The following is a 72,089-nucleotide window of genomic DNA, read 5'->3' on the forward strand; positions in this document are numbered from 1 at the left end:
GGTGAATTACTAAGGTTGACTTTTCAAAAGTGCAATTTTATTCCAAGCGGTCTCTTACTGCAACACTACAATCTCAGACCAGAGGCAGTATCTTTGGCTCTGCGGTCGTGCACATACAGTGATCCACTTTATAAAACCTATCAGAGACATACATCGTTTATAGTACTGTTATGATCGGGAACCACATACAAGTGTACTCCAGAAAACCCCTTTCTTATCTACATGATTTTTATCAACATAGGTGCAATCTGAAAGACGTAAGGAAGAGCACAAAAATTCATTTTCTATACCTTTGATTTGTCGTTGTTGTGTTCTTCAGTCCAGAGACTGGTTTGATGCAGCTCTCCATGCTACTCTATCCTGTGCAAGCTTCTTCATCTCCCAGTACCTACTGCAACCTACATCCTTCTTAATCTGTTTAGTGTATTCATCTCTTGGTCTCCATCTTCGATTTTTATCCTCCACTCTGCCCTCCAATACTAAATGAGTGATCCCCAGTTCTATTCAATACCTCCTCATTAGTTATGTGATCTACCCCCTTTGATTTATTAACAGAAAGAAGACCTTCAAACTCTTTTGCAATATTAATGTAGCTGCGGAATTTAAAACTCTCTCTGAACTAAAAGTCCTATGTGGTAATTAAACTGACCTTGTTTTTGTATAGCCTGATGGCTTACGACTATGCACAGAATTCTTTATCGAGCAGTTTATCGGATGGTGTTATGTACCGCACTGCTCCTTACTACCAGTTACGTGCGCTTTATGTTAATCGCAATATTAAGTAGCTTGTAGGGTACTCCTTCTGTTCAAGATAGATTTTATTTCGATATTTTTCAGTTTCAGAATATTATATCGCGTCTGCAGATATCGTGTAGCATTTAGAGATTCACGCGATACGGCAGAAAGCGCACAGTCGAAGCAAGATTTCAGTTCCCACGACCGACTGAAGGAGCAGTTGGACCTTAGGGCCTTGTCATTGGACAGTGGTGTGAGGCGCTGTGGCTACTCATGAGAACGCCCGTTAAGTCAGCAGCGAGGTAAGTAGCGAAAGCACAGTTATTCTGGCTTAAGGCAAGTAACCTTGCTTAATAAATGTTTGCTACTAAAAAAGTCGCTTCCTCCAATACATATACTAGGAGAAGCCTAAAAGTCCTTGCAACAATATAGCACATATCGATAATCTTGTTAAATAAATGAATAGTTAGCTGACGATAATGTACGAAGGCTACGAAATATCACGAGTGTACGAACGAGGTACAGGCTGCGCACCACAGTCGTCAGTTGACGATGCTTTCAGTGAATTATTATTAATTGTGTCAGTATTATCATAATGGCACCCCTTCTGAACATTATTCAAGTTACATAACCTCTCGATTCTTCACGTAGAATCATAGGAAGTAGAACTGCACTTTACAGAGAATACAATGGCGAGGATAGTGCTTCTGCGAGGGACATAAACATCGAGAGCTTCTCGGCGAAACAGATAGAAAGAATTCTACATGACGACTCACCAACATAGTCCAAGGACAGGCTGTCTTAAAGATAGTCCAAGGACGGATTGTCTTAATGTAGGCCAAACTCGGGTGGAAAAGCACGGTATGTCAAACTACGCCTCTTATATACCATCTTCTACGAACTCACTGGATAAACTGAGAAATTTCTGGAGGTTTAGTATTTATTAAGAGTGGGGTGTTCTTGCAGGCTGTATTGGTGTAGTCTCGCACTATTGAGAGAGAGAGGATTGTCGCCGAAACCAAGTAAAACACCAACACGATACCGAGGTAATTAATTAATACGGTCATCAGCCCAGTAGATATACACTACATTGACTAAAAGTGTTTAGTGCTTTTACTGCAGTTTCCTTTAATACGGAGCGTGATCAGTAATGCAGTATACTGTGTTCCAACAAATTCTGAAAGCCAGTGATTCATGAGGAAATTACTAACTGCTGTCTGATCGCTTTTGCAACATTGGTTATTTTCACTGTTACATGAACAAACGACGGGGCCAGAAAATGTCGACTGAGTACATAAACACCTTACAACAGAATACCTGTGTATCCAAACTGCAGATAGGGACATGTGGATATATACATTACATGTGTCCCATCTGCTCACAGTTTCTGTGAAGGCAGGCTTTAGCACTTCTCTTTACCGATGTCCATACTCGTTCAGGCGTTTTCCAAATGGATTGACGATCATCCACAAACCAATCTGACGATCAATGCCGGGGATCATCGACACTATCAACAGGAGTTAAATACACCATAGCTTTTAAGTACCCCGGCATACAGATAATCAGTAGTCTAGAAGGAGGACATTTGAGATCATGGTATGGACGAACAACGGCCAATAAACGTGTCGAGGATCAGTGCTAACCGTTCGCTAACAAGCAAATGGAAGTATCCCGATGCACCGTCATTCGTGTACCACAGAACGGAGTCCTCGCACGAAATCTTTCTCGTCCGTGATAGCGCTCGCTGCAATCACATTTATCTTGTTCTTGTGTCAAACGCTTTACAGTGTCAGCTGGATATGTGCGCAACTTATTGATGTCTTGTTTGTGCTGTTTGTTTACATTCATGTGTACTTCTTTAAAACTCTCTAAAGATCAAAATTCTTTGATCTCCTTAAACTGTATTGGTTGCGAGTCTGCTGAGTCATCGTTTATATTTTCTTCGATCTGCTCAACTCTATAAGTTCATCAATCTGTGCTTTCAGTGCTTCAAATTGTTCGTTTGATCTGATGTCAATTTTCTTTGTCTCTCTTTCTAAATTCTGTATCTGTTTTGAATGCTTCTGCGATTTGTGCTGCAGTTTTGCAACCGAGGCGCTAGGAACTACATTGGCAATTTTTTCAGTAATGGAAGTTTTTTTCGGTATGTATCCGTCATTTCTGGAAATTTTGCATAAACCTCAGCCACTCTCTGAGAAAACATGCGTTGTAATTGTGTGTGTGTTTCTGCAGTTCCTTCTGTTCTTGTAGAAATCTTTCTATATTCTGTTTTCTTGCGTTGTCATCGTGTCTATGTTTTTGCAGTTCCTTCTATTCTTGTAGAAATTTTGCTTCACATTGTTTTCATGTCTGTCGTTAAATTCTTTGCAATTGCATCATTTCTCCCTTTTCTTTTTGTTTTGTTTCAAGTATTTTGTTGTTTTCTTGTAATTTTGTTTTAATTTTGTTTCAGGGTAAACTGATAACTGATATGCTATTGCTTTGTAGCCTTCTTGCAATAAGTGTTGAAGCATTAGTGCAATTTCATTTTTTTTGTGAAGAATGCGAATTTCCTTGTTATGAAGTGATGAGTTATCCGAAAAAATTTGCACGATCTGTGTGGAATCTAAAAGATTTAATCTCGAGTCTCGCAAAAACGTTGCCTTCTTAATCCTGTGTATTGGTCCATATTCCTCGTAAACTTGGTGGGGGAGGGGGAAGTAAGCATCTCAAGCACTGCTGTGTCTGAATCAGTCTCTGTGGCATCAATTAGTGACCCATTACGTATTAAGATATCGTTGGCACTTGAAATTTGCATATTGGCTGCCTGACAGTGATTGTTACGCGACAAGAAAATCATGCCCTGTCTGAAACTTATTGTTGTCACAAAATCCGACTGAGAAACTGTTACCAACATAATAGCATGTTGAACGCATTACTGGAAACATCTGAAAATCATGGAATTACGATCAATTTAGGCAAATCTGAGTATTGAAAATCGTATATTAATTTTTTAGGTCACATATTTCACATTCTGGTAATGAACCAGATTACCGGCCGGAGTGGCCGTGCGGTTATAGGCGCTACAGTCTGGAACCGAGCGACCGCTACGGTCTCAGGTTAGAATCCTGCCTCGGGCATGGATGTGTGTGATGTCCTTAGGTTAGTTAGGTTTCATTAGTTCTAAGTTCTAGGCGACTGATGACCTCAGAAGATAAGTCGCATAGTGCTCAGAGCCATTTGAACCAACCATTTGAACCAGATCCCGACAAACCATTCATGACATTGCAGTTCCTACTACTAAACGCCAAGTTAGAAAATTTTTAGGCCTCGTCAGTCTTTTTCGTCTTTTCATTCACTACAAAGCTCTGGATATTCCAAGATTAAGTTAGTTAAGTGGTAAAAATTCAAACTGGTTTTGAGACGAAAAAGCACGAAACGAATTGATAAACAGAAATAAGCTTTACCAAATGTATGTTTACTTTCTCACCTGGACCTTTTGGGCAATTTTTACATCGTGATTGACTGCTCCAAGACAGCCCTCGGCGTTCATGTTTTTCAAGAAATAGAGGAAAATGGTATTATTGTTACCAAGAGTATTGCATTGCCAGCTGTTTTCTTTCCGCTTCTGAACTAAATTATTCAATCAAAGAACTTAGGTCAAGCCGGCCGCGGTGGCCGTTCGGTTCTAGGTGTTGCAGTCCGGAACCGCAGGACTGCTACGGTCGCAGGTTCGAATCCCGCCTCGGGCATGGATGTGTGATGTCCTTAGGTTAGTTAGGTTTAAGTAGTTCTAAGTTCTAGGGGACTGATGACTTAAATGTTATGTCCCATAGTGCTCAGAGCCAGCCATTTTGAACTTATTAGCTGTTGTTTGGGCTTTTATAAAATTTAGATATTTTTTATTTGGCAGACATACAAAAGTATACACAGACGACAATGCTTTATAATTTCGTACGACCGCCAGACTTCCTCATGAACCCCTGGGGATTTTATTTTTGTGGGATTCACAGCCTCAACGTGTTTTTTGAATGAAAACATGGACCATGTAGTTTGTATTATTTGTTTATTATATGTGATTAGCCAATTACTACCTTTAGTCATTTTCGGGCACATATTCTAAGCTTCCAGCTTCATTTTGTATTATAATATGTACCAGCAATATGTCATAAAATAAATTGAAACTGGTAGCTTAAGATACGTAATTGAAAATGACAAGGTCGAAATTGGTGACTAGCATAGATAGTAAAATATAATACAGCCTATCTGGACTCCGCTTCCATTCATACATCACTTGGGCATGTGGGCATTATATTTACAGAAATTTCAATTCATTGTTATACACATTCCTCGAAATGAGAATATTGTTTCTGATGCCTTTTCACGATCTCTTGGTGGATCACAAATTGGTTCATCCACGGAACTCTGGAAGTCCAATTTCAGCCATCTATACGCACAACAAGTTGCTTTCGAAAATTGTGTCTCTTCTGCTTTAATGGGCATTGCGAAAGGACAGGCTAGAGATCCCATATAGAAGAATACGAAGCAGTTGTGGTGAGACACAAACAAATCGACTGATAGACATTATTATTTGGTTAGAAACAACATTCTCTTCAAATGTTTGCAACCTTACAATGATACGTTTTTTGTTTGCATTCCACTCGATTTCGTCAGCAAGGTAACTTTGATATTCATCTTACGTACGCCACCTATGGTACGAGAAATGTTTTTCCAAACTTCAACAGAGCTCTTACTTTCTCAACATGGAGAAACGTATTCGACGTCTTTTGAGTAAATATAAACTCTGTCAGAAAGGAAAGACATCCACCTCTTCACATTTTGCTTAGCCGTTTCCTATCATTCCAGTTAAACTGTGGACCCGTTCCAATGATCAGACAAGGTTTTCCGTAATTTTTTTGGCCATGGAACTCACATCAAAATTTGTCTCTTTTACGCCACTTCATAAGGCGACTGCGAGAACTGGTTGTGTAGCATTTATCAATGATTTTTTGAGAGGAGCTGGATATGACGACATTGTCTCTGACAATGTATCTCAGTTTCGTTCGGCTCCTTGGCTACGTTCATTGAAAAACATAAATATTACACCACCTTTCATTTCCCAATACCTTGCTTCTTGCAAACCCTCTGTAAGAACCACGAAAGAAATAGGAAAATTGTGCAGGTACTGTCACAAAAAGGACACAGCATGGAATGGGGATACTGATGTCTTATAGGGCACCATAAATTGAAAAACAAACAACCATCCGACAAAATCAGAGAAACTGTACCTTTTCCAAACTAACAATCTTTAAAGCATCATGAAGTCACTGAAATAGCTCTTATAAACATAAAAAACAGCAGAGAAGAAAAAATAGCTACAGAAGAGGAGATGCCCAATAAAGATTCCAAAGTAGGTAGGAAGGTTTTATTTCACTCTCACCAGTTATCATCAAAATCACAAAACAAATATAAAAAATTCTTCTGTTCTACAACGGACAATCCCTATTCACCAAATGTCTCGCCCAAATGCGACTGAAGTCTAAACATTGCGCACAAAACATTCTCATAGCCTACACCATTTTTCCAATGTAAAACATTTCGTAGAGTAATTCTTTGGGCATTATTTCTGTTAGTAACTACACATTTCTTATCATAGCCATGGTAGGATACATGTCGACAGCTACCTTGTTTTTGAGTGAGATAGAAAAACTTGATGATTGACGTCAATGTATAAGCTAAACTCTTTCAGATTCTCTGTCCTTACCGTGTATATTGAAAAATAATTAAATATTTTCTTAGCAGTTATTTCAATGCCGAGAGTCAAGACTCCACTTCAGTTTCAAACAGAATTATCTGAGTTAGATTTCCCTGAGTATTCTCGCAGTTGAATTTATTCACCAGCAGTTGGCGTTCCGCAAGCTATCGGTTTCAAGGTCTGATAGGTCCACCATTCACAAAAGGGTGCCCCAAGTATGGTATCTAACAGACAATTTAACATTAAAAACGCAATCAACTTTAAGCAGATAATTTTCACGATGACGATGCCCCACAGCTCGTAAATTTTGGAAGAATCTTATATTTAAGACTGTAAAAGAGCTTCTGATGAACTAAACCTTTATTCATTATCCGTAAATAAGTTTATGATACCCAATTGTGACTGGTTGATCGAAACTTACAATGAATCGAAGTTTATTGCATTAGCAGCTCTACGTGGTTCATAAAAATTACCACTAAGCCATTTACGAAAGATGTGAATCACACTGAAATTTTACTTCAATAGACAGTAAATTCAAAATGTTCTTTGATTATTTTAAATCTGAAACCGAAGAAAACTGAAGCATATTTAGGGACAAAATTGTTACTTTAAACACTGCATACATATTTTGTACTGAAAACTAATTTATTGTAGTATTTATTGTGTTACTGCTTAACATTTTTGAAAGACATTCTGGATTATTACTGAAATTTGGAAAAGGCGGGACTTGGATAGCATGACTAAGGTTTGTAAGACACTACAGAGCTTAATAACACTTTAATACTTTTATTAGTAATTGCTGGTCATGCCACCACAAATTCATAATGTACTCAAAAATAGTTCGCCATCACATGCGGAGGGGGGGGGGGGGGGAATATTCCGTGGATTGGTAACGATGGCCATTGACACAGTTGACACAGTAATTCACAGCACCTACACGTAACACGTAACGTGATAAAGGCGTTGGAGAGGGTAATTAATCTCCTTCATCATGCCAAGCAGCGTGGTTGCTGCAAAACATTACGCACAGTGTTTTCTCTGTCGTCGATTACATGCATTCTTTAAGCGCAATGCTCGTGGCAGCTTCTTCGCGCCTCCTTAATGTAACCACGCTCTCTCCAGACATTGTCTGTCGCCTCGCTATATTCTTAACTGAAATCTCCGTAGAAATGTTCTAACACACAACTTCAACATTTGAGCTACACTCTGAAGACTTTTGTTAAAACTGGCGTCATCCCTGCTCCCCCTATGGTAATGGTTCAAATGGCTCTGAGCACTATGGGACTTAACATCTGAGGTCATCAGTCCCCTCGACTTAGAACTACTTAAACCTAACTAACCGAAAGAAATTACACACATCCATGCCTGAGGCAGGATTCGAACCTGCGACCGTAGCAGCAGCGCGGTTCCGGACTGAAACGCCTAGAACCGCTCGGGCACAACGACCGGCCCCTATGGTAATACTTGTGAAACCTAACTGTGTTTCATATTAACGAAGATCCTTCACAGCACTCTTTTTTGTGAATTTCAGGCTGGTTTGAGACAGTTCCACATGCCAGTTCATCCTCTGTAAGCGTCTTCAGCAAAACTACAGCAAGTTTAATCCATTTTAACGTTCGTATTGTAGTCAAGCCATGCTGTCTCTCCGAAATTGTACGCCCACCTCTCCCACATACTGTTTCTCCATTCTCAAATTAGCTATTCCTTCGTGCCACTGGGTGTGCCGTTTCAATGTATCCCTTCTTTTAGTCATGTTACGCCATAGCACACTTTTATTTCCATTCAGTTCAGTACGTCTTCATTAGTAATTCCTTCTACAAATCGAAAATCTTTTGCAACACTACATCATGTTTTACTGTTTAGAATACACGTTTCATTTCCATATAATTTCAAGTATCACGAATGGTTACCTTGCTAATTTTCAGTCTGAATTATATGTCTTCTTTAATTTCAGCCAACATCAGATATTTTGTACATAAAATAGCAAAAAGCCTCTACAACCTTAGGTTTCCTATTTCATTGTGTAGTCCCCTCAGCATCACCTAACTTTTTTCATTACACTTCTGCTTTCGTTGTTGTTCACCTTATAACCGCTTTTAAAGACACGAAGCATTCCACTGAGCTGAGGTTCTAAGTCCTTCTGCGTCTCGACAGAGTCAAATAGAGATCGTTGTTGTTGTTCTTGTGGTCTTCAGTCCAGAGACTGGTTTGATGCAGCTCTCCATGCTACTCTATCCTGTGCAAGCTTCTTCATCTCTCAGTACCTACTGCAACCTACATCCTTCTGAATCTGCTTAGTGTATTCATCTCTTGGTCTCCCTCTGCGAATTTTACCCTCCAAGCTGCCCACCAATACTAAATTGGTGATCCCTTGTTGCCTCAGAACATGTCCTACCAACCGATCCTTTCTTCTAGTCAGGGTGTGCCACAAATTTTTCTCCCTAATTCTATTCAATACCTCCTCATTAGTTATGTGATCTACCCATCTAATCTTCAGCATTCTTCTGTAGCAACATTTCGAAAGCTTATATTCTCTTATTGTCCAAACAATTTATTTATCGTCCAAGTTTCACTTCCACACATGGCCACACTCCATACAAATACTTTCATAAACGACTTCCTGACACTTAAATCTATATTCCATATTAACAAATTTCTCTTCTTGAGAAACACTTTCTTTGCTATTTCCAGTCTTCATTTCATATCCTCTCTACTTCGACCATCATCAGTTATTTTGCTCCCCAAACAGCAAAACTCCTTTACTACTTTAAGTGTCTCATTTCCTAATCTAATTCCCGCAGCATCACCCGACTAAATTCGACTACATTCCATTATTCTTCTTTTGCTTTTGTTGGTGTTCATCTTATACCCTCCTTTCAAGACACTGTCCATTCCGTTCAACTGCTCTTCCAAGTCCTTTGCTGTCTCTAACAGAATTACAATGTCATCGAAGAACCTCTTTTTACTTCTTCTTCTCCATGGATTTTAATACCTACTTCGAACTTTTCTTTCGTTTCCTTTACTGCTTACTCAATATACAGATTGAATAGCATCTGGGATAGAGTACAACCCTGTCTCACTCCCTTCCCAACCACTGCTTCTCTTTCATGCCCCTCGACTCTTACAACTGCCATCTGGTTTCTGTACAAATTGTAAATAGCCTTTTGCTCCCTGTATTTTACCCCTGCCACGTTCAGAATTTGAAAAAGAGTATTCCAGTCAACATTGTCAGAAGCTTTCTCTAAATCTACAAATGCTAGAAACGTAAGTTTGCCTTTCCTTAATCTATTTTCTAAGATAAATCGTAGGGTCAGTTTTGCCTCAAACGTTATATCTCAAAATGTTTAACTGTTTTCTTTGAACTTCAAAAACATTTCACAATTTCAGTATGGTTTAATGTACTGCTTTCGCAATGCAATGATTGAATAACGGGGGTGATACACTGTAACTTTGTATCACTGCCTTCCCAACCGCTGGCTCATTTTTGCGTCCTTCGACTTTTCTAAGCACCGGTTGATTCCTGTAAGAGTTAGAGGCAGCCTTTCGCTCCCTGTATTTTAGCTCTTGTAATTTCAGGCTCTCAGCGAATGTATTGCTTTATTGTCACTGCAGCTTTTGTAAATATCATTTTCAGTTAGTAATATCAAGGCTATGGTTTTTGTGTCTCTGTTTTGTCTTTAAAAGTGTTCTGGATATTTCATGACGTGATATATAATTAAGTAGATGCACAGTAGTATAAATAGTAGATAGTATGTTAGAAACACGGTAAATAAAGTAGACTCCGAGGTCTTTTTTGCATCTTCAATACTTTTGCAGAAGATACACGTATGATAAAAAAAATAGAAGTAATTTGCTACTGCAACAGAATATATTGTAAACTGATACGAATTATACGAAACAGTATCCAATTAAGGAAAGGGAATTTAAAAATGGATCGAACTTCCGAGCGAATACATGAAACGAAATTACACCAGGCACAGGATCGTACAACACGCAAGAAGTAATCTGCACCTAGATTTATAAAACGAGTTAAATTAATTTCACTGTGCAAGCTCTGCGTTGTTACAAATTTTCCGTTGAATGTTCTGCAAAACTTTCATGCCATTAATTAATAAGAGAAAGTGAAAGTGACGTCCGTTTTCAAATTAATTTTCGGGACAATGTTCGAACCGTGTCTTGTTTCAACGCTAGTATAGAAGCTATGTTCTAGTTCCCTGAAACGCAGGAACACTGCGTTAAGCAAGGTTCAGTCATCTCGCATGAACTTAAAAGGAAATACGTAAGTCATTTTGACGTCCGCTCTTATGAATTTATAATATACGTTCAGCGCTTGACATACTGCTTGCATCTTAAAACCGTTCATCAGCACATTCACGCGAAGAGGATGAAGAATCAGCACAATCGGTTGCAAATAACGGTTTATTAGCCCTTCACCTAGGTTTCGATATTTGTAAAACTATCTTCTTCAGAAGTAGTGGGTCTTCTTACATAACATGAAAGTACATTAGATTAGATGAAGGCGACTGCCTCTTGTCATAAACAAAACCGTCAAAACAAGGATTATCGCAAACGATGGTTTTAGATAGGATCCAGATTACATACATCCTACTTCAGAATGACTTCTCACTAGTAAATGCCCAGAGGTAGAGACTCTTTGTCAACATATAATTACAGTAGGTATCCAGGACAAGGTATCTGCATAAGTTCTGTTTATCTCATGCCAGAGACTAAGCCCAACTGCAGTTTGTGCCTGCACCAGAATGGTATTTTATCATAAGATCTGTCACAGAGCGCTACCTTCCCTGTTCTACAGACCGGGTGCTCCTGTGACCTCCACGCTCTGTGATGAGGTATAGCCGTCTAACACCTTGTAGCCTACACGTGCTTTCACCCCTCCAACTACTTTCCGTATATAAGACAGCAGCGCACGAACTGCCGATCAGCTTCGCCGTTTCAGGAGGTATTTCTTAGCAAGTGCCGCGCCATAACAATCTATCCTTTGTCAGAGTCTCTTATGCGAGTGGATCCCCGTCTAGGGCGCGTCGTTCGTACAATTCCGCATTCGTCTTTGCCGTCTTATACTTTCACCCGCCAGAAACTTTATCAGAGGGCATTCATTCTTGTGGCGAGCAGGAGGCGTACTATTTTGTAACTTCAGTGTAGGTCTTGACAATTCGTGTCAACGAACGATAAGCTACTGCATGTTTTCTTCGTTTTTCTCTGCTCTTATATACGTAAATTGAGGAGAATTTCTTCGTATCATATAACATATAAAGAATCACGTGGTCTGTTAAAGTACCTGTAAGAGTTTAACGGACTCCAATCGTTACTGCGGTCAAGTAACAAGGATACACCTAAAAAATAACAATACTGGAAGTTATCTTAATAAAAATAAAATGATGGGTATTATTCGTACCTGTAACAGTTTAACAGACTCCAATCGTTAGTGCGGTAAAGTAACAAGGATACCTCTAAAGGATAATAATAATGCTGGAAAGTTATCTTAATAAAGATAATATGATAGTTATTATTCAGTAAAAGTTATGATTGCGTAATATAAGCTATCTGTTTGCATATAAATAATCACGTGGTCTGTTAAAGTACCTGTAAGAGTTTAACGGACTCCAATCGTTACTGCGGTCAAGTAACAAGGATACACCTAAAAAATAACAATACTGGAAGTTATCTTAATAAAAATAAAATGATGGGTATTATTCGTACCTGTAACAGTTTAACAGACTCCAATCGTTAGTGCGGTAAAGTAACAAGGATACCTCTAAAGGATAATAATAATGCTGGAAAGTTGTCTTAATAAAGATAATATGATAGTTATTATTCAGTAAAAGTTATGATTGCGTAATATAAGCTATCTGTCTGCTCACCTACACTTTCAACGTACGAATTCGTAAGCTTTGAAGATAAGAATTCTACTGCGAGAATATTTTTCAAAATCTGGCTGCGAGACAGTAACTTGAAAGTTCCTACCTCGTTCTCTGTCTATGTAAACATTCGTAACGGCAAGAACACTGTCTGAATTCGTCACTGTGAATCATTAACTTTTAAACTAATAAATTGGCTCTGGAGGAACTCAATGTTCCCCTTTTTTATTTAGTTTTCGCTTACCTGTTGCACAATGGAAACTCGTGACACTGCCCTTGTCTTGAAAGCACGTCGCATTTTCTGAGCTACAACTAACTACTGAGAAACGCCTGGCGCAATGCGCTCTGTTTTGAAAAAGGCAAAGCATACTTGGTTCCTAACAAATATGAATAAGTAAAAATGTAGCTCGTATTTTGGCATGTAGTTAGTTTTCTGATTAGAAAGGTTCTATATCGAAAAATTGTATTTTTCTTTGCTTCACAAATATTAATACTTAAAAAATACAGTTTTTGAATGGACAAATGTAAGTAATCATTTAACATCAAATGAGATCTTTTAAAAAACGCAGTTGGTAAAAATGACATTAAACATTCAACAGTTATTCCTCCTCCCAAATTCAAATTGAAAATTATGCATGGCTGTGAGTCTTTCCCTATTCTCAATACTCTGGATGTCTGAAGCAACAATACGTAACAACAAGCTCTCACAATAAAGTACAAAATCTAAAATCAATTGTATCTATAATCAATTACCTTAAATTAAATCCTGTTGTATTGCTCATCAAAATGATCATAATAAAATATTCTTCTGGAAATGCACCAGTCTCTTTTCTCTCTCAAATAATTAATCAGTAAATCAACATGTTCCTCTTCCCCATAATATAACTACACACCACTACCGACAACTGTCTCCTCTTCCCACGATTAACAGTACGTACCGTCTCCCGCGCATCTTTCAAAAGCAGAGATGGTCCACGCCTCCAGACGACGTAGCATCTCTGACGACACTACTCGCATGTAATTTCAAGCAGTACGAGGGTACTTAACGCGTTCATGACATCCGAATACTAGAGAAATGTCCAAGAAATTTTCTACAACCCCCTATCAACACGCCGTTTACAATGTTCTACGCCTTCAGAAGGTCTCGTCGTAGGCGTCTACTGATAATTGTCCCGCGAGAATCGGCATGGAGCGTAACTTCTCGAAGATGCTTTTGCGGCGTGAGACACGGGGGCAGAGCGTACTTGGATAAAAGAGGTGCTACGTTGCCTGGAGGCAGGAACGGGACTATTTCACCACAAAGACGTTTGCCGGAGGAAACTACTCGTCTAGAGGACCTCCGAGACGGTGTGCCGCACTTCTGGCGATCTGTACGGGCCATTTATTGCTTCCACCTTCACAATACCCGCTGTGATCATGACACATGAGCCAGAATATCACTCGCAGGTTGATATCTGTGATCACTACTGGCTCTTTGTCTAATGAGGACAATTGCTCAATACAGTGGAGTTCTGTATGTTCTAGGCAGTACCACACCATCTGACATATGAATTCCGAACAATGTCTAGCTATGTTGTGCCACAATATAGTCTATCCCTATTATGTAATGCGTATGAATCGCAAAGTCGGCACAATTCACGTAAATGCAACTATTGCGGCCGCGCAAATTACAAGTGAACTGAGGATTGGCCTCTCGAGAGCTGTATTGCTAACAAGTATCTGTGCATACCTTGTAGCTAGTTATGTAACAACGAACGTCAGTAAATGAATTATGAGTTCTTTTTTAACTTAAATAAGTGCGTAATGGACACTTACATTCGTTCATATGCTGATACGAGCGTTCGGGCCAGTAACGGCCACATTTGTGAGAAATATTTTCAAGTTAAGCGCTGGGACCTATGACACAAGAAGACGGCGAGATTGTTCCTTGTATTACGATATAACAGTAACATCGCGACGCAAGATTATAGTAGGAGGGGTTATATTTTTTAGACCGTTGTACGTAACTTCAAAAAGGACCTTTCCTACAAAAATGTTTGCCCAAAATAAAATGCGACCAGTGCATAAAGCGAATACACTTTCACTTTCTTACAGAAATGCGAAAATCTGAAAAAAAATTTCTTTTCCTGCATACTCGCCAGAGGTCTAGACACATTGTGCAGAATTAAAAAGCTGAAGCTAAAACATACCTTTGGTTGGGTACCAATTCAGTATGCAAATTCAGGCAGAAGGACAAAAATTATGTCAAAGGAAACATGACGTGCTCGTTCTGTGTCTTTATTATAAGTTCTACAACCTCGCTTCCACCATTTTTCTCAAAGTTTGAGGCTTTATTACGGAAAACATAAAAAAAATATTTACGGTCAAAAGTATTGGCCAGCTCTGGCCACTACTTTCTTCCCTCTTCCGGGCAGCATACCAGTCCCGCTGCCGAAGAACTGAGCGTCCTTCGAAGAGATCCGTGAATCGATACAATTTTTGCATTTTTCACATGACCGGAGGTGCTTGTCAGCCACAGAACGATCGAGAAAGTCAGTAGAGCAATGTCTGGAGAATACGGTGGGTGGAGTAGGATTTTCCATTTCAATGTTTCTAAGTATGTTTTGACGTGTTTTAACACATTGGGTTGAGCATTGCCAAGCAGCAAAAATAAGCTTTTCAAGAATATCGCCTTATTATGTCCGTTTGTCTTACAAGTGCTCGTCTCAAACGCTTCAGACTGCTTTCGCTAAGGATTTGATCCAACGTTCTCTTATTCAGGCGGTTTCAGAAGTTTCTCTCTTCCACCGACATGCCGTTCTTTGGCGGCAAAATCATCGTTCTTGAAGCGTTTAATCAGTTCTCTGCACTTTCTGACACTAATCAGTGTTGCTGTATTGCACACGTCCCAATAATTTTACATTTTCTCTTGTCTTAGTTTTGGTTTAGAAAACTAATACACTATGTGATCAAAAGTATCCGGACACCTGGCTGAGAATGACTTGCGGGGTCGTGGCGCCCTTCATCGGTAATGCTGGAATTAAGTATCGTGTTGGCCCACCCTTAGCCTAGATGACAGCTACCACTCTCGCAGGCATACGTTTGATCAGGTGCTCGACGGTGTCTTGGGGAATGGCAGCCCATTCTTCACGGAGCGCTGCACTCAGGAGAGGTATTGACGTCGATCGGTGAGGCCTGGCACGAAGTTGGCGTTCCAAAATATCCCAAAGGTGTTCTGGGGATTCAGGTCAGGACTTAGTGCAGGCCAGTCCTTTACAGGGATGTCATTGTCGTGTAACCACTCCGCCACAGGCCGTGCATTACGAATATATGCTCGATCGTGTTGAAAGATGCAATCGCCATCCTCGAATTGATCTTCATCTACATCTACATGATTGCTCTGCAATTCACATTTAAGTGCTTGGCAGAGGGTTCATCGAACCACAATCATACTATCTCCCTACCATTCCACTCCCGAACAGCACGCGGGAAAAACGAACACCTAAACCTTTCTGTTCGAGCTCTGATTTCTCTTATTTTATTTTGATGATCATTCCTACCTATGTAGGCTGGGCTCAACAAAATATTTTCGCATACGGAAGAGAAAGTTGGTGACTGAAACTTCGTAAATAGATCTCGCCGCGACGAAAAACGTCTTTGCCTTAATGACTTCCATCCCAACTCGCGTATCATATCTGCTACACTCTCTCCCTATTACGTGATAATACAAAACGAGCTGCCCGTTTTTGCACCCTTTCGATGTCCTCCGTCAATCCCACCTGGTAAGGATCCCACACCGTGCAGCAATATTCTAACAGAGGACGAACGAGTGTAGTGTAAGCTGTCTCTTTAGTGGACTTGTTGCATCTTCTAAGTGTCCTGCCAATGAAACGCAACCTTTGGCTCGCCTTCCCCACAATATTATCTATGTGGTCTTTCCAACCGAAGTTGTTCGTAATTTTTACACCCAGGTACTTAGTTGAATTGACAGCCTTGAGAATTGTACTATTTATCGAGTAATCGAATTCCAACTAATTTCTTTTGGAACTCATGTGGATTACCCCACACTTTTCGTTATTTAGCGTCAACTGCTACCTGCCACACCATACAGCAACCTTTTCTAAATCGCTTTGCAACTGATACTGGTCTTCGGATGACCTTACTAGACGGTAAATTACAGCATAATCTGCGAACAACCTAAGCGAACTGGTCAGATTGTCACCCAAGTCATTTACATAGATTAGGAACAGCAGAGGTCCCAGGACGCTTCCCAGGGAACACCTGATATCACTTCAGTTTTACTCGATGCTTTGCCATTACTACGAACTGCGACCTTCCTGACAGGAAATCACGAATTCAGTCGCACAACTGAGACGATACCCCATAGGACCGCAGCTTTATTAGAAGTCGCTTGTGAAGAACGGTGTCAAAAGCCTTCCGGAAATCCAGAAACACGGAATCAACCTGAGATCCCCTGTCGATAGCGGCCATTACTTCGTGCAAATAAAGAGCTAACTGCGTTGCACAAGAACGATGTTTTCTGAAACCATGCTGATTACGTATCAATCGATCCCTTCGAGGTGATTCATAATGTTTGAATACAGTATATGCTCCAAAAGGAAGGATGAAGGTGCTTAAAACATCAGTGTAGACTTTTGCTGTGACAGTGTCACGCAAAGCAACAAAGGGTGCGAGCTCGATCCATGAAAATCACAACCACACCATCACACCACTGCCTCCTAATTTTACTGTTGGCACTACACACACTGGAAGATGACGTTCACCGGGTATTCGCCCTACCCTCACCCTGCCATTGCATCGCAAAGTTGTGTAGGTGATTCGTCACTCAACACAACGTTTTCCGACTGTTCAATCGTCCAATGTCTACGCTCCTTACACCAAGCGAGGCGTCGTTTGGCATTTACCGGCATGATGTGTGGCTTATGAGCGGCCGCTCGAACATGAAATAAAAGTTTCCTCACTTGCCGCCTACCTGTCATAATACTTGCAGTGGATCCTGATGCAGTTTGGAGTTCCTGTGTGATGGTCTGGATAGATGGCTGCCTATTGCACATTACGAATCTCTTCAACTGTCGGCGGTCTCTGTCAGTCAACATACGAGGTCGGCCTGTACCCTTTAGTGCTGTACGTGTCCCTTCACGTTTCCACTTAACTATTACATCGAAAACAGTGTACGAAGGAATGTTTAGGAGTGTGAAAATCCAGCGTACAGAGGTATGACGCATGTTACACCAAATCACCGACCACGTTCGAAGTCCGTGAGTTGCGCGGTGCGCCGCATTCTGCTCTCTCACGATGTCTAATGACTACTGAGGTCGGTGATATGGAGTACCTAGAAGTAGGTGGCAGCACAATGCACCTAATGTGAAACACGTACGTTTTTGGGGGTTACGGATACTTTTGATCACATAGTGTATGTACCAAGGAATATGTTACATCAGCTGCCTTTGGTCGCCCGTCTGATATTGCTTTGTAATGGACGCAAAACGTTGTCGGGTTCGACGCAAACTAAGGGTTTGCACTGCTACGGCAATTGCCTGGCCCATTGTAAATAGAGAATGCTCTGGTTGCCACCTGCCCGTAACACCGGGTTGAATAGTGTGGTGCAAACTCCCCGCCTTGGAACAGTTCCAGATGCCCCTTTAGGTAGTATCACTCTATACGGATGATATTTCTTCCAGGTTTCTGTCCTCCAGCAACGTTGATTTGTTATTCAGGCTGATAGGATATGCCATTTCGGCATCCACAATGTTACCAACATTATTATTTCAACAACAATCATAATAATTGTTTCATTGACATATTTGATTCTCAACAGCATAGATATATTTTAGTCAACCCTACACGGAGCTTAGATTTAATCCTGAGACTGTGATATTTGTAAAAGTGGCTAAAATACTGTGATTGTTGGAATTACCTGAGCCGTAATGTATATCCTTATCGCGTGAATGAATACTATTTCTAAGAACCTTGCGAATGAACTTTGTGGTGTATCAGGTGTTTTGGTTATTTATAGCGCAGTTTTATGTGCTTTGCTGTATCTGATGCCTTCTGGCAATCAGAAATAGCTCGTCACGTACTTTGTAGATTGCTGACTGCTCTAAACCGTTTAAGCTAATTCTCTCAATTCTCATGGCATCTGTCGAAGCAGACAGGTGATTTTGATATTTGGAAGGAATAAAATCACTCTTACGCGACTCTATGATCCATAAAATACTGTATTGTCGCTCTTGGCGATGCCTGCCACTTCAAGGGATCTTGTGATGCAGACGTAGACTTCACTCAGCGGCCGACTGACAATTTTACATCAGTAAAAGAACTGAAGGTCAAATTATCAGTACAAGTGAGCAAGTTACAATGTGTAGCTTGTCTCTTATTTCCAGTATTTTGAATGACTAACGACTTCAGTTCTACTAGGAATGTAGCTCATTACATAACGATAATAGTTATCCTAGACAGCTTGTAAAGCGCAGCTTGTTCTTTACCACAGATAATTTTCTGCCATATATGTACTCTCTGCTAGGTCGTAAATTTGACTTAAAAACTGTGTGTTGTAGCCTTCATTAATTGAAAGGGTATTCGCATCATAACGAATTCCGGGAATCATGGCGCCGAGATAAAGAATTTTCTTCGTTGTAAGCGTCCCATATGAAAGATGCACAATTAAAACCCTGCTGCAACAGCAAACTTTAGATACCACCAGCCGCCACTGTTCCCCACCATAAATCTTACCCAGGATGTTATGAGCCTGAGCTCTTCATGTTATAACAGACAATTAGCACTTGCCACAAATGACGAGAATTGGACTCTTAAATTGCCATATCCACATGAGAATAACTTTATGACGCAGTCACAAGTCGACTAATATTTTGAAGGCCTTATATTTGCAAATGCCTAAGCTTATTGTATGACAATTACGACCTGGTACCTGCACCGCTAATTGCCACTAAGATATAATACTAAATTATGTGTCTCCGTCTCTCTCTCTTTCTCTCTCTCTCTCTCTCAATCCCTCTCTCTCCCTCTCACTCTCCCTCTCTCTCTCTCTCCCCCCCTCTCTCTCTCCCTCTCACTCTCTCTCTCTCTCTCTCTCACACACACACACACACAAAGAGAAGTGTTTTTATCGGGGACGTTGGACAGTATTTTTTTAATAATAAATTCTAATAGTTCACATACTCCAGTCCGACCAAGGTTTTCGCAAGTTTTCTCTTGGCCATCACGTGAACGCCACAACTGGAAGTCGTCTCCCAAACATTCCCATCTGGGGTGCCCCTCTCCCAGCCCTATGGAATATTCGGCTGAAAGATACGAAAGCGCCGTTCTGCTCTTCCGAGTTAGGAATGAAAGATGCAACAAAAATAAATAAACAAATAAATAAAAAGAAAAGAGAAGGAAACATCATAAGGAGATCATATTAAACTAAAGAGTCCAAAACAATTCAGTATACTGATACGAAAAAATAAATAGTCCTTTCAGAGAAGCAGCACGCGTTATCAGTCACACACATCAGTTTATAAAAAAAATTAACGTGATGCCCTCAGAAATCCGAAATTCATTACAGAGACGGTTACTAAAACCGAGATCGTATTGATGTTTCAATTATACTGACACGAAATCTCGACAGCACTAAGTAACATCCACGATAAAAACCTTGGAGTCAGAGGACTGTGATTGTATTGGTAATACACTGTAAAAACCGAAGAGCATTCTTGTGTAGCATAATCAGTCATTTCCGTGAACAGTCGCTTATGTTTCTCAGTCAGCTGAAATACGCTGAAATTAGGACTATGTACCAGAATGTAGTCAGAGACATACAATCTTCTGTGTTTTTTTTTTTTTTTTTCGATACAACAAGTACATTTCATGTCACTGTTGTTTTACGGGGTCGGAGATCAAATCAAACGTAAGGTACGAGATACATTACACTTAGTTCTAGGCCATCCTTTTTCGTTTCTTACGTCGCCCTTTGGTATCACATTGAAGAACTTTCTTCTATCTAAGAACTTTCTGAGTCATGACTTATAGTACTTAGAATAATGTTTAATAATACGTAACTGATTGAAGTCTCCACTATTTTGGGACTGGTGTTGCCAGTGCGTGGTTGCTTCTTTCTTCAGTAGTGTTCCATATCTTTGTAGAGAGTAGACGGATAACTCGGTTCCCCGTGACTACATTCTAGCATCATAATCTCCACATTTGCTGTAAATAAACCTTTCTGAGAGAGTTTACGTATTTTGAGGGCAGAATGTTGTGATCTATGTTGTTAGTCTGTAACGGGTTGCCAGTGTGTTGTGGTTAATACAATCCGAGCCAGGAGGGGCCCTCAAATAATTGAGTGAACGCGTTTGTTCCCCCTGGCCTTTCCCCCTGGCCTTTGTTGGCTCTGCTCGTAATACTGAAACGAAGGGGGTTTGTCCGTGTACCTACTACATCGCTAGGAGCCATTATTGTTCAGTTGCACGACAATAGCTGTGAATTTGCTCGTAGTAAATGTCAGCTCCAGATATGACTTCGAGATTAACTACAGACAATAACAGCATGGAAGCGAGGACGCATGACTCAGTGCCACAACGACGAATCACCAAAGACATAGATGCCTCGTAAAAGGTTAAGAATGTGGACAAGGTATAAAACAAAGTAAAATTTGTTTTCAGTTGAAATTTAAGCTTTGCATCGACGCATTAAAGACTGCACTTATTACTTTATGCACCATTTTTTCTCGTTTTTGTCTCTGTTATAACACATAGAATACAATCACTGATACGCGCTCACACCCGTGCACGTAGCGCGCTGTTTCCAGGATTCGGGGAAGCGCGCCAGCACCGTATGGAAGAGTGGGCGTTAGGCTGTTTACCACATCCGCTTAGGTGAATACCGCGATGCTATCCACGTCCCGTCTGACTTACACTCCTTGTAAGCATTTCGAAAGTGTTCACACACTTACTCACATGGGCTAAGACTGGGCGTAGAGAAACGTGGTTCACAATTTCCGAACCAAAGGCTGACAACTATGGGGGGGCTGGAACGGTATTCGGCCATGCTCTACCATTAACATTACCAAATCCAGAGTAAAGTATCGGTACCGTGAAGAGACGGATGAGACACAGGAAATGAAGAAAAGTGAAAGGGGATATAAAATCACCACACATTTGTGTATCGTTATCATCCCTTTGAGTATTGGAACAACCTTCATTCTACGCCAAAGTACCATTATCCAAGATGGCGGCCGCGACGTCATAGACACACCCCCGGTGACGTCAGCCAAGATATCGGCCGTGACGTCACGGACACACCCCCAGTGATGTCATCCAACATGGTGGCCTTCACGTCACAGACACACCCCCGTGACGTCAATCAAGATGGCGAATTTTGGCGGGAAGAAGGTCAGTTGGGCTACCTCCACTAACCTAACCCCCCTTCCCCCCCAGGAAATGGTGGGAAGTTCAAATTCCAACACGATAATGCGTCACACTGCAGTTATCTCTACTAAGCAAAGAAAATGGCGGGAAAAAAGGATTTGTCTTTATTATTTAACCAGTTTCAAGCATGTGTGTTCACCACAGTGTCTGGACTCCAAGTGGCTTACTTCATATACTTGCCACCAGAGAGCACCACTGTGACATCATCGAAGATGGTGGATTTTGGAAGGAAGATACGACACTGAGCTAGCTCCACTAACCTAACCCCCCCCCCTCACCCCAGAAAATGGCGGGAAGTTCAAATTCCAATATGATAATGCGTCACAACTAAGAAAATCGCGGGAAGATAGGTCACTTGCACTTTCGCTACCAACCTGCAAAAACTGTGGGAAAGAAAGGACACTTGTACTAATAACAGCCACCCGACCGCCATCTCCTCCTAGGAACCGATGCCAAGTTTGAATTCTGGCAGTAAAGAAAGGTCACTTGGGCTTTCGCTACCAACATAAGAAAATTGTTGCAAACCAAACTTACCACCACCACTAACCTAAGTCATCAGGCCGCCAAGTGTTCCTAGCGGCGGGTGGTAAAAGGACTCAGCCTGCACTAGACTGATGGAGAGAGGAAGGAGTGTACTTCATTTATTTTGGAGCAGTTTATTTAGGGAGGGAGTATATTTATCACAGAACACATGCTATCACATATCCCACAGCATACAGAACTGCAAGCTACTCATACATAACTCATGTATAAGGCTCTACACACACGCTTGCTAATTCTAAACTGTCAAAAATAACTCATTGCACAGCCTACAGACATCCGAACCAATCGTAAATAATGCAATACATTTACGTCGAGACAGCCAAACAACTCTTAAATTGTCAAAATAATAATCCATCTAAAACACTCTGCTTGCTAATCGTCAACTGTCGAAATCATACACCAGTCTTTATTTAAACAATTAGAGGCAGCACCACCACCAAGTGTATTCGCCACTGAGTCCATAGCCCAACTGACTTAGCTCATATCGATGCCAATACGCTGTAGTGACGTCAGGTGATTACGTAAGTACCATAATCTAAGATGGCGCCACGTAGTCGGTTCACCACGAGCTCCAGACCCGAACTGGCTTAGTACATTTCGTCGCCGCCAGAGGACGCCACTGTGATGATGCAAGTACAGTCATCCACTATGGCGGCAAACGGTGTGTTTTCCACGAGGTCTAGAACTCAGTACCACCAGCAGAGGACGCTGTCGTCCTTCTCGTGATGTAAACCTAGATGGTGAGGGAAAATGGTGGGAAAAAAGCCTGCTCTGGGCTGCTGGAGAGAGTAAGGATGGTGTGCACTCTATTTATTTTGAAACAACGTATTTAATGATAGAGTATATCTATCACTCTGATACAAAACATTCACCCTGATGTGCCTGGGGTCATGTTGCACAGCCCACAGACACGCAACCAGCTCATAATTTCAGTACACAATAGCAGACTGCTCCTAAATAATTCTTCACACTGATGTGTAGACACAGTACACGTAAACTGTCAAAATAGCTCATAGTAGGGCCTCCAGAGCTGCTCGCGAAATAATGCAATCAACAGGTGCAAGCACAGTCCACCGCCCCCTGTCCAGTAGAGCGCACAGGAGTTAGTGATAAGCTACACATCCGTCTGATGTCAAACCGCGCACAGCCCCTTGCTCGGCTTCCGCAAGCATGAGGTGGCAGCACCCCCATTCATACGTTACACATGAGAAATTCCTATCGGCTAGACACCGATGATGATGCGATCGCACGTACGGTCGACGCGGCCGTCAACTGTCAAACCACGCACAGGCCCCCGCCCACATCCCGCAAGCGGCGCCATCTCATTCTTCTTGGAACATATTTGTGGAGCGTGCTACAAGAACAACTAGTTGTAATCCTTATCAAATACTTGTCTGGAATTTGCCGGCCGCTGGTGGCCGAGCGGTTCTAGGCGCTTCAGTCTGGAACCGCGCGACCGCTAGGGTCGCAGGCTCGAATCCTGCCTCGGGCATGGATGTGTGTGATGTCCTTAGGTTAGTTAGGTTTAAGTAGTTCTAAGTTCTAGGGGATGTTAAGTCCCATAGTGCTCAGAGCCATTTGAACCATTTGTCTGGACTTCGTCTATAGCGAGGTCTATTACTGTTGGCGTATTACTTGTGAAACCGATGTATCTCCAAAGTTGCTTTATAGAAGTAAAACAACTAATGTTATTTGTTTGAATTGTTGTATAAAATACCGAGAACGCTGCATCCCTTAGACACGCTGTTAGTGACGGGTGGGCAAGAGCCCACATCAGGTTACGAGGTGTTAGAGAAAATCCCTGTGCCTGATGGCCATCGAGTTTATGGTGTATATTGTGTCGGCGCCTGAATTCTCTCTTGTCTTTACTCTGCAGGAGCGCTCGATTTTCTTTGACAGTTTCTTGTCGTGTTTGCTAACCATTGTTTTCAGGTGGGCACTGCAAAAAATCTCTTTGCTTTTGTCATTATTTTTGTCTCCAGAATGAGATTTTTCACTCTGCAGCGGAGTGTACACTGATATGAAACTTACTGGCAGATTAAAACTGTGTACCGGACTGAGACTCGAACTTGGGACCTTTGCCTTTCGCGGGCAAGTGCTGTACGAACTGAGCTACCCAAGCACGACTCACGCCCTGTCGTCACAGCTTTACTTCTGCCGGTACCTTGTCTCCTACCTTCAAACTTTACAGAAGCTCTCCTGCGAACCTTGCAAAACTAGTACTCCTGAAAGAAAGGATATGGCGGAGACATGGCTTAGCCATAGTCTGGAGGATGTTTCCAGAATGAGATTTTCACTCTGCAGCGGAGTGTGCGCTGATATGAAACTTCCTGGTAAAGGTCCCGAGTCAGTGTCTCGGACCGGCACACAGTTTTAATCGGCCAGGAAGTTTCATTATTTTTGTCTGTTTGTTGCATTTGTGTCTTCCAATATGCCCGCCCCACCTGCCCCGCCCCCTGCTCAGGCGCCGCAGACACAAGTGTCAGATGCAACACAGCTAATGCAGATGGGTCAGTTTCAGACTCAACGACTACCCAAATCACTCAACACGGTGCGGCAGCTATGACCAACGCTGGGCGCCCGACAGAACAAGCACCGCCTATTCCAGCTGCTATAGCACCTTTTCGGCAGTTTTGTCACCAAGAAGAAGAATGGCTTTAGTACTCACAACAGTCTGAGGCACATTTACTTCCCCAAAACGTTACAGGTACTTCAAAATTTCCATATCTGCCGTAGGAAGTGCACTGTTCACATTAATTCAAAAACTCTTCCCTAACGCCACTCTGAGTGAACTTCCTTACGACGCAGTCATAGACTATTATGACCAACAAGTGAATGTGGTAGCAGCTAGCAAAAGACGGTCAGAACAAACTTATCGCGAGTGGATCACAGATTTGCAAGGAATGATAAGGAAATGCAAATTCACATGTGCTTGCGTTGCTTTATGTTCAGACATTATGCTGCATGATGCGATTATGTACTATGTACATGATGTCAAAATGGGAGAACAAATTTTGAAACAGTTCGATCATTTCAACAGGTAGCGCAAATACTAGATGAGTACGATTCCGGTGTCTTATCGGCTCATACACCTGAACAGCCAGCTATTTGTCGGGTTGAGTCCATTAGTTGTGATCGCTCTATTCCGCACCAGCAGCATGCGCTAGCCAAGCTGAGTAAACAACCTTCCACATCACATAAGCAGTACGCTAAACAGGTGGCTACACAGGCGAACAGGATGAAGTCTTGCTCTCGCTGTTATACACGGAACAAATGTCAAGACTGCCACCACCCCCCTCCGTCCCACAGACAAGCTCAGTGTTATATTTGTGGTAGGAAAGGACATGTTTAATCCGTGTGTTTGCAACGGAACAGCATTTAGCCCACTCACAAAACTCTCGTCACAAGGCCCATGTCATTAATGCAATATATTCTAAGTCTGCAACTAGCAAGCGTGCAGTTTACACAATGATACGTCAGTCAAATAAACTTTTTGTTCATTTACTTGTTTGTAGGAAACGTGCGAAATTTCAGTTGAACATGGGTACCACTGTTACATTTCTGAATCGTCACGCACATGAAATGGTAGGCTCCTCACGCCTGTCTAAAACTAGCACGCAACTGACAGCTAGTATCCTGATGTCTTAACATACATCCTAACACACTAACATTCTGTCCCTTCTCTTTGTCAGTGTTTCCATACATTCCTTTTCCCACCGATACTCCTGAGAACCTCCTCATTCCTTACCTTATCAGTCCCCCTAACATGTCTCAACATTCTTCATCACATCTCAGATGCTTCTATTCTCTTCTTTTCCGGTTTCCCCACCGTCCATGTCTCACTACCATACAATACTGTGCTCCAAACGTACATTCTCAGAAATTACTCCCCCCACTTAAGGCCGATGTTTGATAATTACTAGAGTTCTCTTGGCTAGAAATGTCCTTCTTTCCAGCTTTTTACGTCCTCCTTGCTCCGTCAGCCATTAGTTATTTTCCTGCCTAAGTAGTAGAATTCTTAACTTCATCTACTTCGTGACTATCAGTCCTGATGTTAAATTTCTCACTGTTCTTGTTTCAGCTACGTCTCATTGGTTCCGTCTTTCTTCGAGTTACTCTCAGTTCATATTCCTTACTCGTTAAACTGTTCATTCTATTCAGCAGATATTCTACTTCTTCTCCACTTTCACTGTGGATAGCAATGTCATCAGCGAATCGTATTGTTAATATCCCTTCACCTTGAATTTTAATTCCACTCTTCAACCTTTCTTTTGTTTCTGCCATTGCTTCTCCAATGTGTGATTGAGCTTTAGGGGCGAAAGACTACGTCTCTACCTTACACCGTTTTTAATGAAGTTCTCGGTCTCCTATTCTCATTGTTCCCTCTTGATTCATATAAATACTGTAAATTACCCTCCATTTCCTACAGTTTACCCCTATTTTGCTCAGAATTTCTAACGTCTTGCATCATTTAACATGGTCTAACGTTTTTTACAGGTCGATGAATCATTTGAACGTATCTTGATTTTCCTTCAGTCTTGCTTTTACCCTTCCTAAAGCCAAACTGATCCTCATCTGACAGATTCCCAATTTTCTTTTCCATTTTCCTGTATGTTATTCATGTCAGCAACTTGGATTTATTTAATCGTATGGCTAGGGCCCCCGTCTGGCAGACCGTTCGCCGCGTGCCGGTCTTTCAATTAGACGCCACTTCAGCGACTTGCAGTCGATGAGGCTGATAGGATGAGGACAGCACAACACCCAGTCCCTGGGCGGAGAAATTTCCCCGACCCAGTCGGGAATCGAACCCGGGCCCAGAGGATTGACAATCCGTCACGCTGACCATTCAGCTACCGGGGCCGGACAGCAACTTGGATGAATGAGCTGTTAATCTGATTGTGGAATAATTCTCGTACTTGTCCCCTGTTACAACCTTCGGAATTGTGTGGAGATGTTTTCCCGAAAGTCAGATGGTATATCACCAGACCCATACATCTACACCTTAACAAAAGTAGTCGTTTGGTTGCCACTTCCCCCAATGATTTTAGAAATTCTAATGGAATGTTATCTATCCGTTCTGCCTTATTTGATCTTAAGTCCTCCAAAGCTCTCTTGAATTCTGATACTGGATCTCCTATCTCTTCTAAATCGACTCCGTTTCTTCTTCTATAACATCAGACAAATCTTCCATCTCACAAAGGCCTTCAATTTACTCCCTCACCTATCCGCTCTCTCGTCTGCGTTTAGCAGTGTAATTCCCATTACATTCTTAACGTTGCCGCCCTTGCTGTTAATTTCATCAAAGGTTGTTTTGATTTTTCTATCTGCTGAGTCAGTCCTTCGGACAATCATTTGTTTTTCAGTTAATTCACGTTTTTCATTCAGCCATTTCGTCTTAGTTTCCCTGCACTTCCTACTTATTTCATTCCTAAGTGGCTTGTATTTCTATATGCCTGAATTTCGATGAACAATTTTGTAGTTCCTTTTTTCCTCAATCATCTTCTTCTTTTGCTTACGGTTTATTCACAGTTACCTTCTTGGTACATATTTTTCTTTTCCAACTTATATGATTGCTATTTTCAGAGATATCCACTCCACTTAAACTGAAGTGCCTACTGATCTATTCTTTATCGCATTGGGTATGGCCTCAGAAAACTTAAAGCGTCAATAACCATTCCCCAGTACTTCTGTGTCCCATTTCTTTGCTCATTGATTCTTCGTAACTAGTCAAACTTTAGCTTGCTATTTATTACTATTCAAGTGCGATGTGAATCTACACTCCTGGAAATTGAAATAAGAACACCGTGAATTCATTGTCCCAGGAAGTGGAAACTTTATTGACACATTCCTGGGGTCAGATACATCACATCACATGATCACACTGACAGAACCACTGGCACATAGACACAGGCAACATAGCATGCACAATGTCGGCACTAGTACAGTGTATATCAACCTTTCGCAGCAATGCAGGCTGCTATTCTCCCATGGAGACGATCGTAGAGATGCTGGATGTAGTCCTGTGGAACGGCTTGCCATGCCATTTCCACCTGGCGCCTCAGTTGGACCAGCGTTCGTGCTGGACGTGCAGACCGCGTGAGACGACGCTTCATCCAGTCCCAAACATGCTCAATGGAGGACAGATCCGGAGAGCTTGCTGGCCAGGGTAGTTGACTTACACCTTCTAGAGCACGTTGGGTGGCACGGGATACATGCGGACGTGCATTGTCCTGTTGGAACAGCAAGTTCCCTTGCCGGTCTAGGAATGGTAGAACGATGGGTTCGATGACGGTTTGGATGTACCGTGCACTATTCAGTGTCCCCTCGACGATCACCAGTGGTGTACGGCCAGTGTAGGAGATCGCTCCCCACACCATGATGCTGGGTGTTGGCCCTGTGTGCCTCGGTCGTATGCAGTCCTGATTGTGGCGCTCACCTGCACGGCGCCAAACACGCATACGACCATCATTGGCACCAAGGCAGAAGCGACTCTCATCGCTGAAGACGACACGTCTCCATTCGTCCCTCCATTCACGCCTGTCGCGACACCACTGGAGGCGGGCTGCACGATGTTGGGGCGTGAGCGGAAGACGGCCTAACGGTGTGCGGGACCGTAGCCCAGCTTCATGGAGACGGTTGCGAATGGTCCTCGCCGATACCCCAGAAGCAACAGTGTCCCTAATTTGCTGGGAAGTGGCGGTGCGGTCCCCTACGGCACTGCGTAGGATCCTACGGTCTTGGCGTGCATCCGTGCGTCGCTGCGGTCCGGTCCCAGGTCGACGGGCACGTGCACCTTCCGCCGACCACTGGCGACAACATCGATGTACTGTGGAGACCTCACGCCCCACGTGTTGAGCAATTCGGCGGCACGTCCACCCGGCCTCCCGCATGCCCACTATACGCCCTCGCTCAAAGTCCGTCAACTGCACATACGGTTCACGTCCACGCTGTCGCGGCATGCTACCAGTGTTAAAGACTGCGATGGAGCTCCGTATGCCACGGCAAACTGGCTGACACTGACGGCGGCGGTGCACAAATGCTGCGCAGCTAGCGCCATTCGACGGCCAACACCGCGGTTCCTGGTGTGTCCGCTGTGCCGTGCGTGTGATCATTGCTTGTACAGCCCTCTCGCAGTGTCCGGAGCAAGTATGGTGGGTCTGACACACCGGTGTCAATGTGTTCTTTTTTCCATTTCCAGGAGAGTAAATCCGCTCCTGGGTACGTCTTACAATCCACTATCTGATTTCGGAATGACTGCGTGACCATGTTGTACTGTAACTGAAATTATCGCGTATCTCCCGGCATTTCCAAGTACATCTCCTCTCCTTGCGATTCTTGGACAGAGTATTCGTTAGAACTATCTGAAATTTACTGCAGAACTCAATTAGCCTTTCTCATTTCTAACAAGCCCATACTCTCCCGTAACCCTTTCTTCTACTCCTTCGCCCGCATCTCGTGGTCGTGCTGTAGCGTTCTCGCTTCCCACGCCCGGGTTCCCGGGTTCGATTCCCGGCGGGGTCAGGGATTTTCTCTGCCTCGTGATGGCTGGGTGTTGTGTGCTGTCCTTAGGTTAGTTAGGTTTTAGTAGTTCTATGTTCTAGGGGACTGATGACCATAGATGTTAAGTCCCATAGTGCTCAGAGCCATTTGAACCATTTTTTTCTACTCCTTCCCCTAGAATCGCATTCCAAAGAGCCATGATTACTAGATTTTCATCTCCATTTACGTACTGAATTACCCCTTCAGTATCCTCATATACTTCGTCTATCTCTTCCTCTTCAGCGTGCCACGTTGGCATTGAAACCTTCACGTCTCCTCTATACCTCTTTTGTTAACGATAACCTCCCCTGTTACAATAAACTATGAAACCTTTCCTTAGGATTTCTATCTCTTGCTTAATAATAACAAATGAAATCTTCCCTTTGAAATTTATTCTCTTTCTCTATCTTCGCATACAAATTTAATTGCTGCTTATTAAAAGTGATTTTCTGATTATTTCGACGAAACATAGAATGTGTCGTCGTCGTGGCCCTCAGTCGTTATCTGCAATACCCAAAACTGTTCCTTACCTTTTTTACTGTTACTGGATCGCCATCTGACTGCTACATCGAACTGCGACATGAATATACTTACCCTGTTTTACTATACTCTATTAGCTGCTGGTGGGCTTTCATAATAAGTGGCTGTATTTATTACCAAAGCTGACGTTATTCTTTAATAGCAAATCTGACGTTATTCTTTAATTAATTTGACTGAAGTTACGTAGTTCATAGTTAAACTTCTTCTTGACAACAGTAAAATTTTGCTAAGTTTTGCGTTGATGGTTTTTGGGATGGATTATAATTAGAAATGTAATATTGCTGGCAAAAGTTAATTATATTCTGAGTGAAATGATTTTACAGACGTTCAAATGGCACTTACTTTTTACAATAATCTAACAACTAGCAATCCGCAAACATACCTTCAGTAGTCTTGAGTTTCTCAAAAAAATTAATTCAATAATATTAGTTCCTCTTATTATAATAGTTAGCTGATGCCTCTGTACATCCGTTTATAATCTCTTGTAAATCGTAGATGGTGGCTGGCAGGCACACCGCTCCTCTCAACCTTTCGCTTCAGACCTGCTACCGACTCACTTCACTTCTCGCTTACTACTGACATCCTACGAACGCTAAAGTGCGGTCTCTCCTGCCAACAATGCTTTCTGGTGCAGACAACCCCTGCTACCATCGCAAAATGTATCAATGCGCCGTCTTTCCCGCTCTTTTCTTAAAATGTATCCGTACGCGGTTTCTCTCGCCCTTTTTAAAGTTAAATCAACAATACTTTGGTGCAGATATTCCCTGCTACCACAGTTCTTTCCAGCATGACAAATATTAATAATTCCTACTTAATCCTATTAATAAAATATAAACATCTTTCATAAGTTATGGTTTGACAATAGACAATAGAAATATACACGTCTTACAGCATGTACATCGGAACTATCGTTGTCGGTGTTGGTTTGACGTTTCTGATAAGAACAAGCCTATCACTGAACTGCTCATAGTAACATAGTAACCCTATACTCATATGACCACAAATCCTTGTCTTCTTTCCATTTCACTTCTCTGACCCATATTATATCTAGATTGATCATTTCCCTTTTCAGATTTTCTAGCTTCTCTACCACGTTCAGACACCTGATATTCCACGCCCCGACTCGTAGAACTCAACACTTATAAAACGCAAGCAGTCCTAGTCGCTCACGGAAGACCTATTATTCCAGAGTTTAGAGAATCTCTTCCATCCTTAATCTTCAACAGTAGAGAAATCGTCTTTTACTCTTCTGCAATGAATTTTGGGAGCATTTTGGCCTATCACCTAGACTGGACTGAACAGGCAATTGCAGGCTGCGGGAGGGTTTCAGCATAACTTTATTCACTGCAGAGATATTAGAAAGTATTTCCGCTCGAGCTGAAGAAGAAACTCGTCGAGTCACTAATACTTCAAATCCTTGATTTCGGCGATCCTATTCTCCAAGAACTTTCCTGGTAGGTGACAGTTATTGAACTATATGAGAAAGAAACGTAAATTAATTAGAAACTACGGCGTACACACACTTTATTCAACATATTAACGTCACTACAGATATTCGGACACAGGTTATGACATGTTCGATATGCCTGCCGTCATTGGGGATGATGTGGCGCAGACGAATAGCGAAATTATGGATGGCCCGCTGAAGTGTCGGAACGTTGATGCTATCGATGACCTCCTGAATGAGTGTTTCCACTCGGTCGTAGTTTTGGGGTTATTGCTGTACACCTTATCCTGGGCTTCGTCGCTAAACCAAACCATATTCACATCAAAATTCCCATCATGCACCGTGGCCAACCGTGCTGTCTGAACGTCCTAAGGCAAGCGAGATTTTATTTCATATACTGTAGATCAATAATTGTCACGCTGTCAAGTCGGTTGGAACTGGCGATGAATGCTGGTGTGCTATACATTTGTGATGTACGCTATTTCGATCGTGTCACTACTGCCTGTGAACAGTTGTCATGGCAAGGTGCCGATAAGTGTAGATGTTAACACACTTCGTGTCTCTTCTCATTCACTGCACTCCTTCCTATTTACCTTCAACCCTTACATTACTCTCCGAACAACACAGCAGAAATACTCGATCTGAACAAAGTACAATCGTCTCTGTACCATTACACAACAGTGCCATGTTCTCTACATCATTTTAGTATCAGGAACCTGACTATGGTGCAATCTTCCTCAAAATGTTTGAGAAGTTAAAATCTTTTCATACTTCGAAAGACAGCTAATGGCCCACCTGCTATTACAACAGCTATCTCTTCTTACAGCTCACTCTAATTAACGCTGCTTCCCCCACCACTTTTTCCTCCGCTTGTCTACAGACGTCTGTGTTGAAATCTTCTTCTTTCCTAGCAGCAACTGTCACTTCAGCTTCAGTCCTCTCCTCTTTCATTATTTCTGCCTCTTATTTAAATACGAACAAAGGCTTCAAAACTGCTAAAAAAATCAATATCATCCTAAATGCCCCATTATTGAATTATTATTTTTATTGTATTATTACTATTGTCTTGCAAACTGTTGCTTTTCTTTATAATTCAAATTATATTGCTATTATTGAGTTTGTTATGTACCAAAAAATAAAACTTAATTCCCCCATTATTTCATCATCAGTGTTTGTGTTACTAGTATTATTATTGCCAGCAATCATTTTCATTAAGATTGCGCATTAGTAGTATTGTGATTAGTATGAAACTATTTTTTTCTGTTGCTCCAGGTCAGATGTAAGACAGGGCCTTAGGACTCTAACCTCGTCAGTCTAAATAAGTAAATAAAAAACAAACTGGGCAGGTGCAAGAAGGAGTCGTGCACTCTTGCTGCTGCTACTGTACATAGTGAAAGGTGGCTACACTGAGTCACAGCGCCAGAGATTGCGCCAAAGTGTTTTATTCCGCCGCCTCTACTGGCAGTGTTTGTTCAGAAGTTGCTGTGGGAAGTGCTTGTTCAAAAGTTCCCGTGGGCAGTGCTTGCTGAGAGGATGTTGATAGCTGTACTATTTGAGGCCATGTCGTGTGCAGTTGTTTTGATGGGCTAGACAGCAGATGTTGTTCGAATGGGGATGTTGTAATGATCAGAGTGTATTTTTCGTCAATATATGAAGGTAAAAAACATTTTTTTTTTATTTTTTTTAAATTTCCTAACTAACAATGTCTCTTGGTCACAGGTTCAGTCAACAAAGCATCTGGCTTGGGTTCATGTATTAGAGTGTAATTCGGATTTCTATGTGCAATTATAGTATTTCAGTTTTTTTTAATTACTTCAGTATAAATGGTATTTAAAATATCTTGTCTTATTGAGGAAGAACCGTGCCAGATGTGTACGTTGAATCACACTTCCACACACAGAACAGTTACACTTGTGCTTTGTTGTTTCATAGCTTTTATAGTTGCTGGGGACGTAATTAATCAATTGTTTTAACGGAAATTTCGTTTCATTCTTTGTTGTTAGTCTATGCAGTCAGATTGCAGAGTAATACTAGTCAGGGGCAACCGGTACGAGACTTCGTACCCGGACATACAGCGACTAAAACTAAAATATATTTTCATTATAATATAATTAAGCCCCCATGCACGTGGCGACCGCTGCTTCGGATCGTCCCTTGGAATTCTTTTGATAGTAAAAATAGCAGACAGTAATATTGTTGTAGTAATTTGTAGTTTAGTAATTGTAGTCTATATTGCATGTGTAGATTTGGTAATTGAACATTTGTAGTTGTCCTGTCTTTCTTCTAATGGTATTTTTGCAGAATTTAATTTTTGATGTCTTGTATACGCGTTTGACAATTTTGTGCAATTATGAAGATTTCAATTGCTCATTAATCGTGTTTGAGGGAAGCATTTCGTGTGAATGGTATTGTTGGTGATAAAGTGTCATATTGAGTGTAATTTTCGTATAGTGACGAGTTTTGCATGTTTTGTAAATGATTACGCGATCGATGAAAAAGGCAAAAATGATGGATAGGGAGAATGACGAAAAAGTTAACATGGCGAACTCGCCAACACAGGAGAAAAGTATGATGAATAATGAAGTAGAAAATAATTTAATACGCAGGGAAAATAGTCCGGAACCAGTTCAAAATTTTTCACAATCAAAAAATTTTCTGAATACGAGATTAACGACAGAAGATTCTGGAATAGTATCGAACACAGCTTTACGGCGATGCCGAAGGAAATTAGTTTTACTGGAAATGTTAGGGGCGAAAAGAATTTCGAACCAGTTAATATGGAGCAGTTGATGAGTGCAATATTAAATTTGGGATCACAAATAGGAACGATTAAAACTGGTATGGGAACAATGGAAACACGGATAGACTCACAAATAGGAACAATTAAAACAGAGATGGAAACAATGAAAACACGGTTAGACTCACGAATAGGGACATGTTTCAAAAACATGTAAAATGAATTAAAGAAAGAAATTAGAGAAGAAGTACAATCAATTTTGAATGCTCACAATAATAGATTAATTTCAATAGAATTTAGACCAAAGGAACAGGATAGAGAACAGGAAGAAAGAGATCGCGTGATAGTACAAAAATTTTCAGAGTTACATTTACAACGTGCACACGATAAGGAAGAAATATTTGAAAGAATCGAGGAATCAGTACCAATTGACAGAATAAATAACCTAACGCAACAGTATGAACAGTTAACTACTAAATGTGTCAATACCGAAACTCGAGTCGCGACACTTACGGAAGTAAATAAACAGAAAGAACAGATAGGTGACTTATCGGAAAGAATTGAGGAGATTTCAGATATATTGACAAGTCTTAGTTTAAATGGGGACAGAGATTCAGATGATACAGCTCCATTGCCATTTGCAGAAACCGATGAGTACCAGAACATAAATAAACATGTTAAAAATCAGGGAAAATTTGATGAACGCGTTAAAAGGGAATTTGAGGCGTTCCGAAAGCAAGTCAAACAAATTGAAAGCGAAATCATAGGAAAGGACAGTAGAAGAAATTTAGAATCACAGACTGCAGAAGGCTTTGAAGAAAATAATTTATTTCATTTACGAGATGCAACAAGAGAGCGCCAGGCGCGCAAACTTGACAATAATCGACATTCGGACTGGGACAGACGCGGTAGGTCTTTGTCGCCACGAGGCGAAAACTTTGACTATAAACACTTTTCAACTGTTCGGAAATTTAAGATCTTTCGCAATTCTAAGAATGACATACATCCATGTTCATGGTTAGATCAATTTACGTACGCACTTCCGCCGAATTTGCCACTAAGTCACAAACTGGAATTTATGTGTGGCTATTTAAGTCCTCAGGGGATTCGCTACACTAAGTGAATATGTGCCGTAGCCTGCACAGGGCCCCGAGCTGTAGTAGTGCTATTTTCCTTTTAGTTTTCTGCACCGCTGCCTACTCTTTTACTATTCTTTGTATCTATCAAAACAACTCTTCAACTATCAATCTATCTAGAGGGTCAGTAAAGAATAACCAGATATGACTATTTTACCCAAAAGTGATTTCGGAAATTACCGTTTGGACTTACTATATTTTCTGCAGCATTCATTCGTAGTTTAAAAGAAATTTTACCTGTTTATCTTCGTGACAATATTACTTCATATGTTGATGATATTCTTATTGCTAAACGTTCTTGGAGTGAGCACAACAAAATTTAGGATTCATTATTACGTATTTTTGCAAGAGTTGGCACTACAGTGAACTTGGAAAAATCTGAATTTGGTCGTTCTCAGGTGAAATTTCTTGGTCATATTATTTCTACAGAAGGTATTTTTCCTGATCCAGAGAAACTAGACGCTATTCGTAATTATGCTGTTACTACCACAAAACGTGATGTTCGTAGTTTCCTTGGTGTCTGTAATTTTCTTAGACGCTTTGTTAGATTGGACGATTTGACCACACCTCGTTTAAGTGAACTATCTGGAAAGAAATAAAAAAAATGGTTCAAATGGCTCTGAGCACTATGGGACTCAACTGCTGTGGTCATAAGTCCCCTAGAACTTAGAACTACTTAAACCTAACTAACCTAAGGACAGCACACAACACCCAGCCATCACGAGGCAGAGAAGGAAAGAATTCTAATTGGTGTTGGGATGAGGAAGCTGAATCAGAATTTGAACAACTTCGTGATGCTTTAGTTGCTGCTCCACTTCTTTGACATCCGAATTTATCTAAAGATTTTTGTTTGGCGACGGACTCATCATACAAAGGCCTAGGTGCACATTTATATCAAGAGATGAAGAAAACGGCGTTGTAGTACAGAATACTATTGCATTTGTAAGTCGTGTTCTCTCTAAATCAGAAAAGAATTATTCGATTACAGAACTTGAAGCCTTGGCTGTTGTTTGGGCTTTCACAAAATTTCGGACATTTTTGTTGGCAGACATACTAATGTCTACACCGATCATCAGGCTCTGGAATTTCTTATGTCAACAAAATTAACACATGGAAGATTGTCACGGTGGGCGCTGTATCTACAGGAATTTGATTTTAGTATTGTTTACATACAGGGTTCTTCAAATATTATTGCTGATGCTTTATCACGTGCACCTATAGGTTTGAAACAAAGTGCTGAAGAGGACTGCAAAGAAAACAATTATTGTTTGATGTATATTCAAGGTGTTGCGTTTGAAAATTTTATTTCATCTTCACTCCAGGACATCGCTAAGGAGCAAAACAAGGAGCCAATCTGGAAGGACATTAAGGAGAAGTGGAGGAGAAAGGAAAGCGTAGCGATTAGACATTATTATTTAGTTCGCAATGATATTATTTTTAAACGAAAATCGGTCGACAACTCTGTTTGGTTAGTTTGTATTCCTGATGAGTGGGTTAATAAATTGATTTGGTATACACATTTCAGTTATGCACACTTTGGTCCCAGAAAATGCTTTCATAAATTACGAGAAAATTGCTACTTCAGTAATATGGAAAAAGGTATTCGATCTGTTCTTGCCAAATGCAAATTATGTCAAAAGGCTAAGCCGCCAATTATTTCTCACAGAGCACCGTTGTTTCCTATCATTCCAGCGAAATTAAAGGAGATGGCTGCAGTCGATTTGTTCGGTCCAGTGGTTCGTTCTACTAATGGTTTTGCGTACATTCTGGTAGCAGTGGAATTGACATCAAAATATGTGTTTTTACACCTTTACGCAAAGCAACAGCTCGTTCAGTATCTAACGCTTTCATCAAACATTTTCTTAAAGAAGTGGGTCATGTTGATAAGGTTATATCAGATAATGGATCACAGTTTCGCTCTAAAATTTGGCTTCGTACTCTACGGCGTCATAAGATTAAACCAATTTTTATTTCACTTTTTCACCCTCAATCTAACGCTTCAGAGAGATGGATGAAGGAAATCAATAAATTGTGTCGACTTTATTGTCATCAGAATCACAGAACATGGGATCAGTATCTTCATATTTTTCAAAACATTCTGAATGAATTCCCTAATGATTCAACTTCTTTACCGCCTATATTGATATTAAAAAATAAAGCACCGGCAAATCGCATTTCTGAAATAGTTCCTTTTCCACCTACACGGAAACTGCGGCATTCTGAAGTTGTCAACCTGGCTCTACAAAATATTGCATCTGCGGCTGCTAGAAGAGAGAAATCTGCTAAACGCCCTGGTCGTTTAAAAACCTTGTCAGTTGGTCAAAAGGTGTTAATTAAGTCTCATCGTTTGTCTCACAACGGAAAGGGCTTGTGTCGCAAATTTTTTCTGCTTTATAACGGTCCATATAGAGTTCGCAAAATTAATCGTGATAACACTTTTGAAGTAGAAACTCTTAAATCTCGGCGCTCTGAGGGAATACATCATATATCGAACGTTAAAATTTTTGTGGAATGACATACTTTTGAGAAACTAACAGTTATACGTAAACACACAGAGAGTACAAGGATACCACGCCGTGTTCCGGCGGCGGCACATACTCAAAGCAACAGTCAAGTCTGCGCGCCGCACAAGGCAGTCGTTGACCGCAAACAATTACTTTCTACGTCACGCGTACCTACAGCTGATCGAGCGCTCAGTGCGAATGCACTGACAGCCGTAAACAAATACACACTCTAATTTCTCTGATTACATTCAGTATAAAGCTATAGTGACTTGATACATTATGTTATTAACGTTCAGTATTTTTCAGGATACGGTTGTATAAAGTATTTAAGAACTTCAGGTAAATTCTGTGTGTGTCCGACGTTAAGAGGACTTGCTATCGAGAAAATTTCAGGAAGAATGTAATTTCGAAGAAGAAAATAGTAAACTAAAAAGGTAACTATTAATTGAGTTTATTTTTCAGGTAACATATTTCCACTTAGGTACGTACTTTAGACGTAATTTGCTGCTCGCGATTACATAATTCATACTTTGTGCTAAATTTCATGTTCTATGAATTTACTTGTGAAGCGACGTGCTTGCGTACATTAACTGATTTTGACAATGATTGATTAATGAACAGGGTTGTTACTTGTGTATATTATGCATCGCTTGGCTGCACTGCTTTTTCACTGATGTCACATGTTTTTTTTTTTATTATGTGCCTACTGTGCTTATTTATTTAAATTTTAATTATCACCTGATTAATTGTGCTGATATGGTTATGCATGTAGGTTATACTTTGCGATGTATCTGCTTGCGCCTTCATGTTTACTTATTAAGATTTCATATGAACATTTATTTGCTTATGCTGATATGATGTAAGATATATATTTGCTGCTTTTCGTATGGAATGCATATTTACACATTTTTTGTTGTTGTCATAACTACTCTTTAATTTGGTATATAGAAATGCTGATATACTGTGTACGAACGTGGAGTTTAGGTCACACTATGGTATTAATTATAAATTGTCCGCTTGGCAGAGCCTCGTTGTAGGGATTGTGCTACATCCACTTGTTAACATTTTGTTCTCTACTGGTATATTTACTCGCTATTGCATGTTTTGCTTACGCTCAGTGCCTCATATTTTAAGATAAGAAAATGAACTACTATAATGCTACGAACGACATTAGTACAAGAAACTTCATTGAAGTCACTTGAGCTGGAGGTTTCATGGAAGCTGTATACATTTATGCTAATAGGAAGGAAGCTAACGACATGACATACCAACACTAGGTTTAGACCATTGACAGCTATTACACTGCATTCTTCGTGAACAATTGAAATAGCAAGTGACACTTAACACAAGAAATAATCCACATGTTTGCTTCTGTTTTGCCATAATTCTTGAAGTGGTGTACACACTGTGAAATATTATGATCATTCACACTCCGTACTCGTACTTACTTACTGAAAGTTATTTAAACTAAAGGCTGTTAGAGGTCATGTATCCATTTCTTTTATTTAATGATGGACAAGGTAACCAAAATGTATTTTATAATTCATAATGAGTAGAAGATTTGGGTCAGAAGGATTACACAGAGGTTGTGTTTGGACATTGTGTCTTCGGATTGTATGGGATGATGAAGTTTGAATTAGGATTTTATCTGTACTTGTTCGAGGAGACTAACTAGAGGAAAGTGTTGTTATGGAAGTGAAATGATATTGGTGATAAGATTTATATGTATCGACGTATTGAAGAGGTATTATTGAGGTATTGAGATTGTGTGAAGTTGATGATTATTGGAGTTTTGGTGGACAAGAGGTAAGGTAAATGATATTGATGATGAGGTTTATATGTATCGACGTAAGGGTTACTATTGAAGTATTAAGATTATGTGATTCTGATGATTACTGGAGTTTTGGTGGATAAGAGGTAAAGTAACTGAGGAGCATTTTTTTTTTGTTTATATGGAAGAAGGAGGAATGAAGATGTCAGACTAGAACACTCAAGTGGAAGGAAGATTGTCTACACAAACACTTTGTTAAATCACTAAGCAGTATATACTTTTTTTTTTGAGAGAGAGGAAGTATTTGCATATCTTGGCTCACTGACAGCTGTTCAGCAACTGTACATTTGATTTGGCTTGGCAAACATTGGTCTTGACATGATGACTATGACGTTGACTAACTATTATTGACTGTTATACATTGCTGCCACTACTACTTGATACACATGTCGAACATCAAATCTTTGACAGAATTGCATTTACACAATTAACACTATTCAATTACACAGTAGCACTTAATGTGGATGAAAGATGAGTGATTGTGTTTTGTGTGTTTTCCTTTCCTAATCCCAAATAATTGGTACCGACCTATCCCCTAAATATTATTTTACGTGTTTGTTGTGGCTTGCACTGACACCCACAAATATTATAGGTTTACTGTTATTTGTGTAGTGTAATAGTTAATATGACAATTATCTGATATCATTTGTGTGTTTATTATAATTTGTATGTTTAGTGTAAGAGCATTGATAATAATTTTGTAAAAGCAATTGTGTGTGCGTTCAAACTGTTGTTCGTGCTTACACGTATTAACATTGATGGGTGCCACTTGGAAATGTTTAATTACTGTTGATGAACTGTCAAATTAGTGATAGTGAATATTATGTACTGTTACCTGCAGTTGTTCAACATGATGGGTGCCACTAGGAGATGTTTAATTTCTGCTGATGAACTCTGATGAATTGTCTAATTAGTGATAGTGAATATTATGGACTGTTCAGTGCACTTGCTCAACATTGCTGTTTGCCACTTAGAACTGTTTCATTTCTGCTAATGAACTCTGATGAACTGTCTAATTAGTGATAGTGAATATTATGGACTGTTACCTGCACCTGCTCAACATTGCTGGGTGCCACTGATGGAACTGCTTCGACTGAAATGATGTCACTTGTTGGTGTCTTCACCTGTTCAACATTAGTGGGTGCCACTGATGAAACTGCTTCTACTGAAATGATGTCACTTGTTGGTGTCTGCACCTGTTCAACACTACTGGGTGCCACTGATGGAACTGCTTCTACTGAAATTATGTCACTTGTTGCTGTCTGCACCTGCTCAACATTGCTGGGTGTCACTAATGGAACTGTTTCTACTGAAATAATGTCACATGTTGCTGTCTGCACCTGTTCAACATTGCTGGGTGCCACTGATGGAACTGCTTCTACTGACATAATGTCACTTGTTGGTGTCTGCACCTGTTCAACATTGCTGGTTGCCACTGATGGAACTGCTTCTACTGAAATAATGTCACTTGTTGGTGTCTGCACCTGTTCAACATTGCTGGATGCCACTGATGGAACTGCTTCTACTGACATAATGTCACTTGTTGGTGTCTGCATCTGTTCAACATTACTGGGTGCCACTGATGGAACTGCTTCTACTGACATAATGTCACTTGTTGGTGTCTGCACCTGCTCAACATTACTGGGTGCCACTGATGGAACTGCTTCTACTGACATAATGTCACTTGTTGCTGTCTGCACCTGCTCAACATTACTGGGTGCCACTGATGGAACTGCTTCTACTGACATAATGTCACTTGTTGCTGTCTGCACCTGCTCAACATTACTGGGTGCTACTGATGGAACTGTTTCTACTGAAATAATGTCACTTGTTGGTGTCTGCACCTGCTCAACATTGCTGGGTGGCACTGATGGAACTGCTTCTACTGACATAATGTCACTTGTTGGTGTCTGCGCCTGCTCGCCATTGCTGGGTGCCACTGTTGGAGCTGTTTAATTACTGCTGATGAAATGTTATGAGACTGCTATTTGCACCTGTTGACCATTGCTGGGTGCTACTGCTGGAACTGTCAACTACTCTGATGAGTGCTACTTGTTTATTGAAATATTGAAAGGATTTTATGTGAATATTTGTATAAACTGATTTTTTTGTGTATTTACTGTTTACGAAATGTTATGAGACTCTTACCTACACCTATTTGTCATTGCTGGTGCCATTGATTGAATGATACTTGTGTAAACTATTATGTAAAATCACATGTATGAAAGGATTTGTATTCCTTACTGTATTTTATATATTAGGTTATTGAAGGGTCAGTGCAAAGCGCAAATTTATCTAGTTATGTGATATTTACTTATTAATATTATCTTTTATTTTTGTCTGTATTTTTTTTTGACGAATTTGGTGGTATTTTCACCACCAATGCTGGCAAAAATACCATCAAATTCTAGTCCGTGGAGGAGGGGCATATGAAAGGTGGCTACAATGAGTCACAGCGCCAGAGATTGCGCCAAAGAGTTTTATTCCGCCGCCTCCACTGGTAGTGTTTGTTCAGAAGTTGCTGTGGGAAGTGCTTGTTCAGAAGTTCCTGTGGGTAGTGCTTGCTGAGAGGATGTTGACAGCTGTACTATTTGAGGCCATGTCGTGTGCAGTTGTTTTGATAGGCTAGACAACAGATGTTGTTCGAATGGGGATGTTGTAATGATCAGAGTGTATTTTTCGTCAATATATGAAGGTAAAAAACATTTTTTTATTTTTTTAAAATTTCCTAACTAACAATGTCTCTTGGTCACAGGTTCAGTCAACAAAGCATCTGGCTTGTTTTCATGTATTAGAGTGTAATTCGGGTTTCTATGTGCAATTATAGTATTTCAGTTTTTTTTAATTACTTCAGTATAAATGGTGTTTAAATATCTTGTCTTATTGAGGAAGAATCGTGCCAGATGTGTACGTTGAATCACACTTCCACACACAGAACAGTTACACTTGTGCTTTGTTGTTTCGTAGCTTTTATAGTTGCTGGGGACTTAATTAATCAATTGTTTTAACGGAAATTTCGTTTCATTCTTTGTTGTTAGCCTATGCAGTCAGATTGCGAAGTAATACTAGTCAGGGCCAACCGGTTACGAGACTGCGTAACCGGACAGACAGTGACTAAAATTAAAAATATTTTCTTTTATATAATTAAGCCCCTATGCAATAGGTATTTCATCCATTCTTGTTACTTACACTGTACATAGGTATTTCATCCATTCTGGAAATAGAGAATCTCAACCTTGATGCAAAATTACGTTTCAGGCATTCCAAGACATTAGAGAAAGTTTTAATTTCCAGTTCGAAGTCAGATAACAGAACACAAGTTCTTGTTTCGTGTGTTCTAATTACAGGTAAACGATTTTCTGGTTTTTCCCCTTTACTTGTAATGTGAAACATTGCTTCACCCCAAATTTTGTTCTAGTTCAGCAGAAAGTACCCTATATGTGTTATTGAGTGAGTTTGCGATTATCAAAATATGTGACATCAATTGTCGTATCTTTTGATTGCATTAACTCAGAAGGCTCATTTTTTTAGACTACAAACGTGCTATATATATCTCAGTACGTGACATAAATTTCAAATTGATACATCTATCCGTTTCGGAGAAAAGGAGATCTTCACAAACGGTTGTAGAGACAGTAATTGTGATAACAAAGGACCATTTCTTTCGTGTGAAATAGTTCGAAATTGACAATTTTCGGATTTTTTCTTTAGTTTGTACTGTGAGACCTTGCTTCCTGTAAAATTTCATGATTTTAGGTCACTGGAAAGCACCTGATAAGTCTGAATACTCAGTTTGCGAGTACGTGACATAAACTGCTTTATCTTTTTGTTACATTCACTAAGAAGCATACGTTTATTACACAGCCAAGGGGCCATGTGACACAAATTTCAGCTTGATACGTCTACCTTTCCAGAGAAGAAGGGGTCTAAACAGAAGGACAGACAGACAGTAAGATAACAAGTACCAATATTTTCGTGTGATAGAATCATGAATGAAAAATTTTCGGATTTTGTCTTTTGGTTGTTCTGTGAAACCTTTACTCACGCCAAAATTTCGTGATTCTGGACCAGCGGGACATACCATATAGGTTTCGGTCAGTGAGTTCGCGAGTTTCAAAATGTGTGACATTAATGGCGTTAGCTTACGGCTGCATTGGCTTAGAAGTTTCTGTGATGTCACCGCCAGACACCACACTTGCTAGGTGGTAGCTTTTAAATCGGCCGCGGTCCGGTAGTATACGTCGGACCCGCGTGTCGCCACTGTCAGTGATAGCAGACCGAGCGCCACCACACGGCAGGTCTAGGGAGACGTCCTGGCACTCGCCCCAGTTGTACAGCCGACTTTGCCAGAAGGGGATCACTGACAATTACGCTCTCATTTGCCGAGACGATAGTTAGCGTAGCCTTCAGCTAAGTAATTGGCTACTACCTAGCAAGGCGCCATTACCAGTATATAAAAATGGAGATTATATCTATACAAGAGCGATGTACACCGATTATGGATTAAAGTATTACAAGATTTTCGTATTTTATTGCAATTTTAAAGACATTGTCCTGTTCCAGACCTCACGCCAATCTGCGTGAGCTTAACGCGTGCCTTTCGGCTTCCTCTCATTGTGACTTGGCTGTCTTGCATAGTCACAACAGTTTCAATTGTGCATTTCGCCAAGGGACCATAGGCCTTAGTACGTGATGTCAATTTCACCTTGATACATCTACCCTTTTCTGAGAACAAGAGTGTTTGAGTGTCGGACAGAGAACGAAGTGACCCTATAATGGTTCCGTTTTTACCGACTAAAGTACGGAACTCTAATAAATATGTCATCCATTATAGAAATCAGTCTATGAACTTGTTAAATGTTTCAGTGGGGTATGACACCAGATTTCCTCCCTCCCTGCCTCGCTTACCACGCCGATATTTACCGAATCAAGTGTGTCGAGTGCAGTGTATCGGCGGACAACAGAGGGCGCTCTCCACCGGACACATTCAGTGGGAGCTCGGACACCCCCGGCAATCGTTGGTGCCGCTAATTGCCTGGTGGTGGCCTTGGCGTGATTGATGCGGGCAGCAGCGCGTCAGCGTTTCAATTGCAGCCGGCGCGCCGGGCGGCGTCGTTTGATTTACAGCCTGCTGCTGCTGCTACCCGCGGGACGTGCGACGTGTCCACACCAGCCGCGCTCCCCGGCACTCTCTGCCGCGTCCCATCTGCCTGATTGCCTGCGCGATTACCGCCCAGGCCTGTACGCCGATGGACGCATCATACACACACTATGCCGCCGGTTGCCCAAAATATTGCTACACTCGTTGCTATGGTCCCCGACGACCATGTTTACATCACGGTCGTTACTGCGCAGAAAGAAAGAAAAACGCTCGCACACTTGTAGCTTTGAGGCTTAATAAGAGTTGACAGTCATACGATCATGAGTCACCTGTTAGTAGCAAACTGGAAGGAACTGTCGGGGGAAGATGGATATTAAAATGTACCTCCCCCAGTGCTACTCACTGAGGGATGACAATCAAGAGTACATACAGCACGTCCTTTTACTGCTTTATTTGGTCTAATGGTAGCTGTCCTATTTTTGTTAAAAACTTATTTCTTTACGCATTTCTGGCGTAGCATATTATCAAAAAAAAAATGGTTCAAATGGCTCTGAGCACTATGGGACTCAACTGCTGAGGTCATTAGTCCCCTATAACTTAGAACTAGTTAAACCTAACTAACCTAAGGACATCACAAACATCCATGCCCGAGGCAGGATTCGAATCTGCGATCGTAGCGGTCTTGCGGTTCCAGACTGCAGCGCCTTTAACCGCACGGCCACTTCGGCCGGCAGCATATTATCACAATACCGGATAAACTGTCTTAATACTGTCGTGTCACATGATTTAAGAATTCAGGTTAGTCCTACGTAAATTTTTATTATTACGTTCTTCACGGCGGCTTCATTAGCTCACTGCATCTAACTTTCGCTCTTACGGCAACTGTCTAGTCTGACATGTCGAATCCTACCCCGAAATTTTTTATACAGGAAGGATACACCGAGTAGAAACACAGTGTCCAAATTTTACTTGCTATGACCCACTGAAAGTACTTTAAAAAAAAAATTTGCAAATTCGTAGCTCAACAGGGTGCTGGCGAAATGTACACCGCAGCCGTAGCTGTAGCAGGCAGCCGGTTCTAGGCGCTTCAGTCTGGAACCGCGCGACTGCTACGGTTGCAGGTTCGAATCCTGACTCGGGCATGGATGTGTGTGACGTCCTTAGGTTAGTTAGGTTTAAGTAGTTCTACGTTTATGGGACTGATGACCTCAGATGTTATGTCCCATAGTGCTTAGAGCCATTTGAATCATTTTTTTTTGTAACAACCAGAGCATGTGCAACATGGCGGGCACGTGTACTTCTGTTGACGGAACATCAGTAAACAGATAATGCGTCACAACACCATCGTAATTTGTAAAGCGAATTGCAGTTTGCGTTTATAGTTTCTCTGACACAACTGTTTACATGTATTCTTCGCTCGATTTTGCAGCTCATTTAAGATTCATAAAGGTTAGCCGTTGCGTTTGCGGTATGACTAAGTGTTCACAATTGAGATAAAACAGAATTAATTTTTTTTGTGATTTGGCTCTGAGCACTACGGGACTTAACATGACCCCGCCGGGAATCGAACCCGGGAACCTGGGCGTGGGAAGCGAGAACGCTACCGCACGACCACGAGATGCGGGCTTTTTGTGATTTCTTGGTACCTGCTTGCTTATAGCAACTGTGTGTGGGCAACTTCTAGAGTTTCACAGTAATACAGAATCCAGTTAATGTTTCCAACCACGCACAAATGAAATACGAAGAATGTGGTATCCAGTCGAAATCACCTGCTTCTTCTGAAGAGCTACAGGTACATATGAATTATTTACTAGTTAATTTCTTGTCCATTCATTCCAATGTCGACGTTTCATTAAAAATTCTAGAAACATTAGGAGAAACAAGAAAAACACAGACGATTGCATGAACTGTAGTTCGAACGATGACTGTTGGGCTAATTATAGGCGTCAACAAAAACAGTGTACGTTCCAAACCCAAAGGTAACATATACAGTAATAGCCTCCAGTGAGAGAGAAAGGCTGTAAAATTTTTGGTTGAACGAAGAATGGAGAAAACGCTTGAACTTAAGCAGTAAAATCTTAATATGAACTGTTTAAATGTAAGATAGGTTTACACGAAGTACGAAATATACGCCAAGGTAAAACTCGTCAAAGAGTGAAAGAAGAACTGAAGAATTATTCGAAAGATTTAGAACAACCCGTGGGAGACAACGCTTCGCTAGAAAGGCCAGTATATGGACCTGGGAGTTCCGATTTGCAAGGGAGATGAACATTTTTCATTTCAAGACTTCTTCGACCTGATTAAATATATTCAGGAAAGTATATGAAAAAGAAACGTGGAGAGGAGATGTCAATAATAGACCATACTACACAGAAATTCCTAGTTGACGTGAAGACGAAGCATCTTGCTACCCTGCTATCCCACAGAAGCTACCTACAAAGCCAATATCAGGTTTAGTGCAAAGTACAATCTATCATTTCCAGCTACATAAATAAATAAAGCAAAAAATAAATAAAAGAGAACAGAATCGCCTGTACAGTCGATGAATGCTGCGATACATTTGCATACTAGAATGCCAGTGATTATTATCCGTAGGGATTAAAAACTTCTTTTTCCTTTTATTATCTGTGGCTTACTGTTACCGCAGATTTATCCCTCTCTTCAGGAACATCAAGACAAATTAACAGCAAAAGTTAAAAGAGAGAACTGTTCACGTGTAAAAATCTTCTAAGCGCCGTAGAAAAATCTAGAAATATAGGAGAGAATAATATTCAGTGTTACCTTATGCAGGAAATAATTCACTGCTTTTGTTGGACTCTTCGTTTGTTCATACAGACACCTGTTCACAATATCAAAATTTTACCTGCTGTGACTCACTGTTCACGTAATTCGGATTCCACTCACAAGGGAACCTCCCCATCGCACCCCCCTCAGATTTAGTTATAAGTTGGCACAGTAGATAGACCTTGAAAAACTGAACACAGATCAATCGAGAAAACAGGAAGAAGTTGTGTGGCACTATGAAAAAAATTAGTAAAATATACAAACTTAGTAGTCCATGCGAGGATAGCCAACATCACGGATAATGGGAGTCAAGGTGCGCCGTGGTCCCGTGGTTAGCGAGAGCAGTTACGGAACGAGAGGTCCTAGGTTCAAGTCTTCCTTCGAGTGAAAAGTTTTTTATTTTCAGTTTATGTGACAAACTCTTATGTTTTCATCACTATTTTAGGAGTGATTATCACATCCACAAGAAAACCTAAATCGGGAAAGGTAGAAGAATTTTTTTACCCATTCGCTAAGTGTACAAGTTAGGTGGGTCGACAACATATTCCTGTCATGTGACGCACATGCCGTCACCATTGTCGTATAGAATATATCAGACGTGTTTTCCCGTGGAGGAATCGGTTGACCTATGACCTTGCGATCAAATGTTTTCGGTTCCCATTGGAGAGGCACGTCCTTTCGTCTACTAATCGCACGGTTTTGCGGTGCGGTCGCAAAACACAGACACTAAACTTGTTGCAGTGAACAGAAACGTCAATGAACGAACGGACAGATCATAACTTTGCGACTGATGACCTCAGAAGTTTAGTCGCATAGTGCTCAGAGCCAGAGCCATAACTTTGCGAAAATAAAGAAAGTAAAATTTTCAGTCGAGGGAAGACTTGAACCAAGGACCTCTCGTTCTGCAGATACTCACCCTAACCACGGGATCACGGTGCTGCTGAATTCGTATTCTCCTTGATGTTGCCTATCTTGCACATGGACTATTCAGTTTGTATATTTTACTAATTTTTTTCACGGTTCCAGAGAACTTCTTCCTGTTTTCTCGATTGATCTGTGTTCAGTTTTTCAAGGCCTATCCAATGTGCCAACTTATAACTAAATCTGAGGGGGGTGCGATGGGGAGGTTCCCTTGACAGAACTAATAGTGTGATTCAATCTATCGCTAAATAGTTTCAACACATCCTTCAGAAAATTTTTGAACAATATAAACTGCGATAGCTCTTCGTCAATTCAGGCTCATCAGCGGAACAGTATTGTTAAACTCCTGTCACTTCTGCATTGTCATTTTGTATCACTACATTTTTGAATTTGATCAAGTCTGTCTGGTTCGCAGCATAATAAGTAGTACAACGGCCACGACCATTTCTTACACCGTTCAAATTATGTCTAAATAAAACCAGTAGTTTCTGTCAAGTGCCTGAATGCATTAATTTTTCTTTTATCAGGTGTGCCTCGTGTAAGGAAAGCATTTGTTTTCGTCATCCAATAGCCACTTCGCATTTTTGTGAAGTCTACAGGAAATTCATTGTAGCACAATATATTGTAGCAGAATATACCTTATTCAAAAATTATCATAAGAACTATGCTACAGGAATTATTATAAAATATTTAATGTCAACAAATTAAAGTCCCGATCTATGGAAGTCGTCCGTAATGTAACATCACACACCATCTTAATTTTTCTTCCTCTGCTAGTCACTTGTGTAACAGCTTCATCTACTTCAGTTTAGCAGTCGATATAAACTGCAAGTTACTCAGAAAATTTATAATCTGAGACTTTTCGGTATAGTTCAAGTGCTTAAAATTCAGGTTTGGACCTCGCGCTGGGTTGCGCTGCGCTGCTTATTCCTCAAGTCGCGGTCTAGGGCTAAACAGTCCGCTGTTATAAGGGGTTCTTACACCCAAACCTCCAGATATCAAACACTCAAATCGGTACCAAATGTTGTATGTCGATGGAGCATCATACAAAACACCGATTTATTTCGTGCTATGTGCTGTCGTCCAGTAGAAAATTCGTAAACGCTGTACCTGTGATGTATAGTCTCGCAGATTTTGTGTGGGTGAGTTGATAGAAAGTATGGTCGTCGTACTATGGGTCCAGCGTTCAAACACTACTGATGACAATCTTTTTTAACTGTTTACGTGGGAAGCTGTCGTATGGGAGACAATTTTACTAACATATAAAAGGACTTTTCGGAGTTTGAAGCACGTTTTTTTTGGCAGTCGGCTTTCGCTTCGTTCCTGGAAAGTAGCAGACCTGTAGAGTACACTTGTGTATATAGGTGTGGTGTTTTGTCGCTCATGTCCGACGAAACACCACACCTATCTCCATAACTAATTAAGCAACCTCAGCTGCTATTCTGTAGCGTCATTTATTGTCACTACCGATTTCGTTTTCAGAACATCATCAACTGACTTATGTCCTACGTGTCAGTACGCAGTCCTTGGAATATACTTGAAAGAATTTTTAATGAAACTTCCTGGCATATTAGAACTGTGTGCCGGACCGAGACTCGAACTCGGGACGCCCGCATCTCGTGGTCGTGCGGTAGCGTTCTCGCTTCCCACGCCCGGGTTCCCGGGTTCGATTCCCGGCGGGGTCAGGGATTTTCTCTGCCTCGAGATGGCTGGGTGTTGTGTGATGTCCTTAGGTTAGTTAGGTTTAAGTAGTTCTAAGTTCTAGGGGACTGATGACCATAGATGTTAAGTCCCATAGTGCTCAGAGCCATTTGAACCATTTTGAACTCGGGACCTTTGCCTTTCGCGGGCAAGTGCTCTACCAACTGAGCTACCCAAGCACGACTCACGCCCCATCCTCACAGCTTTATTTCTGCCAGTACCTCTTCTTTAACCTTGCCTTCGAAAGGCAAAGCTCCCGAGTTCGAGTCTCGGTCCGGCACAAAGTTTTAATTTGCCAGGAAGTTTCATATCAGCGCACACTCCGCTGCAGAGTGAAAATCTCATTCTGGAAACATCACCCAGGCTGTGGCTAAGCCATTTCTCCGCAATATCCTTTCTTTCAGGATTGCTAGTTCTGAAAGCTTCGCAGCAGAGCTTCTGTAAAGTTTTGAAGGTAGGAGACGAGGTATTGGCAGAAGCAAAGCTGTGAGGGCGGGGTGTGAGTTGTGCTTGCGTAGCTCAGTTGGTAGAGCACTTGCCCGCGAAAGGCAAAGGTCTCGAGTTTGAGTCTCGGTCCGGCACACAGTTTTAACTTGCAAGAAGTTTCATATCAGCGCACACTCCGCTCCAGACTGAAAATCTCATTCTAGTTTTTTTATTGATATACTACTCTACCATTAACAAATTCTCTAGGTATGTTTGACAGCATTCTGTAATGACACGCTCGACACATGAGTACAACATTTCGAATGCCGTTTAATATTGATAGCAGCGTAAAAAAGGAAGCACTTCTTGTTTCATATGACTTTGAACTTACTTGATTACACATTTTCGTGAAAAATCTTGATTATTACACATGAAAGCAAATGTTGACAAACTCTCATAACTGTTGCATGAAGTTATAGTGTGTTTTCTAGTTTTATACATACGTCAAATAATGTTTTGCATCACCTCGTTTCCGAAAGTTCCAGAACCCGTACAGAAAACTAGAATAGTTTTATTGCTCATGAACAACATTGCTTGTTGTACCACCATATGGCGAGATCATCGGAGGTGGTGGTCCAGATTGCTGTACACCCCGGAACCTCTAATACCCAGTAGCACGTCCTCTTGCATTGATGCATGCCTGTATCCGTCGTGGCATACTATCCACAAGTTCATCAAGGCACTGTTGGTCCAGATTGTGCCACTCCTCAACGTGGATTCGGCGTATATCCCTCAGAGTGGTTGGTGGGTTACGTATCCATAAACAGCCATTTTGAATCTACCCCAGGCACGTTCGATAGGGTTCATGTCTGGAGAATATGCTGGCCACTCTAATCGAGCGATGTTGTTATCCTGAAGCAAGTCATTCACAAGATATGCACGATGGGGGCGCGAATTGACGAATGTCTCGCCAATATGCTGCCGATATGGTTGCACTATCGGTCGGAGGATGCCATTCACGTATCGTACAGCCATTACGGCTCCTTCCATGACCACCAGCGGCGTACGTCGGTCGCAAATAATGCAACCCCAAAGCATCTGGGAAGCTCCACCTTGCTGCACTCGCTGGACAGTGTAAGGCGTTCAGCCTGACCGGATTGCCTCCAAACACGTCTCTGACGATTGTCCGGTTGAAGGCATATGCGACACTCATCGGTGAAGAGAATGTGATGGCAATCCTGAGCGATCCATTCGGCATGTTGTTGAATCCATCTGTACCGCGCTGCATGGTGTCGTGATTGCAAAGATGGACCTCGCCATAGACGTCGGGAGTGAAGTTGCGAATCATGAAGCCTGTTGCGCACAGTTTGAGTCGTAACGAGACGTCCTGTGGCTGCACGAAAAGCATTGTTCAACATGGTGACGTTGCTGTCTGGATTCCTCCGAGCCATAATCCGTAGGTAGCGGTCATCCACTTTAGTAGTAACCGTTGGGCTCCCTGAGCGAGCCATGTCATCGACAGTTCCTGTCTCTCTGTATCTCCTCCATGCCCGAACAACATCGCTTTGGCTCACTCCTAGACGAATGGATACTTCCACTGTTGAAAACCCTTCCTGGCACAATGTAACAATGCGGACGCGATCGAATCGCAGTATTGATGGTCTAGGCATGATTGAACTACACATAACACGTGTACATCTTTCCTGGTAGGACGACTGGAACTGATCGGCTCTCGGACCCTCTCTGTCTAATAGGTGCTGCTCATGTATGGTTATTTACATCTTTGGGCTGGTTTAGTGACATCTCTGAACAGTCAAAGGGGCTTAGTCTGTGATACAATATCCACAGTCAACGCCTATCTTCACTAGTTCTAGGAACTAGAGTGATGTAAAAAGTTATTTGATATGTGTATATTGAACTATATGTGGCGTGACGATGTTCTAACAATGCTTCAAGTTCTGTGGCCACACCTGCAGAACGGACAACAGTGGATTAAAGAAAACACCACTTCATCCAATTAATTCGAAAAAAATAGACTTCACTTCGTTAGATGAAATTAAGCAGGACTTATGAGAACTGAATGCCATGGAAGATGCCACTGAGGACGCAGAGCCTTTAGAATCCTAGTTACAAATAAATTCTCGGAGGAAGTTGAAAATATCACTGAAAAACAGAGGAATGTTAGAAATAACATAGCGAATTTATAAAGAGATTTTTGGATGAGAAGAAGAAAAAGTAGCTATTACACCAAAGTAACACCTCCAAAACGCGCTCTTTAATTAGACATAACAGAGAAAGAAGAAGAACGTAAATTTTGATCTGGGGATGTGGACACTTATAGTGGTAATGAAAACGTACCTTTTCTAGTAGTAAAAGATGAATGTTTTGTAAATCACATTCCATTGTCAACGTGTTGCACACGAAACAATCAAAAGATCTGTGAACCTAAGCGTAAGGGAAGTCAAGCGCCAAAATCTTCAATGACACCCAGCGAGAAGACCGTGCGCCTGTGATATGTGTGTCACATAACAAAATTGCCTCTGTTTATCTCCTGTAATAAAAGTCTATATACGTAGTTGTTGGCACCCTGTAATTTCGAGCATATGCGTCGGTAGCTACTGCACAAGTAAAATGTATGCAACAAACATAAAGAACGTCATACAGAGTTGACGAACCATATACCTGTAAGAAAGTTACGTTACAGATGGTGATATTTTTTTCCCTTGTAACTGGAACAGAACTGTTTAGGGACATGTGTACGTCATTGAAGGTATATAAACATCCAGAATCGAAGAACTTGCTTCGAAGTATACGCAGGGGACATGTCAACAGTCCTTTCCTTGGTAATTGAACTGCTGGATTGTGATGGAGGCTTTCCGTATTTATAGCGTCTTATGTAGGGTGTTGGATGACAACCGACCTCACATTTTGGTTTGTTATCGGAAAATACACTCCTGGAAATGGAAAAAAGAACACATTAACACCGGTGTGTCAGACCCACCATACTTGCTCCGGACACTGCGAGAGGGCTGTACAAGCAATGATCACACGCACGGCACAGCGGACACACCAGGAACCGTGGTGTTGGCCGTCGAATGGCGCTAGCTGCGCAGCATTTGTGCACCGCCGCCGTCAGTGTCAGCCAGTTTGCCGTGGCATACGGAGCTCCATCGCAGTCTTTAACACTGGTAGCATGCCGCGACAGCGTGGACGTGAACCGTATGTGCAGTTGACGGACTTTGAGCGAGGGCGTATAGTGGGCATGCGGGAGGCCGGGTGGACGTACCGCCGAATTGCTCAACACGTGGGGCGTGAGGTCTCCACAGTACATCGATGTTGTCGCCATTGGTCGGCGGAAGGTGCACGTACCCGTCGACCTGGGATCGGACCGCAGCGACGCACGGATGCACGCCAAGACCGTAGGATCCTACGCAGTGCCGTAGGGGACCGCACCGCCACTTCCCAGCAAATTAGGGACACTGTTGCTCCTGGGATATCGGCGAGGACCATTCGCAACCGTCTCCATGAAGCTGGGCTACGGTCCCGCACACCGTTAGGCCGTCTTCCGCTCACGCCCCAACATCGTGCAGCCCGCCTCCAGTGGTGTCGCGACAGGCGTGAATGGAGGGACGAATGGAGACGTGTCGTCTTCAGCGATGAGAGTCGCTTCTGCCTTGGTGCCAATGATGGTCGTATGCGTGTTTGGCGCCGTGCAGGTGAGCGCCACAATCAGGACTGCATACGACCGAGGCACACAGGGCCAACACCCGGCATCATGGTGTGGGAAGCGATCTCCTACACTGGCCGTACACCACTGGTGATCGTCGAGGGGACACTGAATAGTGCACGGTACATCCAAACCGTCATCGAACCCATCGTTCTACCATTCCTAGACCGGCAAGGGAACTTGCTGTTCCAACAGGACAATGCACGTCCGCATGTATCCCGTGCCACCCAACGTGCTCTAGAAGGTGTAAGTCAACTACCCTGGCCAGCAAGATCTCCGGATCTGTCCCCCATTGAGCATGTTTGGGACTGGATGAAGCGTCGTCTCACGCGGTCTGCACGTCCAGCACGAACGCTGGTCCAACTGAGGCGCCAGGTGGAAATGGCATGGCAAGCCGTTCCACAGGCCTACATCCAGCATCTCTACGATCGTCTCCATGGGAGAATAGCAGCCTGCATTGCTGCGAAAGGTGGATATACACTGTATTAGTGCCGACATTGTGCATGCTCTGTTGCCTGTGTCTATGTGCCTGTGGTTCTGTCAGTGTGATCATGTGATGTATCTGACCCCAGGAATGTGTCAATAAAGTTTCCCCTTCCTGGGACAATGAATTCACGGTGTTCTTATTTCAATTTCCAGGAGTGTACGAAGGTGCCGGTGACTGGCAGGCAGCAGTGCACCGGCAGCTTGTTCAAAGAGCACTGTTTACCTGCGGCAATACGTCGATGCCGCCCGGCGGTTCTCTTGTGGTGGCTTGTTTATCCTGCCCAGCCCGGGTATTGATGAGCTGCTGACTGGCGAACGCACGCGCCCGTTGGACTGAGAATCACTGGCAGCTAGGTCCTCGGCAATTTGCAGTCACCGTCCCTGATCATGATGTTAAGGCGTTTAATTACTTCAGTGGCAATGAAATTTGACATGACCGGATTGGGGCAAGAATTCTACTGACGAGGCACAACAGTACCCATGAACTGTCATTAATCCACATACTGCTATGGAGAAAACTGTGAATAAAAATAGTATTTCAAGAGTTGTTCTTAATTTACGCTCCAGCGTCACACGGACGACACGAGATCTACAATCAGTCTCGCGGCTTAGCCAACATAGTTACACCGAGGGAGGTGGCGCAGTTGTTAGCTAACGACAGACACCATGCCAAGAAGTCAGTGTCAAGAAATTGATAGTAACAATACCCCTAGCCCGGAGACACATCATGTGCTACACTTGCGAGTAGCGCCACCACCAAACCAGTATAAGAAGACGCCGCACGGACGCCAGGTAGAGTCGGATAGTCTAGTCCACTCGGAGCATTCGAAGCCTACCTCTCCGTTATTACTACGATGGACCTGAATGAGATTTTCACTCTGCAGAAGAGTGTGCGCTGAGACGAAACTTCCTGGTAGATTGAAACTGTGTGCCGGACCGAGATTAGGAATACAGCCGGATTTGCTCCACTGAAGTTATGTAAACCATAGTGACATGTATGTTACGTATGTACCCACCAGTTCCTCTGCATCCAGCCTCGGACCGATATAACAGAAACCTTGAAACGTCCCCTTTGAAAAAATATACACGACTGTGACGCACAATATTTTTTTAGCGCAACGCAATCTGACTTTCAAAATTCCCTACAAAAGAATGGCCCTGACTAACATTAAACTATACCTTTCACAAATCACTTACCTCACAAAAATCTTCGCTACTCAAGCTACTGCAATACAGCGAGCGCCACTACTGCCAGCTAAATAAAAGATTCAAACTACTGAAGGCACTAACTACTGATAGGGATAGTTAGCAAATGAAAGATATTAATAGAGAACAAACAATGTATTTACCTTGATATCATCATATATAAATATAGCAGTTCGTGACAAATTTCAAAACTCCGCCATCTCTCTCCCCACATCCACCACTGCTGGCGGCTCACCTCCAACTGCGCAACGCTATGCGCTGTTCACATCCAGCTGCCGCTGCCCAACACTACAATTGCAGACAACAATGCAAACTAGCCACCGACTGCACACAGCACAGCCAGTGATTTTCATACAGTGGTGGCGTTACCAATAAAAAAACCTAAACAGCCTACTTACATAGCCCCCATGCTACCCACAAAAAATTTTACAAATTTTTTTGGGCACTGGCCAATACATATTTGTTAAAATTTTTTTTCACAATTGCAGTAACAAAGAAATCAAATGCACACACTTATTGATACAATGTTGGTCAAAAGCTAAAATTTTCTCACAGTCCATAAAGATAGTCCTGATCATTCATCATAATAGTAATTACAGTTTTTTTTCACAAAGTCTCATTAGTAAAAGAAATTGCACACAGAAGTAGTGGATTTCCATGCAGTCTTGAAAAAGTAGTGTTGTCCTTCCAATGGAAAGACAGTGCTGACTCTTGACATGCTGACAGGTAATGGGCCACAACAGAGCAAACCCACAGCAGAGTCAGTCAAAATTTTGAAGAGTATTGGTAGGTAGGTCATCACAGAGCAGACCCACTGTAGTCCTGGTAGAGATTGCGGTATTGGTGGGCCACCAGAGGCGCAGACCCACTGCAGTTCTTGTAGAAATAATGGTACTGGTGAGTCAGCAAAGACGCAGACCCACTGTAGTCCTTGTAGAGATAATGGTAGACTCACTGTAGTCCTTGTAGAGATGGCCAGCAGCCATCTGTTGTGACTGTGCAGGTGCACAATCACCATTGAAGAGTCTTGCGGAGACTAGAGCAAGTCCATAAACCACCACTTGTGCACTCACAAAGTTTTTGGAATTGTCCTTAGAACCAGCAATGCTGTTATCCAGTCCCTTGCTGAATTATTAACACACGTGCAAACACTAACAGTCCCTACTTCTCACATATTGTCCATATACTATGACCAACAGAAACGTGTGCAGTAAAATGGAACTTACAAGTTACTTAATTTGATGAACTGGTGTCAATTACAATTTTATAACATAAGAATACAATTACAAAGGTACAAAATACATCATTAAAGAACATAACAATACAGATAACATTTGTAGTAATATGGGCTTTACAAAAGAATAGAAATAACATATACATCAGTGTCACAGGAATTATGACATAAGTATATACATGAAAGATCATAATAACTTTTGGAATATCAACTTCACACATGATCCTTAAAACAGAACAAATAATGTTTAAACATCTTTACAAAGTAAGTAACTTATTATTAATGCAAATTATATTTGAGGATAACAGTATTCCTCATCATAGTGAATGTAGCTTAGTATTAGAAGAAGAAAAAATTCTATGAAACTACACAGAGACAGGAAGAAAACAAATACACAAGGGTACACAAACACATAGTGGGATAACACAAAAGGAAAGGACAGGGTTTGTTTTCAGTGTAACATTTGGTACTGCAGTCCAACCCAAAACTTCATTCCATAGATCTTTCGTCTTATTTCAACCTTTGCTTCCACCAAAAAAATCCTATCCAAGCATGCTTTCTGTATTTATTTCACATATTTCTTACATCATTATTTATTTCCAAGAAAATCCTACCTATACCTGCTTTCTGTACTTTTTTCGTATGACGTCTCAATGCATTTCTACCAATTCATCGCAACTCATTCTCTTATATAGTCTGCCCCCTCTTAAGCTAACTTAAATCTACTGAGCTCAGATGCTAAACTAAGGAACGAGGCAATGCAGCAGCACAAAACAATTAACACAAACAGCAATGATCAAAAATACAAATGGCGTAGCAAGCAGCATAAATTATAACTAATGTAAGGCAATGAGCAGCAAACAAGAAAAATAAATCAGTAGTAAAACTGGCTTAACAGAGTAACACAAATTAAAATTCAGTAGCACTATGCCTGGCAAACAGCAGCAGCAAAAAAAAAAAAAAAAAAAAAAAACTTATCTCTAAACATGACATAGCTCAAGCAGAAAAAATATTACACTAAAAATGGCCATGTCTAATACCTATGTCACATCTCATCACTAGAGTGATGCATCACAATTTATTCTACAATAGAAATTAACAAGTACTTGAAAAGAAAACTATGATTGCAGTTCCTGTGAAGGTAAATGTCTTTTTATGCTCCTTCGTTTTTTTGAATAGATCATAAAATTATTTACTGGATCTGTAGGCATAAAATATTTATATTAGTATATCTATTAAATTTTATTTTAACCAATGCTGCAGTGCAGCTAGAAACTACATATTAAACAAAATTAGTTAATAAATACATAAAGCAAGCCATATGGCATTTCTTTCAATTCGCAAGACAATAGCCGTGAAATGTTTCTCATCGTTTTAGTAAACATCATAAATTAAGAACTCTACAGTGTAATCATGTTTTCAAGTTTGCGCGTGCCGTATTTACGAGAATGTCAATAGCGAGGATAATGGCCTCCCTTTTTTTTTCTACCTGTGCCGCTGGAAGGCACACGCTAATGGCTTTTTTTTCTCGGGCGGCTGTCGCCCATCTGGGTGCCCACGACACATTACGTGCAGGTGGTCACTTAACTTTCTTACCGAAATATTTACGACACCAGTTTCCGCTACAGTGACAGTCTCATATAAAAATTCCACAGTTCGAGAATTTGCGTTGCAAATCTGTAGAAACAAAATCCTATAAATATAACAGTGTCCAAAAAATTTTCGGCAGCATTGTGATAGATTCACGCATATACACACATTTCATAACTCTTAAAGTACGATTCTTGGTTTCCAACAACCTTTTCCACAAGACAGAGTCCCTAATCACTTTACATTACCCCTTACCTTATTATACATATACGTATTCGTCGACACTTCAATATTTCATCATAACATACGTAGCATAATCAGATTCCTCATATAGCATCATCTCATTGATAATAAACATACCTCAACAACATAATACACATCGTCGCCGTAATAATAACATCATAACACCTCAGTCAACTCTCAAAATCGTCGTAGCTTCCTCCAATAATTTCAAAACCTAAAAAAAATTCTCTGCTCATGTCAAAAGTGTCATCTGCCTCAAACGCACTTTAAAAATCATGGTCCCATACCAAATACATCATTCAAAGCTCTCATAGTATCACAATGGTTCCAAAAAAATATGAACAATTTACAAAGTACAGACAAAATACAAGTGTGAAGTTACCCAACTGTGAAATTGCGTAAACATCTGTCACTGATATGGTAAAAAATTTTGTCTCTCTCAGTTAAATGATCAGATAGCTGTGTATTTTGTGTTGGAGAAATATGGTACCGATGTGTAAAGTTGTGTAAGCAAATACCATATTAGCTAGGGCTCCTTGTGCGTGCCAAACACATGGTACACAAAGTAGGCGTGTACCCCCCTGAGGATTAATGTAATTATACCCTCAGGTGTTACAGATTACAGCAATGGAATGAAATGTATCACGGAAAACCTTCTTTGCAATTCAAAAATCTTGAAAAATAAATGGCTTAAGTACAAAATTAATCTCTCAAATGCGTGTCCTGTAGCGCTAAATGTGCGTCTTGCTGTAAGATAATTTTGTGGAAGTGTCGTAGTTATTGTCCTCCGAAAGCTAAGTTCTGCAGAAGTCAATGTACTTACCTCATGATGCACAAAAGTGAAATGCTTTGCGTATAGATATCTTAGTTATTACGCTTATTGCCGTGATGAGGAAAGTACTGTGCTGTAACGTATTGTTGTGCAAAAGGCAGTCTCATTGTAGCTATACCAAAAAAGTTACTTACTAAAACATGTTTTACTTTCCAGAACAATACAGAAAAACTGTGCAGGTAAATTGTCACTCATTAGTAGCGTCGTCATAAAATCGTGTAGCTGTCACATAAACTAACCACTGTGTCATCTGGTATCTCACTGAAAGTACTTTAAATCCAGAATGTATTTTCAAGTAAACCAAAATGTTGCATTAAAATCTCATTACCAGTACCAGTATGTATCCTAAGTATGTAAGCCTTATAGTCGTTACGTAATCGTGCAACTAACAAGCAAGAATGTACAAATACAACACTGTGTCGTCTGTTCACTTTAACAATTCATTTGTAACTTCTGTTTAGAAATGTTCCCTAGGTTCTAGACTGGATACTTAACTTCAAACATTGTTGCATGTTAACAGTTTCTAAGTCTGACAATGCATACTAGAAATGTGAAGTGAAACGTTTTGGTAAAGACTAAGTTAAAAAGCAGATTATCTTTCAATAAACGGTTTTACATGTGAAATGTGGGGTAAACCTTTACTCTTCCTAGTACGCAGAGTTTCAACTTTAACGCAATTGTCAAGTGGTATACGTCGGTAAAGAATACTGGAATTTTTTTCAAGGCTAGCGTCTTATGTTATTTTTCTCGGAGCCAGCGGGCGCATGCGGCTGCCTGCTTGTGCGAGTCATTGTCTGTCTCTTTGTTGGCGCGCGCCGTTATTGGGATTAGGAGACCTAACTTCTACAAATTCACCGTGACGAGAGGGCCCTGCCCTATTTAAATCCCGCCAGTTCTGATGCAATTCAGGTCTGTCGTTACGATCATATCGTCTGTCGTCATGTTGGTAGATGCTGTAGTTTCTTTCTTGTCGGTTAAGTGGTGGAGAATTTCTCCCTGAATCGTAACTGCGCGCTGGACTGTTGCGTCTAAAGTTATTCTGTCTCCCGTAATAATAATTGTTTTGGTTCCCATATTGTCTGTTTTTCTGATTGTCTCTGTGATAGTCATTACCGCGGAGAGGTGATCTTTCCCTGTAATTATTACTACTCTGCCAACGGTTGTCATACGGGTGGTGTCTGTTTTGGTCACGATTTACGTTATAAGAATAGCCTTGTCGTGTATTATTTCTGTCATCGCGGAATTGTGACAGATGTGACCTGTAATTGTTGTGTTCCTGTTCTCGCGTTCCGCGATTGTCAGTGTCAATTTCCAGTTCTTGTGACAGTCCCTGAAAAGCTTCAATGTCGTCTTTGCAACGTCCTGCCAAAATAATATGTCGTAAATGTTCAGGTAATTTGATTAAGCAAATGCGGATGAGTTCTGAGGGGCTGTATGGGTTTGAAAGATACTGATTCTTATGCAACATGTCTTCAAAATATTTGACAAGACTGGAAAATTCAGATTGTTCAAAGTGTTTCATCATCATGATGCTATGTTTTACTCGGTCTTGTGTAGCTTGAGACCAATATGCTGAGAGGAAAGCATGGTAAAATTCTCCTTCACTGTGACAATCGTGAATGACCGATCGCATTCTTACAGCTGGTTCATTCTCTAAGTAGCCACATATAAATTCTAATCTGTGTTCTAATGACCAGTTGGGAGGAAAACAATGAGAGAATTGATGGAGCCATGCTTGTGGATGAATGTCGTTGCCAGAATTCTTAAATGTTTTGAATTTACGTGTAGTAATGAACAGCTTATAGTCAAAATCATCATGTCGGCGAGTCGCATATCGGTCATTGTTAGGTCGTGTCGGCCGTTCCATCTCGAAATTCGGTGCACATTGCCAATTTCTTTCATAACTTCCGAAATGCCCTGTATTATTATTTTGCGGCTTTTCCGTATTTCTAAGTCCCTCATCCCGTATTGGGGTGCGAGTGTCCTCTGAAATACGTAATTCTTGTATTACCTGTGTCAGCTGATCTTGTACTTCCCGGATTTCTCTTTGGTGTTGATTCAGATTTTGTTTCAGTTTCCTAATTTGTTCGCTCTCTTCTGTGTCATTAAAGACTACCGGTTTTGTGTCATTCAGATTATCATCTACCTTCATAGATAAATTAGTGAACTGATCCGAAAGTTCGGCTACTTTCTCCGATAGTGTACTTATTTCCTCAGTGTGTTTTTATGAACCAAGTTTCAGAGTATCTACTGTGTCCTTTAAGTTTTCCTGAGATTTTGCAAGTTGCGTAACCGAATCGGTAGATGCAACTGAGTCAAATTTAGCTTGCAAGTTCTCATGATTTTCATGAACAATAGTTTGCAGTTCTTTTATGGCTGCTTCGTGATTCTGTAATGCATTTTCGTGCCGCGAAAAAATAGGTTGAAAATGCTCACAAATTTGTGTTTTTACGTCGTTACAGACTGTTTGACATTTCGATTCGATTTTATGTAACTCAGTAGTCAAATCTTCACGTGTTTGTTCAAGCGTGGTGTGAAGATTTTGTTCCATTGTGTCTAACTGTTGCTGTGTTTGTCTCTGATTTTGTTTCATTTGTTTCTGATTTTGTTCAAGCGTTGTGTCTAACTTTTGTAGCCTTTGTCCCATTTGTTGCATTAACTGTAATAACAATGCACTGGTGTCTGAAACACGTTCCTCAGTGCTTTTCGGCAGTGAAGTTGCACCGGAAACATTCACATTTTGACAAGCAGAAAATGTGTCTTGACTTATTTGAGAAAACGGTGAGGCCCCAAATCCTGAATCTACAGTATTTGCGAGATTGTTTCCTGTCATTTCGGATTCCTGAGGCGAGCTGTTGCCGACCGATCAATCGATAATGCTTCCCTGTTCTCTAATTGTTTCACTGTCTACACCATTGTTTGCCGCCTGCTCCATGTCCCTATTCATTACACGGTGGCGCTAACACACTGCTTTCGTCTTCGCTGTCATTTCTCAATTGACTTTGGAGCCTAGTGTTACGTTTTTCACACGCCATTATTGTCACAATATTTCACACGACAACACAGAAAAACACAATTTGAAGAGCAAAAATAGGGGAACACATTAACATAGCACTGAAAATAATATCTAGTTAATTGCAGCTGCGAAATACTTGCTGCAAATCTACAAGCATGTCACAACTGTTTTACTGTACAACAATGAAAAACTACAATTACAAAGGAAATTCTCTCTATGATTACGCACTAGCAATAAACAAAAGCTACACTAATTACACAAACTACAAGGAAAAAATCAGAAGATTCCAGTGAGGTATCCTGGCAGGGTCGCCATATGAAACGTCCCCTTTGAAAAATTATACACGACTGTGCTTAAACTGATGCACAATATTTTTTTAGCGCAACGCAATCTGACTTTCAAAATTCCCTACAAAAGAATGGCCCTGACTAACATTAAACTATACCTTTCACAAATCACTTACCTCACAAAAATCTTCGCTCTCAAGCTACTGCAATACAGCGAGCACCACTACTGCCAGCTAAATAAAAGATTCAAACTACTGAAGCCACTAACTACTGATAGGGATAGTTAGCAAATGAAAGATATTAATAGAGAACAAACAATGTATTTACCTTGATATCATCATATATAAATATAGCAGTTCATGACAAATTTCAAAACTCCACCATCTCTCTCCCCACATCCACCACTGCTGGCGGCTCACCTCCAACTGCGCAATGCTATGCGCTGTTCACATCCAGCTGCCGCTGCCCAACACTACAATGGCAGACAACAATGCAAACTAGCCACCGACTGCACACAGCACAGCCAGTGATTTTCATACAGTGGTGACGTTACCAATAAAAAAACCTAAACAGCCTACTTACACCCTCAATGATCCTCAATAGCCATCCTGAAACATTAGGTTAATTTTTCTGTTTCCCAACACCTAGTCTGCACGAATACTGGTAGCTCTCACACATGTTCTCCTACTGCTTCATCGCTGTACCTCACAGCTCGCTGTGTGTTTTCGGTGGTACATCATTGCGCGTGGAATAACACTATCTGATTAAAAGTATTCGGACACCCCAAAAACATAGGTTTTTCATACTAGGTGCATTGTGCTGCCACCTCCTGCCAGGTTCTCCATCTCAGCCGCCTCAGTTGTCGTTAGACACCGTGAGAGAGCAGAATGGGGTGCTCCGCAGAACTCACTGATTTCGAACGTGGTCAGGGGATTGGGTGTCACTTGTGTCATACGTCTGTACGCGAGATTTCTTCACTCCTAAACATCTCTAGGTCAACTACTTCCGATGTCACAGTTAAGTAGAAACGTGAAGGGTCATGTACAGCACAAAGGCGTACAGACCGACCTCGCGTGTTGACTGACAGAGACCGCCGACAGTTGAGGAAGGTCGTAACATGTAATAGGCTGACATCTTTTCAGACCATCACACCGGAATTCCAAACTGCATCAGGATCCACCGCAAGTACTGTGACAGTTAGGCGGGAGGTGAGAAAACTTGGATTTCATAGTCGAGCGGCTGCTCGCAACTACACATCACGCCAGTAAATGCCAAACGACGCCTCACTTGGTATAAGGAGCGTAAACGTTAGACTACTGAGCAGTGGAAAAACGTAGTGTGGAGTGACGAATCACGGTACACAATGTGGCGTTCCGATGGCAGGGTGTGGGTATGGCGAATGTCCGGTGAACGTCATCTGCCAGCATCTGCAGTAACGACAGTAAAATTCGGAGGCGGTGATGATATTGTTTTCAGGCAGGGGTCGTGGACTCCCTGTTGTTTTGTGTGGCACTATCACAGCACAAGCCTACACTGATATTTTAACCACCTTCCTACTGTTGAAGAGCAATTAGAGGTGGACGATTGTACCTTTCATCACCATCGAGCACCTGTTGATAATGCACGGCCTGTGTCGGAGTGGTTACACGACAATAACATCCCTGTTATCGACTAGCCTGCACAGAGTCCTGATCTGAACGCTGTAGAACACCTTTGGGATGCGTTGGAAGGCCGACCTCGTGCCAGGCCTCACCGACCGACATCGATACCTCTCTTCGGTGCAGCAATCCGTGATGAATGAGCTGCCATTCCCCATGAAACCTTCCAGCACCTGACTGAACGTATCCTTGTGAAAGTGGAAGTTGTCATCAAGGATGGACCACCACCATACTGAATTCCAGCATTACCGAAGGAGGGCGTCACGCACTTATAAGTCACTTTCAGCAAGGTGTTCGGTTACTTTTGCTCATATAATGTATATATTACATGTGTTTTTCGGTCTGTCTCAGCATCCACCCATTCCTCTCCTTCCCCTTCCAACACCGGATTGATACGTTAGAAGCGTCAGTGAGCCTCAACAGGCCGCTCAGATATTGGCTTTTCTCCGTATCGCAACACCTGGTCTACACAGTCACTGGTACCTTCCACCTAAGTTCTCCTATAGCTTCATGGCTGTACCTCACAACTTGTTGTGTGTTTTTGCTGGTACATCATTGCGCTCGGAATTCTGTCCATTACTCTTTTCTTTCTTGTTGAAGGTTATCAACTTCGTTCAGTCAATGATTTCGCCCTGTCAGCTACGTAACGCACCATTCCTTTGTGGTGAATGATGGCGTGACTCTGCTTGCAGGTGTCTGCTGGTGCGCTTCGGATTCATAAGAGCCTTATGTTCTTGTTTGCCTCTTGATGTTGTATAAGCTTCCGAAGAAGGGATCGCTGCTTGAGTATTGGTTGTGAATTTTTAAAGTGTGTCAAATGACGTGCTGATACAACATGAATAGATTTCCGAGCGTTAACTTTGAAAATGCCTACATTTAGTGGCGGTACATTTGTAAGAGCACCTGTACGTATTGTGGTCAGTCAATTTCATATTACGCCAGCCTTGCTCCTAACATTATGCACATATATTCGTGAAAAATACGATGCTGACCTATGATGAGCATTGCGAAATTGTTATATTTTTTCACGCTGTCTGGGATGCTGTTAGGGGAAGTTTGTCATAACGTGAAATACATACTTTCTTCAATGTCTAATTGGAAGCTTCCGGGAAAGCTAGCCCCATGCGGGAAACCTTGTTCCATCGTCTTGAACCATCGATGAAATGTGACGAACGTGTTACAAGAAAGTCCATACGTAACAATGAGTGTGAACGATAGTAATTTTTCACGGCGTACCACAAGAGTGGAAAGGAAGTCGGCATGAGCTATTTCATACATTAAACTCGTGGTCCATCATGTTGGGCACCTACCACAAATTGACTTACAAAAACCATACAAGCTACGTCTCATCACGAGATTTTCGTTATTTACTCGCTCTCTGCTGGAAAAGTATTGATTCTAGAGAAAAATAAAGAAGACTTTCTTTGTGGGAAATTCAATGTAGTTTAGTTTTGTACAGGCACACGTTTTCACTAGAAGGCTAGGTTATCACCGATCGCGATTGTTCATTTCACTCTCTCCTATACAATAATTTGCATAATTTGCAACTATAGGAATGACACGACATAGTCCCTCTTGTCGCAATTGAGGAAGAACCAGATCCGTTGAATGGGATGGACAACTTACACGGAATATGCCTTATGTATAAATAAAACCGAGAAGAAGGCAAAGAAAAGTAGCTGAAATGAGAATATCTACTTGTGTGAAGACGAAATTGTAAAACACATAGTGGGAGAAGAGAAAGAATGCTATCACAGAAGCAAAGGTAAACAGGGCAGTGGAAGTATCGGAAATAGACTGACAGAGATGAGGAATGTTTTCTTCGACAAAGAGTTTTACTGTGATAGAAAATTGTTGTTCCTTTGTGATAGTAGTTCCTGAAAGTGTAGATTTGGAGCACAACTTTGTATGAAAGTGAAATGAAGACCATCAAAATGTGGAGAGCACTTGAAATGTGGTGTTATCGAAGAGTATTAAAAGTTAAGTAGAAAAGTAATTAGGAGCTCCTAAAAAGGGCAAATGAATAAGACATCTATAGAAGATCCATACCAGGAGAAGAGACATGTTAGTGGGACATCTGCTACACCATTTAAAAACGTTAACTTTATTCTCGAAAGAACAGTACATGGGAAGAGAAATAGGAGAGGCAGATGAACATGTGACTGCGGATTACACGTTACTCGTGTAGAGAATGTTGGGTGTAGTGGTTACGCAGGGATGAAGCTAGTTACGCCAGAGGACATCGTCAAACCAGTCGAAAGAGTGTTGACAGGAATTGACGTCTGAATACAAATTCGGTTTTCAAGCCGCGTCAATACGAAAAAAGCAATCGAGCTTTCGATGGCTGTCCCCGCCGTCATGAAAAGAAGCATAGAAGCGCTGACTGCCAGAACTGGTAGTGACAGAGTTTGGAACGTTCCAAAGAAGGCAACGGTGACACATGCGCGGGAAGGCGAGATGGACAGCTCTTAGAATCTCCAGTGTTGCTCCAGCTTGCCGCCGTACTGAGGATGTCACACAATGCAAGGAACAGGCGTCATATTTGAAACTGACGCTGCCGCCTCCCTATATGCGTCAAGTATCTGTCTTTGTTTTCACTCTATATCTTAAGGACGCCCCCATATCGTATTAAATCTGTAGCCCTAGTCTTGGCTGAAGTTATTAAGTTTATTCTAATCTTGGTTGCTTCTTTTATGTTGGAGGCCCAACGTATTGACGCAAGTCTTCTTCGCAATTATTCTTTGTGCCTGTTCTCCAGACAATGCTTTGCCGCGACCAGCTTCGCAAGCTCCCATTGTTTGTTGTGTAACGTATACGCAGCACAACTCTCAGCAACGGTACGAACTTTTTTGGCAGATATAGTCGCTGCCGCATTCGCAGAGCCGCATACACATAGGGCACTCGAAGACCTATTCCGTTTTTAAGTGGCGAAACGTGTCTCGTATCTTGGAGGCTGACACTGGTGCCAGACCACGCCCTTGCTCCAAGCCTCCTAACTTGCTGCTCGTCGTCCTACAGTAAGGAAGGAATGCATCCAGCTTGACCTCTTACGCCGAATCGTCGGTGGCATCCCCAGCCATTTGCAGTATCTCCCTTGTTGTGACTACTTCCTCTGAGCACACGTTACGGATGCTGCATTTCAGAGTGTAAATGGCAATATTTTATAATCTTGTCCCAAGAACTAGTTTAGACGAAAGCTGTACACAAATAAGTGTCGGGACATAACTACTGTTAAAACATTGGACTGATGAAAATGTCAGAGGATTTCAAATGTTAAGCTGTTCTGAAGAGGAATATATCAATATTTAGAAATTATTACGCAGCATTACTGGACCTTCCTCTTACTAGATTCATGCGGACGAGACCAAAATTAGGTGGCACACAAGTTTTCTTGCTACAGTATTATGAGTCCAGCCAAACATCAAGTGCGAGAGCAAGTGAGTGTGAGCTGAGATTCGAAATGAGTCGTAATTACCCTTCTCCCAGCCATAGACTTTCCTAACATCAAAGATCACAGAAGACTGGATAATATTTTATCGAATGAAGTGGCTACTTGCTTTACTTACTCGTGTCTGGGCGGATTTCTGATCCTTGTCGTACCTTCTATAAATTTCTGCACATTATTGGACTGCATTACTTTAATAAATAAAGCAATCAGTCACTTTCTTATGTACTTTTTATTTAAACCAAAACGTGTTTTGCACTTTTGCTCTCTTTGTTTGGCATATAGAACGACTAATGTATTGTTAATATACAATTCACGAAGTATAGTACTCAAACAAAATTGTTATTTTGCACTGGTCAGCTGCTGCATCCAATCTGCAGTCGAGGATTTTTTAAATTTTTTTTTAGCAATGTGCTAATTTAAAGACGTTTTACCTCATCTGAAGGTGGGTGAAATCCCGAATGGCATATCTGTGTAATTAAAAAATACATAAAAATAGGTGGTAGCTGCATTTCGTAAAATATATCCACGGAGCTGTACAATCAGTAGAATGGATGAGTTAATAGCTGCATTGTTTTCCGGACATAGGTCTTCGAGGGTGCAATTTATAGGACAGGTAGGTCAAGCTGATGTGTGTGTCATATCCTGTACCACACCACAATCACAGAAAACGTCCCTGTCATCTAGAAAACGCCCACCCTGATTTGTTTTTCTTTACTGGTGCTACATATATGACCTTTATTGTGTAGTCTATTGCTGATCGCTGAATACAGTCAGCAAAGAAACTAGCTGCTCTGTACAGTATATCAAGTGGAGTAGACTTAATACAACCAGTTGCTAAACAGCATATTTCATTCAGAGTGATATCTTCTTTTTCTGTATAAGCAGATATATTCCAAATTGGACAGTGGAATAGCACAAGGCCGTAACAGTTATTATGTGGACACTTTCTGCAAGTGAGTTCCTTCAAAATGTTGCTCCTCATTGCTAGTTTCTTAGTACTTTGACTGCAGTAATTTTTGTGTGTAAATGTCCTGTCAAAGTATACCCTTAGAATCTAGATAATTATCAGTGTGTTTGACCCAGATGTTGAGCCTACCAATAAATATGTTTTAAACTTGATCTTAAGTGAAATGTCCGTACTTGTTCTTTTAAACAATTTGGCCTCAATGGTTGAAAACTTTTGGCCTATGCAGCTAGAACAAGATAATCGGCGTTGAAGGAACACTTCATGTTACTGAAAACTGGTTGGTGATCTTTATATAAAACAGATAAAGCCTTCACGATGACTTCTCTACACAATTTGCTCTTTATCGAAAGATACAGAGAATCGTCTGTGCTTTATACACGTGTTATGGTGAACAGTTCCTTTCCGAAACAGTTCATTTCCGAGGGAATTATAAAGTATTGGAATCTAGTTCGATCCGTTACACCTGAAATGGGAATTATTAACAGGAAAAACTGTTGTTTTCGGTCACAACAGGTTACTTACTGAGTTTTTCTACAACAATGCAACAGTTTTCGAGTAACATTGTGGAGTCCGCCCGTTTGGCCGGACTGGGAAGGAGCGCCTGGTCCCCGGTACGAATCCGCCCGGCGGACTTGTGTCGAGGTCCGGTGAGCCGGCCAGTCTGTGGATGGTTTTTAGGCGGTTTTCCATGCGCCTCAGACAATGCGGGCTGATTCCCCTTATTCCGCCTCAGCTACACTATGTCGGCGATTGATGCGCGGACAAGTTCTCCACGTACGCGTACACCACCGTTACTCTACCACGCAAACACGCGGTTTACACTCGTCTGCTGTGAGACGATCCCTGGGGGGCTCCACCGCGGGCCAAAGCGCACAATAACCCTGAAAGAGTGGTTCGGTGTGGGACGGCGGAGGGGTGAACTGGACTGCGGTAGTCGTCGTGGGGTTGTGGACCACAGCAGCTGCTGTAGGCACGGAGACTCTCCGTTGTTTCTAGGTCCCCGGTTAACATACAATACAATAAAACGTTGTGGAATATTACAATTTTTACTTTACTTCTGAGCATTATCACTTATCACCTTTTCGTATACCAGAAGATATCTCAGAGCCAATAGTCTACCTGTTTATAGTCTACATGTATTTTAAATGAAATGAAACATAGCAAATATTCTTCCAGACAACCTACAAAATTTAATTAACAGTCAATTCGTGCCACAAACCTCTGCACCCCTGAGCATGTGCCACATTATCTTCATCGGCTTGGTGACAGAAAATGCCATACATTTGGCGATGGACCTGCTTACTGCAGGCAGACGCTCCATTTGCCACCTGTGGTTGACCCGACATTATCGCCATTGCAGATACTGCATTAGTACTGAGCTGACAGGATAGGGCTGCTATCGACCGCGGAGCGTGTCCTTAATTGGCGTCCTGAATGAGGGCGGCAGGGGTGCTAGATGAGCCGTCCTGTAACCCGATGCGACGTATGTTCATTAGCATGGTGTCTACGCAGGCTCAATGGATTGAACTAGCTGTCAGCGTCAAGCTACGAACAACTTCCAGTAGTTGAGAATTGAGAGACCTAGCGCATTTTTGATATAATCAAAAAATCACAATAAATCAAACATTTCTCGTAATTCACACACAAAAATCAGAAATAAATCGATTATTTTTATACTTTTAAAAAATCTCGATTTTTTGCGCCAGCCAAGCCTGCACGAAAAATCGCAAAATAAAAGAAAACAAGAAAATTAATTAAAAATAACATCAATAAACTTAAAAAGTCATCCATTTAATCAAAATCTGAAAAATCACCCTGCACAAGCCGGCATCAGCCTGAACGAGCCTGCACAAGTAAATATATAAGTAAAAGAACACCATTGATTCATTCATTGGATCAACCCTCCTTATGTCAACATGATATGAAGGAGCAAAACGTTCCCTGCATGAGTCTGCACAAGTAAATATATAAGTAAAAGAACATTATTGATTCATTCATTGGATAAAAGTATATCATGCATTGGTTTACCAGTTTTCCTTTCTTTTAAACCTTTATATGTGAAGAAAATATTTTTTTCATCATTCACTGCTTTCAGAGTATGTTTGTCAAATATCTTAACATATCTGTCTGGTAATGTAATTTTAAATTGTCCATCTAGGATACACTTAACTTTCTTACCGAAGTTAGTATCAGCAATTTCAAAGTTAGATGCTTTATACTTTCTACTAATCTCAAGTTCATTCAGTTTTATAAACTCATATGAGTTGTTTAACTTAACGAACAATTGATGATTCATTTTTGTTTGTATTTATGTAGGAAAAAATTTATTAAATATTTATTAACAAATTTCTTTCTTAATAAATGGAGGAAAAAAGTCCACTGTCAGTGAAGGTGTGTAATAAATGTGGTGAGACC

The sequence above is a fragment of the Schistocerca nitens genome, chromosome 1, assembly GCF_023898315.1.
Source record: "Schistocerca nitens isolate TAMUIC-IGC-003100 chromosome 1, iqSchNite1.1, whole genome shotgun sequence".
Classification (NCBI taxonomy): Eukaryota; Metazoa; Arthropoda; class Insecta; order Orthoptera; family Acrididae; genus Schistocerca; species Schistocerca nitens.